This window comes from Nerophis lumbriciformis, linkage group LG09 (genome assembly GCF_033978685.3).
Source record: "Nerophis lumbriciformis linkage group LG09, RoL_Nlum_v2.1, whole genome shotgun sequence".
Lineage (NCBI taxonomy): Eukaryota > Metazoa > Chordata > Actinopteri > Syngnathiformes > Syngnathidae > Nerophis > Nerophis lumbriciformis.
Genome location: NC_084556.2, coordinates 46,428,585 through 46,500,673, shown reverse-complemented (window position 1 = coordinate 46,500,673; position 72,089 = coordinate 46,428,585). Strand labels below are relative to the sequence as shown.

The 72,089-nt window shown below is 41.0% G+C and overlaps 2 protein-coding genes across 2 annotated transcripts in view; both read left to right on the top strand.

Annotated features, from left to right (window-relative positions):
• The first annotated feature begins 17,059 nt into the window (after window positions 1-17,059).
• LOC133607980 (protein EURL homolog) lies at window positions 17,060-57,201 on the top strand. Its single transcript, XM_061963072.2, has 6 exons — window positions 17,060-17,216; window positions 25,754-25,899; window positions 46,691-47,176; window positions 49,739-49,801; window positions 54,791-55,013; window positions 55,125-57,201. Exons 2-5 carry the CDS (start codon window positions 25,773-25,775, stop codon window positions 54,958-54,960), a joined length of 846 nt encoding a protein of 281 aa, XP_061819056.1. The 5' UTR covers window positions 17,060-17,216; window positions 25,754-25,772; the 3' UTR covers window positions 54,961-55,013; window positions 55,125-57,201.
• Window positions 57,202-64,692: 7,491 nt separating this feature from the next.
• cxadr (CXADR Ig-like cell adhesion molecule) overlaps window positions 64,693-72,089 on the top strand; it is a 126,244-nt gene continuing 118,847 nt past the window's right edge. Inside the window, exon 1 of the mRNA XM_061963086.1 lies at window positions 64,693-64,846. Within this exon, the coding sequence (XP_061819070.1) occupies window positions 64,795-64,846 (52 nt within the window). The 5' untranslated portion in view covers window positions 64,693-64,794. The remainder of the gene's footprint in view (window positions 64,847-72,089) is intronic.

The window sequence follows — 72,089 nt, the reverse complement described above, 5'->3', positions numbered from 1 at the left end:
CGGTCCTCTCCAAGGTTTCTCATATTCATTCACGTCGACGTCCCACTGGGGTGAGTTTTTCCTTGCCCTTATGTGGGCTCTGTACTGCGGATGTCGTTGTGGCTTGTGCTGCCCTTTGAGACTCTTGTGGTTTAGGGCTATATATATATAAACATTGATTGATTGATTGATTGATTGATTGATTAGCGATATTACTGAGATGAAAGAAGGCCGTTTTAGTAACACTCTTAATGTGTGACTCAAATGAGAGAGTTGGGTCGAAGATAATACCCAGATTCTTTACCGAGTCGCTTTGTGTAATTGTTTGGTTGTCAAATGTTAAGGCGGTATTATTAAATAGGTGTCGGTATCTTGCAGGACCAATAATCAGCATTTCCATTTTCTTGGCGTTGAGTGGCAAAAAGTTAGCGGACATCCATTGTTTAATTTCATTAAGACACGCCTCCAGCTGACTACAATCTGGTGTGTTGGTCAGCTTTAGGGGCATGTAGAGTTGGGTGTCATCAGCATAACAGTGACAACTAACATCATATTTGCGTATGATGTCATCTAGAGGCAGCATGTAGATGCTGAAGAGTGCAGAACCAAGAACCGAACCCTGTGGAACTCTGCACGTTACCTTAACATAGTCCGAGGTCACGTTGTTATGGGAGACGCACTGCATCCTGTCAGTAAGATAAGAGTTAAACCAAACCAAGACAAGGCTAAGGCAATCATACCAATACGTGTTTTGATACGCTCTAATGGAATGTTATGATGGGACGGTAACGAAAGCAGCACTAAGATCACATAATGCCAATAATGATGACGCTGATCATAAGCGTCATCATTATTCACTGAAACAGACAGATACAAAATAAATAGTTGATTGAAATTAGCAGAAACAAGCGAAAATAACGTTTTAGGATCAATCAATGTTCCGCCGCTGATCGCCAAAACGCTCTCCCGAGCAGATATTGAGGCAAAGGTCCCCAAAACTGTCATGTCTGTGTGACCATGTTTTGTTTTGGTTATGTTCAGGTTTGGTTTTTGGACTCTTTGTGCACTCTTGTTTGTTTTGTCACCATAGCAACCAATTAGTTTTCACCTGTCCTCATGTCACGCACCTGTCTCACGCTTTGCACTCGCGCACCTGTCACTAATCACTGCTATTTAAGTCTGTCTTTTTCTGTTGATCGTCCTGGTGACATTATCCTTACCATCTCTGTTTACCTCTGCTACCTTTCATTCCAAGCCATAGTTCCATGCCATAGTTTTCATGCTGTTTCACGCCACAGTAAGTGTTGTTTTCGTTTTCATGTTTATAGTGTCTGCCTTTGTGCAAGTTTTTGTTTCATTAGCCAAGTTTGTTCTCCGCCATTGTGCACGCCTTTTGTTTGCTTCCTTTTTATGTAGTTTGTTAGTGTTTAAAATAAAACATGTCCTTACCTTCACGCCTTGCCCGCACCAACTTTCCTTTGCATTCCGGGAAAACACAACACCCCAAGGTCCACGTTTTGACAAAAACTGCGGGAGACATCTTCTTTCAGAATCTTCTCTGCAGTTCAGAAAATGTTGACTTTGATTGCACAGAATCCTTGAAACTGCCACAAATGTGCCAGTACTGAGATGACTAGAATTGAAGCATGTTTACTTCCGGGTTTACTTCTGTAAACTCTGCAGGACGAGCTGAGGTCTGGCTCGACCTTGCTCAGGTTTTTTCAGTGTAGTATTGTGGGTGTTACTGATGGAACAACGGAAGACGGTAGATGTAAGAACTACCGCAACGGCTGCGATGGAGGAAGAAGGCACCCCCACATCCATGTGGGCCCGGTTATGGGGAAATAAAGACCCCAAGACCTCAACGGTGGAACAGGCGGAGGATGATTGCTAACCCTATGGAGCGTCACAAAGGCTGGGATGGCGGATGAAGGCTGCAGCAGAAAAGGTTCCCCAGTCGTCTTGGACTCCATGCCACTGGACCCTGACCCGGATCTGTCAAGGATTGTGTGGTGCACCAGTCTCCCCACGTTAAACAAAGTCACGCACAGGCATCCTCCATAAAGGGATACCCCCTGCCAGTGACCGCTGATGATGATGACTGATGGAACGGATTGGATAATAAGCGCTGACAAAGGGTCTTCAAATGATTTATAACCATAGTGAATAATGACAGATTATCCATACTATTATTTATTCAAATGTATATTCCTGCATTTTTATATAAAATTTTGCTGCATTTTTTTCGTGAAAAAAATCACACCAAATTATTTAGCGGGGCTTAAAGGCCTACTGAAATGCGATTTTCTTATTTAAACGGGGATAGCAGGTCCATTCTATGTGTCATACTTGATCATGTCGCGATATTGCCATATTTTTGCTGAAAGGATTTAGTAGAGAACATCGACGATAAAGTTCGCAACTTTTGGTCGCTGATAAAAAAAGCCTTGCCTGTTGTGTTTACTGAGAGGAGGTGACGGCAAACAGACACCAGGGGGAAGTATATACAATTATTTATTTTATATATATATATATATATATATATATATATATATATATATATATATATATATATATATATATATATATATATATATATAAATAATAACAAACAATACTACTAAACTAAGGAAATGGAGTGTGAACTAGAATACCAGAGTGTGTGTGGTGTAAGACTATGTGTGTAGTTAACTGAAGTGAGTGTTACCAACGTGTTGAACGAGATACGAGGAAGTCCATGGGGCAGGCAGGTTATCCGGGGCGAGAGAGAGGCGTCGGAATCCAGGAGCGAGCAAGAGGTCGAGGAACGAAGGAAGCAGTCAGAGTCCAGAGGGAGATCCAGGGGAAAATGAGACGCACAGGCTCACTTTCTAGGCGACGGAGGGTACTGCGGGGACACGGGAGAAGACAAGGGACAAATCAAGGCACGGAGAGGAAACACGAATATAGCATAAAGCTTGTTGCTTACGGTACACCATGAGAAAACTAAGTTCCCGCGCCGATCTTTGGGTCCACTGGTCCTTTATTGAGCCTGCCCTCATCAGACCCAGGAGTGTAGATTGCCGGTGAGTGAATGCAGCTGGTGGCTGCTGCAGGGCGGGGACGTGCGCGGCGCGTCCCTGGATGTGCGCACCCGTGGGCGTGTCCCGAGGTGCGCACAGACGGATGAGCGGCGTTGGCAGGAGCTTGAGCCGTAACAGTATCCCCCCCCTATGGACAGATTCCAGATGTCCAACATACTCACGAAACAAGGGAGGGTGGAGGGGAGAACTGGTGGTGGGTCGCCGGCCCCAGTGTCCCCGAATCCACCGAGGACGAGTCTGATGGCGGCGGCGAGAAGAACGCCGCTGAAGCCGGCGAGGCGGGCGACCAAGGGACGGCCACCATCTTGGCCGTCGGGAAGGCGGACGTGATTGGTGCCACGGTGCGTCTCGCCGGAAACGAGGATATGACGTCTGCGGCGGCGTGGAAGCGGCAGACGTCGGCGTGGAAGCGGCAGACGTCGGCGTGGAAGCGGCAGACGTCGGCGTGGAAGCGGCAGACGTCGGAGGCGGCGTGGAAGCGGCAGTCGTCGGCGGCGAGGAAGGCGTGGAGGAAGACGTCATCGGCGAGGCAGGCGTGGAGGAAGACGTCATCGGCGCCGTTGAAGCGGCAGACGTCATCGGCGCAGTTGAAGCGGCAGACGTCATTGGCGCCGTTGAAACGGCAGACGTCATCGGCGCCGAGGAGGGCAGCTGAGGAGTTGGCCGAGGTGCTGAAGTCGGCGGAGCAGGCCGAGGTGCTGGAGTCGGCGGAGCAGGCCGAGGTGCTGGAGTCGGCGGAGCAGGCCGAGGTGCTGAGGTCGAGGCCAGCCTGGGAGCTGGTGGAGACGTGGGGGCCAACCTGGGAGATGGTGGAGACGTGGGGGCCAGCCTGGGAGCTGGTGGAGACGTGGGGGCCAGCCTGGGGACTGGTGCTAGCTCGGAGACTAGCCGAGGGGTTGGTGCTAGCTCGGAGACTAGCCGAGGGGTTGATGCTAGCTCGGAGGCTAGCCGAGGGGCAGGTGCTAGCTCGGACGCTAGCCGAGGGACAGGTGCTAGCTCGGACGCTAGCCGAGGGACAGGTGCTAGCTCGGACGCTAGCCGAGGGACAGGTGCTAGCTCGGACGCTAGCCAAGGGACAGGTGCTAGCTCGGACGCTAGCCGAGGGACAGGTGCTAGCTCGGACGCTAGCCAAGGGACAGATGCTAGCTCGGACGCTAGCCGAGGGACAGGTGCTAGCTCGGACGCTAGCCGAGGGACAGGTGCTAGCTCGGACGCTAGCTCGGGGACAAGTGCTGGTAGCGTGGTTGGTGGGTGCGGCCAGGCAAACTGAAAGATAGATGGTAGCGGTCTTGCTGGCCGCAGCTGTGCTACCTCACCAGCACGGCTGTCGGTACCATTCCCCCCCTCCAAAGGCGGATTCCAGACGCTTCCAGTACACTGAGGAACAGACACTGAGGGTGGAAAGAGGGTGTCCAGGCGGCGAGAAAATTCCTCCTTGCTCACATCACTGCTAAACATGCCTTTCCATGACAGTTTGGCAGGACAAGAAAACTCCTCCGGTGTGGAGCGAAAAAAAGAAAAAGACATGGTGAATGGGGCAAGAGGCAGAAAAAGAAAAAAAAATCACAGGGGGCGGAACTAAAGTCACTGGGGGCGGGGCTAAGGAACTGTGCCGTCAGGTCCTTTAATAATTTTGGCGGGAACTTACTGTTGTGTTTACTGAGAGGAGGTGACGGCAAACAGACACCAGGGGGCAGCATATACAATTATTTATTTTATATATATATATATATATATATATATATATATATATATATATATATATATATATATATATATAATAACAAACAATACTACTAAACTAAGGAAATGGAGTGTGAACTAGAATACCAGAGTGTGTGTGGTGTAAGACTATGTGTGTAGTTAACTGAAGTGAGTGTTACCAACGTGTTGAACGAGATACGAGGAAGTCCATGGGGCAGGCAGGTTATCCGGGGCGAGAGAGAGGCGTCGGAATCCAGGGGCGAGCAAGAGGTCGAGGAACGAAGGAAGCAGTCAGAGTCCAGAGGGAGATCCAGGGGAAAATGAGACGCACAGGCTCACTTTCCAGGCGACGGAGGGTACTGCGGGGACACGGGAGAAGACAAGGGACAAATCAAGGCACGGAGAGGAAACACGAATATAGCATAAAGCTTGTTGCTTACGGTACACCATGAGAAAACTAAGTTCCCGCGCCGATCCTTGGGTCCACTGGTCCTTTATTGAGCCTGCCCTCATCAGACCCAGGAGTGTAGATTGCCGGTGAGTGAATGCAGCTAGTGGCTGCTGCAGGGCGGGGACGTGCGCGGCGCGTCCCTGGATGTGCGCACCCGTGGGCGTGTCCCGAGGTGCGCACAGACGGATGAGCGGCGTTGGCAGGAGCCTGAGCCGTAACATTGCCTGTACAGAAAGTAGCAGACGATATGCGCGTGACGTCACAGGTTGTGGAGCTCCTCACATCTGCACATTGTTTACAATCATGGCCACCAGCAGCGAGAGCGATTCGACCGAGAAAGCGACGATTTCCCCATTAATTTGAGCGAGGATGAAAGATTCGTGGATGAGGAAAGTGAGAGTGAAGGACTAGAGGACAGTGGGAGCGATTCAGATAGGGAAGATGCTGTGAGAGGCGGGTGGGACCTGATATTCAGCTGGGAATGGCTAAAACAGTAAATAAACACAAGACATATATATACTCTATTAGCCACAACACAACCAGGCTTATATTTAATATGCCACAAATGAATCCCGCATAACAAACACCTCCCCCCTCCCGTCCATATAACCCGCCAATACAACTCAAACACCTGCACAACACACTCAATCCCACAGCCCAAAGTACTGTTCACCTCCCCAAAGTTCATACAGCACATATATTTCCCCAAAGTCCCCAAAGTTACGTACGTGACATGCACATAGCGGCACGCACGTACGGGCAAGCGATCAAATGTTTGGAAGCCGCAGCTGCATGCGTACTCACGGTACCGTGTCTGTGTATCCAACTCAAAGTCCTCCTGGTAAGAGTCTCTGTTGTCCCAGTTCTCCACAGGCCAATGGTAAAGCTTGACTCATCATCTTCCGGGAATGTAAACAATGAAACACCGGCTGTGTTATCCGGCACAACAGTCAAGGGGTGCAGTCTACGGCGGGGGTGCGTTATCCAGCACAACACCTGCCGCAATACACCGCTTCCCACCTACAGCTTTCTTCTTTGCTGTCTCCATTGTTCATTGAACATATTGCAAAAGATTCACCAACACAGATGTCGAGAATACTGTGGAATTTTGCGATGAAAACAGACGACTTAATAGCTGGCCACCATGCTGTCCCAAAATGTCCTCTACAATCCGTGACGTCACGCGCACACGTCATCATACCGAGACGTTTTCAGCAGGATATTTCGCGCAAAATTTAAAATTGCACTTTAGTAAGCTAACCCGGCCGTATTGGCATGTGTTGCAATGTTAAGATTTCATCATTGATATATAAACTATCAGACTGCGTGGTCGGTAGTAGTGGGTTTCAGTAGGCCTTTAAGAACAGGCCTAACGATGCCAATGGTTTGAACAGTTTCTTAAAGTGGATAATTTTTGTTAATTGTTTGATTTATTGCTCAATTTATTTCGTGGCGCAGTGGAAGAATGGCCGTGCGCGACCCGAGGGTCCCTGGTTCAATCCCCACCTAGTACCAACCTCGTCATGTCCGTTGTGTCCTGAGCAAGACACTTCACCCTTGCTCCTGATGGGTGCTGGTTAGCGCCTTGCATGGCAGCTCCCTCCATCAGTGTGTGAATGTGTGTGTGAATGGGTAAATGTGGAAGTAGTGTCAAAGCGCTTTGAGTACCTTGAAGGTAGAAAAGCGCTATACAAGTACAACCCATCCATCCATCCATTTTCTACCGCTTATTCCCTTTGGGGTCGCGGGGGGCGCTGGAGCCTATCTCAGCTACAATCGGGCGGAAGGCGGGGTACACCCTGGACAAGTCGCCACCTCATCGCAGGGCCACAAGTACAACCCATTTATCATTTATAATCTAGCCGTTAGCGAAGAAAAATCCATAGATTAGCCGCACCTTTGTAGAAACCGCAGGATTTAAAGCTTTGGGGGAAAAGTAGCAGCTCATAGTCTAGGAAATATGGTACAAAACGAGATACAGTTAAAAGAAGAGAATTTGTGAAATACAATATTCACCCATATATAATACTAATAATTTATTTTATTTGTAACACACCAAAATGTAATACAGACTAATATTTGACACGTATTGTTAATTGGATTGTTATTCTATCCACATGTAATTCATACACTCTGCTTTTATCAATGTTGCTGTACATGAGTTTAAAATGACTTCCAGAGTATTTTAAGTGCACACATTTGATCTTGATATTGCTTTTTCCTATGATGTCAATGACTGATGAGCAAAAACGTGTTTTAATTTGTTTCTCGGAGTTTGTTCTCACGCTCCTATTTTTAATGTACCTCTGCATTATTAGCATTTGCCTCTACAGTAAAAAATCATCCCGCGGTCTTCATTGGAGGCTTGGCAGGCATCATGGGAAGTGTCCCCTCAGGCAAAGGGAACATGATTTGGAAGCGTGATGACGTTCTACCTGAATCGTCATGATTTTCCACACACACACACACACACACACACACACACACACACACACACACACACACTGGTTATCATTTGGAATGGGGACCAAGTTTTTGATCATCACTTGTGAGGACCTCCCTTTCTACAGGTTGTGGAGGCATATCAAAAATTAGGTAAAATGGGCAGTGGCCATTTCACCTCATTTTAGCTCATACACGTCTTTAAATCTCTGGATTGATGAAGTAATGTGCTGATCATTCTTACTGGGGACCCTGGGGAAAAAGAGTTAATATGGTTCATGGGGACCAAATTCAAATAATTTTGCATAATTCACACAAACTTGTACGTGACTACTGAGGACCATTAAAAAAATAAAAAAAAAGGTTCAAATTAGAAGTTAAACATGTTTACTTTTCAGTAAACATGTTTTATGGGCCAAAGCTTAAAAATCACTGAGGCATCTTCAGAATGGATCTGACTATCATTTAAAAAGGTTTCCCTTTAGGGGACCTGTTTTTTTGTCCCCATGCCGTCAGAGGTCCCCTAAAGGTGACTGTGTAAACAGAGCGATGTCCCCATTAAGTAGTATTGCCAGAACACACACGCACACGCACGCACGCACGCACACACACACACACAAATGTCAACTTGTGTAACTTGAAGCTTCTGTTTTGTGTGCGAAACTACCGGTACTAAACCAAAATAAAGTGATGTTTCCAATCTCAGTTTTTAATAATAAAAAAAAACCTGTTATTCTTTTAAGTGACATGTCTCATTGTACTCATTGTTTGTATGAATTATAGCTGTTCTTTGCCACTATTTGCTTCAAACCAGAAATGTTTTCCAAAATATGTTTACCGTATTTTTCGGAGTATAAGTCGCTCCAGAGTATAAGTCGCACCGGCCGAAAATGCACAATAAAGGAAAAAAAAACATATATAAGTCGCACTGGAGTATTAGTCGCATTATTGGGGGAAATTTGATAAAAGCCAAAACCAAGAATAGACATTTGAAAGGCAATTTAAAATAAATAAAGAATAGTGAACAACAGGCTGAATAAGTGTACGTTATATGAGGCATAAATAACCAACTGAGAACGTGCCTGGTATGTTAACGTAGCATAATGGTAAGAGTCATTCAAATAACTATAACATATAGAACATGCTATACGTTTACCAAACAATCTGTCACTCCTAATCGCTAAATCCGATGAAATCTTATACGTCTAGTCTCTTACGTGAATAAGATAAATAATATAATTTGATATTTTACGGTAATGTGTTAATAATTTCACACATAAGTCGCTCCTGAGTATAAGTCGCACTGCGACTTATAGTCCGAAAAATACGGTATTCAAAACATCATATCGCCGTTCTTGTTTGACCACGTCAATATTCAAAAAATATAAACACATTTTATGTATTTTTGGCCTAAATCAAGCCATTCATGCATGAAAATGGCTAAATTGACTTAACACATACAAAGTACTGTGCTGTATTTTATGAAGTGTGGCTTCATAGTAAAAGAGTGCGGGTACTAGACTGGCCTGCCTGTAGTCCAGACCTGTCTCCCATTGAAAATGTGTGTCGCATTATGAAGCCTAAAATACCACAACGAAGACCCCCGGACTGTTGAACAACTTAAGCTGTACATCAAGCAAGAATGGGAAAGAATTCCACCTGAGAAGCTTCAAAAATGTGTCTCCTCAGTTCCTAAACGTTTACTGAGTGTTGTTAAAAGGAAAGGCCATGTAACACAGTGGTAAAAATGCCCCTGTGCCAACTTCTATGCAATGTGTTGCTGTCATTAAATTCTAAGTTAATGATTACTTGCAACAAAAAAAATACGTTCCTCAGTTTGAGCATTACATATCTTGTCTTTGCAGTTTATTCAATTGAATATAAGTTGAAAAGGATTTGCAAATCATTGTATTCTGTTTTTATTTACAATTTACACAACGTGCCAACTTCACTGGTTTTGGGTTTTGTACTATAATATACTGTTTGTTATTCATCTACCATGACCAAAGTGAAGTGAATTATATTTATATAGCACTTTTCTCTAGTGAAACACAATATCTAAGTTACATTTAAACTAGTGTGGGTGGCACTGGGAGCAGGTGGGTAAAGTATCTTGCCCAAGGACACGACGGCAGTGACGAGGACGACGGAAGCGGGGATCGAATCTGGAATCCTCAAGTTGCTGGCACGGCCGCTCTACCAACCGAGCTATACCGCCCCAAACAAACTGTACATGTCCTTGTTTGATCAATTGTAGTGTAAAACATGTATATCAAAAATGTACACTTACTTAGTCTAAAGATTGTACTCTAGTGAAAGATTCTATGCTTATTTGATTCCTCAGAACAAGCTGAACAAGATCTGAGAGCTCCCAAACAAGACGTGCAGCAACTTGTGTGTGTACCACCTCAACCCTGTGTGTACTCTGTCTTCATGGATGGGCTTACACAACAACTGTAAGCAATATTACAATATGGTCAAGAGTGATATGTGTATGTTCCAGTGAGTTCAAGAGTGTTTTTACGTTTCTCACCAAAAGATGGCGCAATTTCTTTACAAATTGATCTAATTAACATGCCTCTCACTGAAAGAAGCATTTTATTCTCATTAAAAGACACGATAATGACTATCATGTATGTTTAATCTGAATTATGGACAGATTTTTCACCTAAATGTAAAGCAGTGACAGTATGCATGTACAGTACCATACCATACCAACTTTAAAAAACAACCACAGTTGAAGAACAGAGGGCTATATATATGTATATATATGTGTGTGTATATATATATATATATATATATATATATATATATATATATATATATATATATATATATATATATGTCTTAATAAGGTTATCCAAAAAATAGTGCTCAATACCGTGGTAGAGCGCAATATATGTATGTGTGGGAAAAAAATCACAAGACTACTTCATCTCTACAGGCCTGTTTCATGAGGGGTTCCCTCAATCATCAGGATATTTTTTTTTAAATTTCCTGATGAAACAGGCCTGTAGAGATGAAGTAGTCTTGTGATTTTTTTCCCACACATACATATATATATATATATATATATATATATATATATATATATATATATATATATATATATATATATATATATATATATATATATATATTAGGCTCCAGCGCCCCCCGCAACCCCAAAAGGGAATAAGCGGTAGAAAATGGATGGATGGATATATATATATATATATATATATATATATATATATATATATATATATACACATACACACACACACACACACACACACACACACACACACACACACACACACACACACACACACACACACACACACACACACATATATATATATATTGGCACTGGTTTTGAAACGACGTGGTCGCATAGTGATGCGGATGTGGTTCTCCCAAGGATGCAGACGGCTTCGGACACAGCTTGCAGGTAGGAAAATGATTTATTTTAAATATAAATCATATGGTGAATAACAAAAAGACATGCACGTAGCACAAAAGGCAAAACAAAAGGACTAGCGTGGGAGCTAGCAGGAAAAAATAGCATAGCATGAAATCTAAGTCGTCGTTAACAGTTGTATGGGAACAAACTAGGACGCCAGACCGAGTGAGGCCAGAGCAAAGACTAAATAGCCCTCTGATTAGTGCCCGGGCAACAGGTGCGCGTCCCGAACACTAACCAGAGGCAGGTGCGTACAATCTGCCGTCATGGCAACAGAAACAAACTAAACTCAAGGTGCTGAAAACACGTGACACAAACATAAACAAACTATGATCCGGGCAGCGGATCGTAACAGTACCCCCCCCTTAAAGGACAGATTCCAGATGTCCCTTGACACGAAATAAAACTAGAACCCAAAAAACAAGAAATAGTTTGAGAGTCAAGGGAGGGTGGAGGGAGGATTTGGTGGTGGGTCACCAGGCCACGTGTCCCCGAATCCACCGGGGGAGAGTCAGGTGGCTGCGGCGAGTGGAACGCCGCTGCCGCAGGCGAGGCGGGCGACCACGGAAAGGCCACATTCGTGGCTGCCGAGAAGGTGGGCGTGAGTGGCGCCAGAAGTTCAGCAGCCGGAGAGTTCTACGACTACGTCTCGGGTGTCGCTGCTGTTTGCGCCACTGGCGTCCATAAACAAACCTCCGAGAGCGCCGCTTGCGCAGCCAGACCACTCGAGGTCGCTGAGACGAAGACGAGGAGAGAGCAGACGTCGCCGTGGAAACAGGAGGAGCCGACGTCGCCGTGGAGGCAGGAGGAGCCGACGTCGCCGTGGAGGCAGGAGGAGACGTCGTCGCCGTGGAGGCAGGAGGAGACGTCGTCGCCGTGGAGGCAGGTGCAGGTTCTGGTACCAGCCCTGGAGCAGGTGCAGGTTCTGGTACCAGCCGTGGAGCCGGCGCTGGTGTGGGTACCAGCCGTGGAGCAGGCGCTGGTGTGGGTACCAGCCGTGGAGCCGGCGCTGGTGTGGGTACCAGCCGTGGAGCCGGCGCTGGTGTGGGTACCAGCCGTGGAGCCGGCGCTGGTGTGGGTACCAGCCGTGGAGCCGGCGCTGGTGTGGGAACCAGCCGTGGAGCCGGCGCTGGTGTGGGAACCAGCCTTTGAGCCGGCGCTGGTGTGGGAACCAGCCTTGGAGCCGGCGCTGGTGTGGGAACCAGCCTTGGAGCCGGCGCTGGTGTGGGAACCAGCCTTGGAGCCGGCGCTGGTGTGGGAACCAGCCGAGGAACTTGGCATGGTGGAGCTTGGCGTGGTGGAGGTACAGGAGACGAAGCTTGGTGTGTCAGCCGAGGTGCAGGAACAGGTGCTAGCCGAGGTGCAGCTGGAGGTGGCCTAGCTGGCGGTTGTGGCTTAGCAGGCCAAAGGACTGGTGGCGGTGGCCGTGCAGGAGGTTGCGGCTTAGCACGCCGAAAGACTGGTGGCGGGGGCCGTGCAGGAGGTTGCGGTTTAGCACGCCGAAAGACTGGTGGCGGTGGCCGTGCAGGAGGTTGCGGCTTAGCACGCCGAAAGACTGGTGGCGGTGGCCGTGCAGGGGGTTGCGGCTTAGCACGCCGAAAAACTGGTGGCGGTGGCCGTGCAGGAGGTTGCGGCTTAGCACGCCGAAGTTGTGCCACCGCACTAGCACAGTTCCCAGTACTAGCCCCCCCCTCAAGACGCGGATACCAGACGCGCTCTTTGCGGTTTGGAACTGTCTTCAAGGGTGGGTGGGGGGAGGTATGGATGGGGGTATACTCTTCTTCAAATTGTCCAAATTGACTATTATCACTCCTCACTTGAGATTGGGTGGGAGCACAGGGGGGAAAAATATGTGCAGTGGGCGGAGCAATAGTCACTGGGGGCGGAACCAAAGTCACTGGAGGTGGAGTCTGAAAATCAGAATGTGACTGACTAGACTTACACTTAATAAAAATGTCCTGATAATGTCTTATCTTAGAATGAAAGTCATTTGGTATTGGCTGACAGAATGAAGCAGAAGATGGGGAAAAAAATTCTTGCTCAATGACGTCATCGGGAGTGGGCGGAGTTACCTCTTTGGGGGGCGCAAATGAAATGACGTCATTGTTGATGCTGTCCATGTGACTGACAGCCCAATCGGAGAAATGTTTGGCAAAGTGGTCGATTGGGTTGCCAAACATCTGAGGAGGGGAAGTTTGAGCTGCATGTAGCTTGCTTCGGTCCGGGGGAGGAGTTTGCAGGAGCGGCGCGTCTTGGCGGCGAGGGAAAGACCTCCTGGCCGGCTTCCGTCTTTGACGGCGCGCACGGTACTGCGGTGTAGCGGCGATGTCTTCCGACCAGAGGGAGTCGATGGGGATAAGAGAGCCTCCAGCTCCCCACATGAGATTCGACCTCTCCTCCGTCGAATAGCGAAGCGTCTCGGCTTCCATCGCTCGCAACACCATGAGCGTACCTTCGTCCCACTCCTCGTTAGCCGGTGCGGGAGAATTGTCTTCTGCTGGCTTCCTACTGAAACGACGTGGTCGCATAGTGATGCGGATGTGGTTCTCCAAAGGATGCAGACGGCTTCGGACACAGCTTGCAGGTAGGAAAATGATTTATTTTAAATATAAATCATATGGTGAATAACAAAAAGACATGCACGTAGCACAAAAGGCAAAACAAAAGGACTAGCGTGGGAGCTAGCAGGAAAAAATAGCATAGCATGAAATCTAAGTCGTCGTTAACAGTTGTATGGGAACAAACTAGGAAGCCAGACCGAGTGAGGCCAGAGCAAAGACTAAATAGCCCTCTGATTAGTGCCCGGGCAACAGGTGCGCGTCCCGAACACTAACCAGAGGCAGGTGCGTACAATCTGCCGTCATGGCAACAGAAACAAACTAAACTCAAGGTGCTGAAAACACGTGACACAAACATAAACAAACTATGATCCGGGCAGCGGATCGTAACAGGTTTTGTTTTTAGTCGGACTGTGTTTTGCTACGTACACCATGCTTTTATTGTGGAAAATACTTCCTGGCCACGTTATATTGTTATTTTACTTGAGTGAAATTGCCTAAACGAATGAAAAATTAAATTAACATCAACAGAACCCAACATTATAGGTACATTATATCTCTTGTTTGACTTATTTAAAAAACAACTTTTTATACAAGTCATTGTCATTTTCTATGTGCATATGTATATATGTATATATATATATATATATATATATATATACAGGTAAAAGCCAGTAAATTAGAATATTTTGAAAAACTTGATTTATTTCAGTAATTGCATTCAAAAGGTGTAACTTGTACATTATATTTATTCATTGCACACAGACTGATGCATTCAAATGTTTATTTCATTTAATTTTGATGATTTGAAGTGGCAACAAATGAAAATCCAAAATTCCGTGTGTCACAAAATTAGAATATTACTTAAGGCTAATACAAAAAAAGGATTTTTAGAAATGTTGGCCAACTGAAAAGTATGAAAATGAAAAATATGAGCATGTGCAATACTCAATACTTGGTTGGAGCTCCTTTTGCCTCAATTACTGCGTTAATGCGGCGTGGCATGGAGTCGATGAGTTTCTGGCACTGCTCAGGTGTTATGAGAGCCCAGGTTGCTCTGATAGTGGCCTTCAACTCTTCTGCGTTTTTGGGTCTGGCATTCTGCATCTTCCTTTTCACAATACCCCACAGATTTTCTATGGGGCTAAGGTCAGGGGAGTTGGCGGGCCAATTTAGAACAGAAATACCATGGTCCGTAAACCAGGCACGGGTAGATTTTGCGCTGTGTGCAGGCGCCAAGTCCTGTTGGAACTTGAAATCTCCATCTCCATAGAGCAGGTCAGCAGCAGGAAGCATGAAGTGCTCTAAAACTTGCTGGTAGACGGCTGCGTTGACCCTGGATCTCAGGAAACAGAGTGGACCGACACCAGCAGATGACATGGCACCCCAAACCATCACCCAATCATGCAAATTTTGCATTTCCTTTGGAAATCGAGGTCCCAGAGTCTGGAGGAAGACAGGAGAGGCACAGGATCCATGTTGCCTGAAGTCTAGTGTAAAGTTTCCACCATCAGTGATGGTTTGGGGTGCCATGTCATCTGCTGGTGTCGGTCCACTCTGTTTCCTGAGATCCAGGGTCAACGCAGCCGTCTACCAGCAAGTTTTAGAGCACTTCATGCTTCCTGCTGCTGACCTGCTCTATGGAGATGGAGATTTCAAGTTCCAAGAGGACTTGGCACCTGCACACAGCGCAAAATCTACCCGTGCCTGGTTTACGGACCATGGTATTTCTGTTCTAAATTGGCCCGCCAACTCCCCTGACCTTAGCCCCATAGAAAATCTGTGGGGTATTGTGAAAAGGAAGATGCAGAATGCCAGACCCAAAAACGCAGAAGAGTTGAAGGCCACTATCAGAGCAACCTGGGCTCTCATAACACCTGAGCAGTGCCAGAAACTCATCGACTCCATGCCACGCCGCATTAACGCAGTAATTGAGGCAAAAGGAGCTCCAACCAAGTATTGAGTATTGTACATGCTCATATTTTTCATTTTCATACTTTTCAGTTGGCCAACATTTCTAAAAATCCCTTTTTTGTATTAGCCTTAAGTAATATTCTAATTTTGTGACACACGGAATTTTGGATTTTCATTTGTTGCCACTTCAAATCATCAAAATTAAATGAAATAAACATTTGAATGCATCAGTCTGTGTGCAATGAATAAATATAATGTACAAGTTACACCTTTTGAATGCAATTACTGAAATAAATCAAGTTTTTCAAAATATTCTAATTTACTGGCTTTTACCTATATATATATATATATATATATATATATATATATATATATATATATATATATATATATATATATATATATATACATACATACATACATATGCACATATGAAATGACAATGACTTGTATATATATATATATATATATATATATATATATATATATATATATATATATATATATATATACATACATACTAATGCACATAGAAAATGACAATGACTTGTATAAAAAGTTGTTTTTTAAATAAGTCAAACAAAAGGTATAATGTACCTATAATGTTGGGTTCTGTTGATGTTAATGTAATTTTTCATTCGTTTAGGCAATTTCACTCAAGTAAAATAACAATATAACGTGGCCAGGAAGTATTTTCCACAATAAAAGCATGGTGTACGTAGCAAAACACCGACTAAAAACAAAACCAGTGCCAATACGAGCACATAACTCAACACTCCTAATAAATGTATAATAAACATTATAATACCACAACGGGAATATTGCTAATGTGTATATTACTTTTGGCCGTCAAATACCGAGTTTCCTCACGCTCAGGATATGATGACGCATTAATAGGGCATATTTGTGTCAGTTGTAGAAAAATTGCGATACGTGAGGGTAAGTGCACTGACATTCAAGACGCAATATAATTGTCGTTGTTGTTTATAATATTAGTCGTGTTTTTTACGTTCGAGGAAGAAACTATGCGTGGTTCTCGCACCCCTTAAGGAAACAAATGGAACATTCCACAGAAAGAGAAATAGAGAGGGAGCGCGTTGCCAGGCGTTTCCTGATATCGTATTTGATATTGATGTTACTTTTACGCCCTATATAATTGATAATTCCACAAATATTTTAATGTGAGGTCATTTATAACTTTTAATTTTTTTTTTTACAGCAAACATAAGCAGGATACATCTTTACTGCGCCTGATGCTGCGTATTTTTATGTTTCTCTCTATAACAAGGAGGAAGCGCTGTTCTGTCGATAGCAATTTTTCCACCAACAGTTTTAGTTTATTCAAAGGTAAAGCTGCATAATAAGGTGCACTATTTACAGTCTGTTGTATTTTTATTTTGGTCTTGAGGAACTTTACATTTTTGCTCGGAATTTAAGCTTCCGGTACGATAATTTGTCATTTCCCACCTGGCAACCCCCGTGATGTATTAGTGGTTTCTTTTCGGTGTTTTTGTGGATTCGCAGTGACGTGGGTTTGCTTACCTGATTCTCGACCGCCCACTCAAGTGAAAGACAACGGAGGTCGGCTCAAAAAACAACGACGAGCCGTAAGAAAGTATATATATTTTTAAAAGATAAAGGTGAGTTGTCTACTCGCTGTGTAAGACATGTTTTGTTGGCGAATAACGGTCACGAAGCAGCGCTCATGGATGCTAGTTGTTAGCTTAACTTATTGTTAGTCTTCCAATTGTTTCGCCCAAACACACAAGTCGTGTTATTGATAAACAACTAACATTTGTACAGTTAACAAGGGACACGACTCGACGTTAATCGGGTTAACCGACAGTTAATGCTCATCCAAGCGCGTAGCGTTACTTACTTGGAGCTCTATTTTCCTTTCTGTGTTAATGTCATTACTTATCATTTTAATAATTTTTCTGGAGCTAATGTTTGAGAGAACATGGCGTTAAGTCAACTCCATTGTTGCCTTAGAGGAAAACTGCACTTTTTTAATGGTAATTTGGCACTTTTATGTGAGACAAGAACACATGTATTTGTTTGCGTCCTAATTAATAAATAATCCAGGTAGGGGGATTAATGAATTTGGCCTATAAAGCGATTTTAAAGAGGAACTGCACTTTTTTTGCCTATCACCTACAATCTTTATGTGAGACAAGAACACGTATTTCCCTTTTCTGTGTGTTCTAAATCAGTGTTTTTCAACCTTATTTGAGCCGAGTCACATTTTTTTCCATTGAAAAAATCCGTAGGCACACCACCAGCAGAAAACATTAAAAAAATGAAACTCAGCAGCCGATATTGACATTAAAAAGTCGTTCTTGCAATTGTTGTATATGTATTTAAACTAGAGATGCGCGGATAGGCAATTATTTCATCCGCAACCGCGTCAGAAAGTCGTCAACCATCCGCCATCCACCCGATGTAACGTTTGATCAGAACTGCATCCGCCCACCATCCGCCCGTTGTTATATATCTAATATTAATAAAAAAATTCAAAAAAAGGGTGAAAACTACGCGAATTGCACCTTGTGCAGACAAGATTTTTCGATCGGACACGGAGGAATTAGCGATGTAAAAGACCACGTTGGGACAAAAAAACACAAGTCTAATGCCGTTGCTAGCGATACAAGTGGAAAACTTTCAACGTTTTTCGTCGCCCAAACAGATTCTTTGGATGTGATAAATGCCGAAGTTTTATTTACGGAGGCAATAATTGAGCATGGACTTCCAATCGCACTGGCTGATCACATGGGACAGTTAATAATGTAATGCAACCTTTAAAAATCATTACGCGGTGATCGCGATCCCAAAAATAAACTTTTCTTGCATGATAATGTCCAGAAAAATTCGCTTTATATTACTATAGAGTCCTTTTAACGAATGAGTTTGATGGTTTATCACAAACCTTAAATGAAAGAAGTCCTTTGTTCTCCTGCACCATGCATGCGCAATCCTGTCGGCTGTATTTCACAGCACGACATACTGTAAAAAGTGTTTATACTATTTATACTTTCAATTAACAAATTGAAGTCTTGTGAAAGGTTGACAGGATAACTGGCATTAACTGTCAAAATAATTTCAAACTATTGAAGTTAGCTTACAGAATAAACATGTCAATCAACCCATATGATTTTTGCTGTAATATTTTTGTTTTGAAAAGTCACTGTGACTGATAGAAAAGTGATGGTTTTAGCAACATTTTAACCTGTCTGAATGCTAATAGTCATTTTGCGTCGGGGGGCGAAGCCCTGAACCCTCCACCAGGACTTTGTCCTGGACCTACCGGGGACTGCGGCCCTTGGACCCTGGCTACTAGGTTTTTCTGATTTAAAAGTTGGCAGGTATGGTGAGGTTATAAAGCTTTTGCCTGTTAAAGAAAGGAGACTGATCCAATGCACAGACATTCGCGTGCCACGCTGTCACGACCCAGACGCACACCAGTGCGCAATCATATGGGAGCCGCGCTGAGCGCACCTCCAAGCGCGTCTCGCTGCCGGCGACGGCCAGGTATATGGGCCCACGCTCCAGCGCCATCCATTTTCAGGGCTAGTTGATTCGGCAGGTGGGTTGTTACACACTCCTTAGCGGGTTCCAACTTCCATGGCCACCGTCCTGCTCTCTATATCAACCAGGGTGAGCCCCACCCCTTTCATGAGCGCACTACGCGCGGAGTGACCCCTGTTACGCGCCCCCGGCAACAGGGGTGGCAAGCAGGTAAGCTGCGCGGGCGGAGCGCGCGGAGTGACCCATGTTACGAGCCCCCGGCCACGGGGGTGGCGGGCAGGTAAGCTGCTTACCTGCTGCGCGTGACGCCGGCCGCGGCGAAAGCGGACGAGGCGGGGTGTCGGTGCGGTGGGCGCGGTAGTGACCCTGGACGTGCGTCGGGCCCTTCTCGCGGATCGCCTCAGCTACGGCTCCCGGTGGGGCCCTCTCGGGGGAAGGGGCCTCGGGTCCCGGACCCCGGCGAGGCGTCCCTTCTTCGCTCCGTAAAAGTGTCCATCTCTTCTTTTTTTTTCTTCTGTTGTGGCATATGCAGCAGGTGCCTGCTCGTTTTTCGTATGTGGGTAACAACATTTAACTATGTATATATATTTCCCAATTGGTTTAACTGCCACCCGCAAAAAAAAAAAAAAAAAAAAAAAAATTGATCCGCCCGACCCGACCCGCGAGCGGATAAAATCTTAGTTTTTTTAATTTCATCCGCTCGATCCGCGGATAATCCGCGGACTCCGCGGTTGTGTCCGCAAACCGCGCATCTCTAATTTAAACCATAACCAAGCATGTATCACTATAGCTCTTGTCTCAAAGTAGGTGTACTGTCACCACCTGTCACATCACGCCGTGACTTATTTGGAGTTTTTTGTGTGTGTGGTGTTTTAGTTTTTGTCTTGCGCTCCTATTTTGGTGGCTTTTCCTGTAGCAGTTTCATGTCTTCCTTTAAGCGCTATTCCTCGCACCTGCTTTGTTTCAGAAATCAAGACTATTTAAGTTGTTGCTATCCTTTGTTGATTGTCATGTCATGTACGGATGTACTTTGTGGACGCCGTCTCAGCTCCACACGCTGTAAGTTTTTGCTGTCGTCCAGCATTCTGTTTTTATTTACTTTGCAGCCAGTTCAGTTCTAGTTTCGTTTTGCATATCCTTCCCTAAGCTTAAATGCATTTTCTCAGTGGCATTCCCCTTTGTTTACTTTTGGTTTAAGCATTAGATACCTTTTTACCTTCACACTGGCTCCCGCTGTCGTCTGCATATTGTGACCACGACAACAAACCATGTTCCCGACATCTACAAAGCAATTGTAGCCTGCTGCTGCCACCTACTGATATGGAAGAGTATAACATGGTTACTCTGCTGCGCTGTAGACAGCACCGACATTTAACAACGGCACAATATTTGCGGATTATAATTACTGGTTTGCAAAAAATATTTTTAACCCAATTAGGTGAAATTGCATAATCTCAGACGGCACACCAGACTGTATCTCACGGCACACTAGTAAGAGGCGGCTAACAATGCAGCTAATGGGGATTCGATTTACAAAGCACTCCAAAAAACCTTTTATGTACATGCCAGGGTTTCCCCTTCATGTAATTGATCGTGGCCTATTTTTTAAAAACTTGAAAACAGATTTAAGTAATATATTATATGAATGTATATTCTGTATATAGTCTATTATTTACATAGTATTGGCCACAATACGTTTGAAAAACATCTCAATTACCATAACAATTTTCCTCTGTGCTTTATATGGAAAAAAACAAAAAATGTGCATTTAAATTGCCTGTCAGGAGCGCTACAGCTTGTTGCGCACCTAAACATCCATCCATCCATTTTTTACCGCTTGTCCCTTACGGGGTCGCGGGGGGTGCTGGAGCCTATCTCAGCTTCACACGGGCAGAAGGCGGTGTACACTCTGGACAAGTCGCCACCTCATCACAGGGCCAACACAGACAACATTCACACTCACATTCACACACTAGGGCTAATTTTATTGTTGCCAATCAACCTAAACAGAGTTTTTGTAAGTTAAGTATTGCAATTTTTTTTTCATCCTGTGTAAACTACCCTAATTATTTTGACCAACAATGACATCTAACTTTATGCCGTGACCTCCGTTTGGACCTCTCTGTGTGGAGTTTGCATGTTCTCCCCGTGCGTGCGTTGGTTCTCTCCAGGTACTCCAGTTCCCTCCCAAATTCCAAAAATATGATATATTTAATTCAGTATTCTCAAATATTTTATTTTGCGCTCCCCCAGAGGAAAAAGAAAATATTTTGCGCCCCACTCTCCATTGTGACTATAAACAGTATAATTTGTCTGTAAAATTGTTATAATTATACCTCTGCATAACATTGTAAGCTTATTAACATTAAAGAAAACAACACATCGGTCTTCCCTCGTCTCCCACTGTGGTTACAGTGAAACCAAGTGCTACTTACAATGCATCATATTCTGGTATGGCAAAAAAGCATGTTCCCTGAGGTCACATGCTTGAAGGGTGACCCCTTAATGTAACTGTAATGTAACACCTTGAAAATACGGTTGTTGTTTTTTTATGTGAAAACAATATAAAGTATTATAATGTATTGTAGCCCCCAGAAGAAGTCGCAAAAAGTCTGACACTATTTTTAACTTTTATTGCCAATCTTATGGTAACAAATGGCACAATTGCAACAGGTTTTTACCCCTCGTTCAAAGACTTTTGTCTCTGTGACACACAACAACACTTCCTTATTTTCCGCCAATACACTTTAAGGCACGGATGGTGTGTTTGGGATCATGGGAAGAATTAACATCAAATCAAAACCACACAAAAATATAAAACATTACCACAAGCAGGTCGTTACAATATGAATGGATATATGTAGCCTATTATTTGCGAACCATTGACAAGTTATACACCGAAAAACAGCACTGCTAAAACCGGATGTAAGCAAGACACACGCCATTGTCTGGAGCGTTGTCAGCATGTCTGCGATGTTGACTCAACTTTAATATATCCCAGATATACCCGCGGACAGCGAGCTACAAAATGTATTAAGAAATATTAAGAGGACAGTGGCGGCTTTTAAGAAGAGAAAATCCAACTGGAGCAGCAGCGCAAAGTAAGTGTGAGTCATGCTTGCTGTAGCTCGTCTTTTGTCAGGAACATCGAGGGACAGAAGTAGAGTCTCTAAAAGATTTGTTGCTCGTTGATTTTAATAAAAATGTTATCAAAAGTCTCTGGACACTTGAAAAATTATTTAAGTACATTGTACAATAAGCAGCAACAATTGAAAATATGGCTTTACGATATACAAATATATATTAATACTACTTGGTAATAACAGATTTGTTTTTAAATGATCAATAAATTGTTTGAACCTTTTTAAAGAAATACAAGTTATCATAGCAGATTATGCAAATTATGCAATGATGTCATGGTGACAATGCACCTAACTACGCCCCCACCACCACAGGTATCTTGGCAATGTAGGGGAAACCCTGGCTTGTCTGTGAGCTAGTAGTCCAATGTATGTTTGCTTTAAGCTGGCAGCATTAGAGCCAACCTTAATCCTGCATCATTGTATTGCTTTTTTCAGTTTAATTAAGTCTAATTAAAAAACTGTTTACATATTTGGCAAACTAAATTGCAACGTTCAGGAAGGGCAGAATATAGGTGTAACCTGTGTTACCTTTTACGATAAGCAGAAACAACTGAAATTGCATTGAACAAAGAGCACCGTCTACCAAGTCAAATTTTTGTGTGTTAAACATACTTGGCCAATATAGCTGATTGTGATTCTAATAAACTATGAAAACTTTTATAACATATATCTGTTTTTGTTTATACAGTATAAAGACTATAAAAATGGGACCCATTACCTCCCTGCTTGGCACTCAGCATCAAGGGTTGGAATTGGGGGTTAAATCACCAAAAATGATTCCCGGGCGCGGCCACCTCTGCTGCCCACTGCTCCCCTCACCTCCCAGGGGGTGATCAAGGGTGATGGGTCAAATGCAGAGAATAATCTCGCCACACCTAGTGTGTGTGTGTGACAATCATTGGTACTTTAACTTTAACTTTATAAAACATGTGTTTAGCCTTTTTAAAGAAAATCTATGCATCATTGCAAATCAAAAAATATTATGACATCATATATAGGATTATGTCATATTGACCACGCCCCTTGCCATGCCTCCACCGCCACATACTGTATATAGTGGCAATCCAGGGGAAACCCTGCATGCTGTAAGCATGTAATGCAGTAACAGGCACATTACATACTGTGTAATACAGTACAGTATTTTGGTCATTTTAAGTATTACCGTAACTTCTTTCCTGGCCGCTTTGATTTCACAGAGCGCATAGCAACAAACGCTTCTTCCATCAACAACAACAACAACATAGACAGCACTTTCTGTGTTTGCTACTACAAATGTCAGACTTGGTGAGAACCTTGGAGCGTTACCATGTTATCAATGTTTCAAATAACGTATCAATCAATCAAAGTGTATTTATATAGCCCTTAATCACAAGTGTCTCAAAGGGCTGCACAAGCCACAACGACATCCTTGGCTCAGATCCCACATAAGGGCAATAATAAAACTCAACCCAATGAGATACAATGAGAAACATTGGAGGGGACCGCAGATATGATTTATTACTGTGCATTTCATTTGACTAACTCAAACGAATTAAAAGCAGCAGCAGAAGCATCTTAAACTCTTTCTTCTTTATTTTATGGCGGGTTGCAACCAACATTATTAGCAGCTCAAGCTAGCTAATAGCCATTAGCTAGCTACTCGTGACTAGTTGGAGAAGCAGTGTGAGCAAGGTGATGTGCCACTATGCGTGTGTGAGCTCCAACAATAATAATCTCGCCGATGCTTGGTTAAAATGCAGGTCACATCATATAAATAAAGCGTTGCTGGTGGTTGAATGATTTGTAGAACGTTTTATCGGCGGAATAGGTTAATCCCAATTTCCCGCATTGTTAACTGGCTCTTACTAGCAGTTTTTAACTATTTACAACGCACATCAAAGGGAAAGACGTGTGTTCTTGTCATACATAAGTATTGTTGATGATGGGCAAAATTCCCCCCAATAAGTGCAGTTTTCCTTTAAAAAACTGAGAGATAATTTTGTATCTAAACGGGAATCATCATGCTACAGTGTAGTCACTATACGTCCACCCTTCTGACGCCATCTTGATTCTGGTCTCGCTTGTGAGCGTGTGACTTGCAATTCTTTACAAAAACTCTAGGAGCAGTGTTATTCTGGAAGTGAGCAACCTTAACACTCATTGATTAATTATTCGGCTTCTTGTGTAGTAGCAGTAGTAGTAGTGTGTACCTTAAAACACTTGCATCTCATTTTAGCCTTGCCTATTGAAATTAATTAAAATCAATTTAAACAAGCTTTTACATGAAATATATTGTATGAAAAACAATCTAAAATTAAAGCTGCAAGCAGCGATGGACGGGACCGACTTTGAGGGCTCATAAAATCCAAACCGAAGCAGTAATTAAAACTCTTTCATCAACTTTTAATCAGAAGGGTTCAATCTCTCTCCTGTGCTAATTTGAAGCCGACACGACAAACGCGCTCAGAGGAGATAATGTTTGAAAAAAGGTGACTGTTTTTACACAACTTTTGTTTTGGAGTGGGAATTGCAAACTTCCTGTTGATTTTTGCTGAGGGTTGTCAATGTATGAAATATAGGTCTAAGTGAGACCTACATAGAGGTCTTTGTTTCATGTCTCTACGACATTCTTACTGGGAGTTACAGGCAGTTTTGTCTGTGTTTTCTTCCTAGGGGGCGCGAGAGCGCAATTTTGAGTTTTGGGGTTTGTTTTTTTGATTAGATCGCAATTTTCGCCAGTTCTGATGTGTGTGTCCAATTTGGTGAGTTTTGAAGCCTGTTAAGGGGGTCAAATTATAGCTCAAAGAGGCGGCGGTATAATAATAAAACGCTAGAAATACAATAGGGTCCTCTGTCCCAAAGGGACTCGGTCCCTAATAAAGTAGTACAAACAACCACAGTAGTTTTATGAAGTAATGTACAGCATTTACATTGGAGAGTGGACTTCTAAGGTGTCTCTTTCCAGCTACTTCTCCTTCAAACATACTGTCAGCTGCTTTTCCATATTTTCATGGATAAATGTCCGCTATTTAGATATTATTTGAATGATCTCGGCTGGCGTTATCGACTCCTTCTGCTTCAGTATGGTGCAGACGAGCAGTGCTGCGCTCCAACTGCTTATGTCATGTTTTTGATTACTTCTTTCTTTAATTCAATGAATATCATCCATTTCTTCTCAGCACTGTCCTTCACACTCACTTTCTTCCTTCCTATGCTTGGAAAAACGAGGTTAGTCCATCTCTAGCTTCAAGCTAATGCCAGCTAGTAAGACCGGCAGTTTTGGTCAGATCTTAAAGCATGACAAATAGCCAAAAGACAGCTCGTATCTCAAATATTTGTCATTTGCACTGCATCTTATCCACTTAGATATTCACATAACACATTTTTAACTTGGCGATCTTTGTTGAAGCTGTTCTTCTGTTTTGTTCACCGCAAATCAATGTTTTTTCGTCTGATTTTTTTAATGCTTCAATGTAAACAAAAAATGCCCTGCAAGTTTCTGGTATTGAGCCAGTTTCTCCATTTCACAGTTGTGTTCCTGGAAGCACCATGGATGAAGAAGAACAGTTTGTGAACATTGATCTCAACGATGACAATATCTGCAGTGTCTGCAAGCTCGAGACAGATACAGGGACCTTATCTTTCTGCCATGTCTGCTTCGAACTCAGCATTGAAGGTAGGAGCAGAATTTTACATGAACCCTTAGCATTCTAAAAATATATTACCAATGGAAATGTAAAGCTGTCGTTAAAACTATTTGGAGTTAAGGCATGACTTTGGGTTATTTTAAAGCTAAAAGCTAAAACTTTTGCCTCGTAATTTCATATTTTGTTTGGGCTATCCTTGTTGTAACTTTTGCGTTATATAGTTCATGTGTGATGATCATTTGATTTATTGCTGATAAATTGATCTATTATTATTTACAGCTAAAAAGAGTTAAAAGGGAATTGATTTGATTTATACATGTATTTGATATTGATTATTTGAGAAACACTGACACTGAATTGAGTTGTTTCTACTCAATAGCCTAACAAAGGTTTAACTAAAAGACTGCATGTTCCACAATGCATTGCGGCAAAACCGGATGTTAGAAAAGACCGGGAGCAGGTGCATTGTGGTTGTTGAGATTGAGGATTACGAGCTCACGGGTGATGAATGAATGACAGATAACAAGATATAGTGATCGTTTTGTACCGTTTTGTATGCCATTTTTTTCTTATATAAAGTACAACTTTATTACACATTTTCGACGTCCTGTCCAATACTTTGATCGTAGTTAATCTACAATCCTTTCTCCCATTTTCTCCACTTAGTGGACCGCAATATCACAAGTGGAGGATGTGAACATGTTAAACAACCAGGAAGTGTTGCGAAAGCTTGACGGTCTCAATTCACATTGCTCGAACCAGTTGCTGGAGGACTCCAGGACCCACGCTTCCTCAACTGCATGGGCTGGGTCCTTGTGAGGATGTGGCTGACAAATTGAGACACAGCTACAGATATCCTATAACTTGAACTTGATCTAGACACCCTCCATCCTCGTGTCTTCTTCTATGGTGTTTTACCTGCAAGCCCAGGTCTAGTAAAACTGCTTCTAGGTAAAACTTATTGAAGGCTCCGCCCACAGGCACCTACCCCGCCACGTCAAATCGCTGCAATTAATTTGAAACTGTAAAAATGACAAGCAAATGGGAAAAAGGACAAGTTGAAAATGAAAACCTGTGAAACACACAAAAACAATAACAGTGTACAAAAATAGGAATTTAAAACACACACAAAAATATCCACCAACAATTGTATTAGTATTTTTTCAATGTTTGTATATATTTGTTGCCAAAACTTGTTCCGGTACCAATAGAACTTTTCTTCGATACCAAATCTTTTTGGGAGTGACTACGTTTCCACGCACTAAATTAGTCTGATTTCTCATTGTTCATTGTTTGTTTTTTTGTATTTTCATACCTACACGTGAAGTCTCAGTGTTCATGCACACTCTCTAATGCGACTATTGGTTATACACCGTGTGCCTACTGTACACTGTGTGTGCTTATTTCCTTTTAGCTAGGATTAATGTATTACTTTTCAGGTTGACTTATGATGTCACAGCAAAACAAGGCATCTTTGCGGATCCTTACAAGTCAACAGCCTAGTTCTTGTTGTACCTAATGTCCGCTGTAATATTGCCACAGATTACAAATATTACAGCTCTAAAGGTTATCTTGATATTAATCAGCATCTCGCATCAATAAGATGATTGCGCTACTAACATGACACCAACAAGGTCTACCAACATACTACAACATACAACATGCTACTAACAAGGTCTCGGAGTTACTGAATTAAATGCAGGTTTGAAGCAAAGAAAGACTGGTGGGAGAGAGTTGTTTCAAAGGAATTTTCAGACAGAGAATGGAAATAAATTTTTTGAATGTCTGGAAGTTCATTGAATAAGCTCAGTGGATTGATGGGATTTTAAGTCAGAAGGAAAAGACTGTTTGTGCCCTGATACCGCTTCAGATAAGGGTTGCTATTGTTGTGTACAAGCTTGCCAGTTGTGTGGATTACAGTTATTGTTAATTAGTTTGGACTGCACAAATGCAGCGTGAAAAGGTTTGTGTTATTTTGCTTCTTTGCCTTGAATATACCTGCTTCTCTTCCATCTCACTTGTTTTTGTTCGCGTCCGAATGAAGCCGGCGGTCTTTATTTCCTTGGCTATCTTTTTAAAATAAATCTCTCTTCCCCCCCATCGATGCACTTCAAAATGTTCCATTCTTTTAATTTGTGAATCAAATAAACATTCGCCTCTTCATTCTAGTGTTGCTATGGTTTTATTGAACGGGATCCACTTCAGAATTATAACCCGCGTGTTGAGACTGACGCATGGGCGACACGAAAGGTCCCCTGCGATGGCACACATCCACGTGAGAGATGCGGTTTCTAATTGCCTAATCTAGGTGTGTTAGTTTGACTTTTCAAAAGCCGAACATGATCAGACTAAGGTGTTTTCATGGGTTGTAGGATGCTTCTTTTAAACCAAATTATATGAGAAATCAGACTAATTTAGTGCATGAAAACATAGTCAGCGTTTTGGCTCCATAGCTAGCAGCTAACTTTCTATGTTCATACCCAAAATAATAACCCTTATCTTCATTGCGACTACTATTATCACTGAAGTCAAAATGTGTTGCCCAGTGTCAGAAAGCTTGGTCTCAGTCGCAGGTCAACAGGACAATGAGCCGTTCTTATTTAGATCAGGCAAAGCTGACAAATCTATTTCACATAAACAAAACAATTATTTGTCAGCTAAAGAAAAGGGAACTTGTCTGTTATAATTTCACTTACTGGTAGATGAACATATGGGCCTTGTGAAGAGAAGATAAGCACTTGCCATCTGGCAAGATTTTTTGTTAAAATGCTTGAATTAATGCATTGCTGTTGCTCATGAGAGGTCCGTGCTATTATCTGTTCAGGCCACACAGCTGCTGACCACACATTCTTCTATGCAGTTCTGTTTGACACCTTAGCCTTGAACTATGTCTCTAAAAACATCTCTTGGCTGCTGTCAGGTGTGTTGGGTATGTGAGTGTCCTTGCAAGGTACTGACCTTCAGTTCATTGTGCTGTGGAAGGTTATTTAGTACAAAATAAATGTTTGTTGTATTTCTGAATTGTAAAAATAGCAGCCAGTAATGCAAAAGTTCCCAGATGCCACATGTAGGTACATCACATAATACCTTAAAAAGACAATGCCTTTCGAGCAAAGGGAAGTACTGTACAGGGTTTCCCCTGGATTGACAAAATACCTGTGGCGGTGGGGGCGGGTCACCATGACGTCATTGTATAATTTGCTATTATAAGATTTTCTTTAAAAAGACTCAAACAATAAATGTATACATACATTTAAAAACAAATCTGTGATATTATAATTTAGTATTCAATTGTATTTTTTGTATCATTTTGTTCTATTTTTAATTGTTGTTGCTTATTGTAGAATGTACTTTGTTAATAATTTTTAAGTGTCTAGAGTAGGGATGTCCCGATCCAGGTTTTTGCACTTCCGATCCGATACCGATATTGTTTTTGCACTTCCGATCCGATACCGATACTGACCGATACCGATACTGGCCTATCCGAGCATGTATTAAAGTTTAAAGTTATTTAGCCTACTTAGTTGTCAGAATCATGTTGAAAAGGTTTTTAGTACTCTTGATAACAACTAGCCAGCTGAATTAGGGGAGTTTGAATAATACACAATGTTGGTAACAAGAAACTGACATGTTTATTCACAATATTATGTTGTTACATTAATGCCAAAAATCCAAGCGCATAAAAACTGTTAGCACGTGCTGATTCTCCACTTCGTCCGCGCGCGACACCCTTTTGCGCGCGCGTGGTGCCTTTTTGCGCGCGCGCGGTGCCTTTTCTGCGAGCGCGCCGTCTCGGTCTGTGCGCTCTCTGTGTACTCCTGGCATCTCTCCTCGCGCTGTCATGTTTCCTTTTGGCACTTTGGGCGCGGGTATGCTTAGACGGCCCCTCCTTTCGGATTGGCTCTGAGCATTTTTCATATGACCAATAATTCTCCAGCGTAGCAACGTTGTAGCCATCTTACCTCGGACATCTAGCCTCAATCATTACATTGATGTCAATGGTACATGTACTAATTAAATTACCATAACTTGCTCGATTTTCTACCAATTTACAAACGGTTTGCCTTGTTACAAATCTTATTACATGTAGATATGACATAGGATGCTATACCTGTTGAAATGACCTCTTTCGCTTTAAAAAAAAAAAGACTTAATTGTGCAACATAGTTGTGTAGGGTCAGTGTTAGTCAGTTCTCTGATTATTTTAAACTGTTTCAGAATACATTATTAAAAGGCTATTTTTAACATTTTAAAAACAAAATTCAAAGATTATTTCATTACTTTTATGGCTGAATCAAAAGAAATTCCATAAATTAGAAAACAAATGTTCAAGAAGAAGTGAAATTATAAAATAATGTTATGGTTGGATGTTATTGCTGGTGGACCAGTTCTGGCTGAAAGTTGTGATTATGGTGTTTGTTGTCTTATTATTTATTTGGGTCACATTTTGTATTACCCTGTATTGTGTTTATGTGGTATGAAATAACCTTCATCAGCGCGCGACATTTTTTATCCACTTCTTCCTCCGTAAATCTTGATACATATTGACGATGACCCGCCCTGCTATACTTCTGATTGGCTCTGAGCATTTTTCCCTTGACCAATCACAAAGAAAGGGCCGTCGAAGCATACCCGCCCCCAAAGTGCCAAAACGAAACATGACAGCGCACAGACCGAGACGGCGCGCGCGCATAAAGGCACCACGCGCGGAAAAGGGTGTCGCGCACGAAGTGGAGAATCAGCGCACGATAACAGTTTTTATGCGCTCGGATTTTTGGCACTAATGTGACGCCATAGCAATTGCACAGGCGCGCACGGCTGCGCTAGCACCACAGCTAACGTTAGCCATGCTGCTACCTCTCTGCTGGGAGAGGGCGTATACGTATGTGACGTATGACGTGACGTGTGTCGTGACAGTATGTGACGTGTGTAAGAAGGTGCGCTTGCTGCTGTCTGTGAGAAGGAGAGACTGGAAAGAGTGAGAAGAGCCTGTCGTGTAATGCCAGCAGCTAAAAGCAACTGCGTGAGAATTGTGGATGTGTTGAAGGTGTGCTGGAAAATGCGGAACTGAAATTAGGGAGCAGCAGAAAAGTGGAATGTATTATTTAAATCGGTGCGTTGGAAAACACGGACCGGAGTTTTTTTTAAACTGGATCTGGATCGGCATTTTCCCATGCTTTGCCGATACGCATTTTTTTTCAAATATCGGCGGCCGATCCGATCCAAATATCGGATCGGGACATCCCTAGTCTAGAGACTTTTTTTTTTTTTTTTTCTTTTTTTAAACGACTAGCAACAAATCCAGCATTTTTTCTGGTCTTATTTTAAAATGTACTCGTGTTTAGAAACTCTACTTCTGTCCCTCCATGTCCCGGACGAAAAGCGATCTGCAGTGAGCATTACGTCACAACTGCTTCACGCCGCTGTTCCAGTTGGACTTTCACTCCTTAAAACCGCCACTGTCCTCTTAATATTTGCACATTCTGTAAATCGCTGTCCGCGGGTATATCTCTGATAAATTAACGCTATTTCCACATCACAGACATGCTGACTACGCTTTAGACCAGGGGTTGGCAACCCAAAATGTTGAAAGAACCATATTGGACCAAAAATACAAAAAACAAATCTGTCCGGAGGCGCAAAAATTCAAAGCCTTATATACGTCTTATAATGAAGGCAACACATGATGTAAGTGTCTATATTAGGTATATTAACATATACTTGTAAAATGACTATGTGTGTCGCAGGCTGAGGCAACTCTTCTTTGACAGAAATGTTGAAATTAATATTTATTCTACATATTTTTGCAACATTGGAATGCATTAGTAAAACGGACACGATTTCGTATGTCGCTTACCTTATAGCCTTGAGCCTTTATTTGTTTACAACTCGAAGCAGCCGTGCCGCGGAGTTATTTACATGATGTAGAATAGAAAAGCCGTTTATTGTCAATTTAAACATTTATACGTCCAGGATCTAGCATTAGTTAGACTCGGTAGAAGTTTATGATGAAAAGGAAAGCTAACTGTTTGATGAAAATATTAAATACACGATGACAACAATAGAATATGACAGATACAAGACAGTTTTCAGAGTACAACAAAAGATAGCTTCTTCGTTGTCAGTAGTGCGTTTGTGTGACTGAACAATGTATCTTCCAGTGAATAGTGTGCGTGCGTGCGCGTTTGTGCAGCCATAAAAGACAAGTACGTAAGTATTAAGCTGCTTAGTGGACCCAGGTCTTTGGCTGTTGCTGAGCTGCCCTGGTTGTGGGCCAATAGTTTTTTCTCTGTGCAAGCAGTAGTTGGTTTGTGTGATGTCACAAACTGGGATTGTTTGGATTGTACCAGCTGTTGGTAAAGAATCTGCAGATTCATTCGCTATTCAGAAGGCAGAACACACGCATGCGTGACTCATAGATACCTTCCATCTGGGTTCCTCACCAGACTAATCCACTGATTATAAAGGTCCAAACTTCAAGGTACTTAGGTCAGACTGCGTATATTCAAAGCTAATACTAGAGATGTGCACACACTTGTGTACTTATCCAAAGTCTATTTTAAGACATACATAGTTCAAAGAAAGTGTGACACAAAAGCCAATGCCAATTGTCCCCCCTTCCTTTCCCTTCATCTTAACCATTTGTCAACTCGGAGCCCTTACTCTCAAAACACACCCCTAAGAAACACAACACAATGCACTTTTTCAAGTCTGTGTGTGTTTGTGTTGTGTACTTGTGAGATCGTAGTCATGTGACCTTAAGTGATGAACTGTGCTTGTCTTGTACTGAACGTTCAGAGAAACATGTGACGTAATGCTGTTAGCTAATATTTGGTGGCCTTATCAGAAGCAGACTGTAAGAAGGCATGAGGATTTGGCCCTAATTTTGTGTGCGTGTGCTTTAAAATATGTTAAATCAGTGGCGACTAACTTCTTTTTTATTTTTTCTGCACCAATAGCGAAAAAGTTTGATGTTATTTTGACTGGTGTCCATGTTTTGGTCTGGACAAGTGAGCTCTTCTTACAGAGTGTGGATGCAGAATTGTAGCTGCTGTTTTGGCAACACTCAGTACCAATGCTACCCAATGTAACCTGACAACGAAGTCAACAAAGATGAGGAGCACAACAACACAATAAGCAAACTAGAAAAACAATGAAGGGCATCCGGCATTTCATGTTCATTCTTCCTGTGCTTTGGTTGTTAATGACCTATATCTATTCTATTTGTCTTATGTTTTGTTTGCATATAATATAGATTGTTCTCTTTCATTACAGCTGCAATCAGTGTCACAATAATCCACAACACAATAATCAGGTTTGACAGAGAGATCACAATGGGTTAACAACTCCCAGTTTTAGCTTCCGTTCTTGCTAGGCCTGGGCAATATTGCCTGAAACCTCAAATATTATTCACATTAGCATTTAAGATGGCAGGTTGCCTGCTAGCTTGCTTCTCCTGTACATGTGCAATATCACTGGTCTGTGAGTTTAGTGTTACAGTTTTATGATAATTTGAATTTTAATTAATAACATAGTGTGACCCGGAACAGGATAAGCGGTAGAAAATGGATGCATGGATGGATGTTACCCAACAGTAATACTAACCGTCGGGAGTTATCATTATCCATCCCTAAATTCTACATTATATGCAAGGAAATAATAAAGTCCAACATTGAGATGAATAAAGTGCAAACTTTAAGTACAAGTAGAGTGGAAAAACAAGTTGACTTCATGTGCGTATTTGTGTTTCATTGTATTTATTCAACCATATCCACTTGTATGTACAATCTGCAAAGTATGTGAAAGTACTGTCTAAACATCACAAAATGCCACAAATTCAGTCGGCCATTTTGAATATACCACTTCGAATATCTTCGGCAATTTCCGTAGATTCTACGTCATTGTAGCAATGTTTCTGCACACTGACCATATGATCAGATCAGTCATACTTCTTCCCAAAAATTGGAATGGAAAGTTCAGGGGTTTTTTAGTGTTTGTTGTAGGGCTGGGCGATATATCGATATGCGCGATATATCGCGGGTTTGTCTCTGTGCGATATAGAAAATGACTATATCGTGATATTCGAGTATGCGTTCTCACGCAGTTGCTTTTAGCTGCGAGCATTACACTACAGGCTCTCCTCGCTCTTTCCTGTGTCTCCTTTTCACAGACAGCAAGCGCAGCTTCTACATACGTTACATACGTATACGCCCTCCCGCAGCAAAGAGGTAGCATCATGGCTAACGTTAGCTGTGATGCTAGCGGTAATACGAGCGAAAGAAGGTGCGCATCTGGTAACAAATGAAGGAATAATTAATTCCCCCAAAAAACAGCAGGGGGTCCATCGTCTGGCGGTGGTGTGGCTTCAAGTGGGAATATGTCGAACAGACAACCGGAATTTGTCAAGTGTGGGGCGAAAGCGTTGCTATAAAAAGTAGCATTACTGCTAATATGTAGCATCATTTGAAAAGTCACCTGCTAGGGAATGAACAGTGCTTACTCCGCATGTCAACATCTCCGTTCGGTGCCACACGCCCACACCATCAAAATGCTGAGGCAAACATTTCCAGATCAACACCGTATGAAAAAAATAGTGACTTTTTTAGTTGTGATTTCCTTCTCTGCATGAAAGTTTTAAAGTAGCATATATTAATGCAGTATGAAGAAGAATGTTTTAATGTAGACACATATAATCAATCATCATACTGCTGTGATTATATGCATCAAGTGTTCATTCAAGGCCAAGGCAAAATATCGAGATATATATCGTGATATTTTAAGGCCATATCGCGATATTAAAAAAAGGCCATATCGCCCAGCCCTAGTTTGTTGCAATAAATTATAGAAGGAAAATATTCTGAAGAAAAAGTAAATAATGGACAAATGCAAACAAAAAGACTGAGATAATGTGTATTACTGCGAGAAAAAGACCAAATTTATCTCAGCCTTCACATGAGAAAAAAACAGTTTTAAAATCATTGATGCCGGTCGCAAAGCAAAACTGAAGATGAGATCTCAGTTGTCTTATTCATATCTCCTAGACATACATTTATATCTCCTAATCAAGATGAAGGTAGTTTTCTCATTCTTCTCGAATGTGTGTCCTGAGAAATAGATTTCAGAGTGTGAGATCTCAAAAGCTGTGTCTTTTCCTGATCTCAACTCTGACAAAAATGAGGGATGAAAAAGCTGGTTTCCAATATGTCTCAATTAGGGTTGTCCTGATACCAATAATTTGGTACTGGTGCTGGTACCAAAATGTATATCGATACTTTTTGATACTTTTCAAAATAAAGGGAACTACAAAAAATTTCAAAATTGGCTTTATTTTAACAGAAAATCTTACAAGACAATAAACATGTTTCGTACTGAACTCAAAGAACAATTTTAGAAGGTTAAAATAAACATTTTGAATTTTCCATATTACATATAGTCTGTTATAATCAAGGATTAAGTTAGAATATATTAAAGAGCTTTATGGACAATATATTAAATGCTTCATGATTTATGGTTGCCACTCCTGGTCTGTGCTTTAAGAAAAATACATTTATTAGTAAGTACTAAAAACAAAACTAAATAAATAAAATAAATGATAAATGGGTTGTACTTGTATAGCGCTTTTCTACCTTCAAGGTACTCAAAGCGCTTTGACACTACTTCCACATTTACCCATTCACACACACATTCACACACTGATGGAGGGAGCTGCCATGCAAGGCGCTAACCAGCACCCATCAGGAGCAAGGGTGAAGTGTCTTGCTCAGGACACAACGGACATGACGAGGTTGGTACTAGGTGGGGATTGAACCAGGGACCCTCGGGTCGCGCACGGCCATTCTTCCACTGCGCCACGCCGTTATGGATAAATGTACGCAAATAGGCCATGTAGCAGGTAAAACACACATTGTTTAAGATAAAACACAATTTGTAGCAATTTCTTACAAAATTCAGTCCTTTTGATTGAAACTTTTATTAGTAGATTGCACAGTGAAGTACATATTCCGTACAATTGACCACTAAATGGTAACACCCGAATAAGTTTTTCAACTTGTTTAAGTCGGGGTCCACTTAAATTGATTCATGATACATATATACTATTTTCATAATACAGTCATCACACAAGATAATCATCAGAGTATATACAATGAATTATTTACAATCCGAGGTGTGGGATATGGAGGGAGGGAGGGAGGGAGGGGGGGGGGGGGGGGTTAGGATTGGTTGGTATCAACACTTCAGTCATCAACAATTGCATCATCAGAGAAATGGACATTGGAACAGTTTAAGACTGACTTGGTAGAATATGTACAGCAGGTAGTGGACAGAGAGAGAGAGATCAGAAAGTATAAGAAAATTTCACTTGCATTAGTTGACGCTAGATGGGTCTTAGCGTCGTTAATATTTGGCATCAATCCAAGCAGCTGTGTGCGCATCTACATATCTACATATGCACAGGGGAGCTGGTTAACTCATGAGAGTAGCGTGTGTGTGTTTGCAAGAATGGCAACGTGTTGTCTGAGTGACGTCAGTGAGTGAGTGGGCGAGTAAAGAGAGAGAGAGCGATAGTGAGTGCACTGCGTAGTAGAAGGATGAACGATCCTGCAAAACTAATAATAAAGCAACCAGATTGTGACAAATTGGCGGGCTTGTCATTTTGACCTGAAAGCGGAGCTCAGCAGACCCTAAAGTAAAGTGAAAGGTGTTACCCCCGACGAAAACATAGACGCTGAAAGGAACGTCTGCCCTGTGCTTCTCGACTATGGTCTGCACCGGAGCAGAACAGCAAGACAGGTGTAACAACATTATTCCCTGTCACTTTTTATAACTCCTTATGCAGATCTGAATGCTTATTATTTAAATGTTTACCTAAGTTTGAAGCAACATCATGCGCCTCGGCTCTGTAGTCACCGCCACACAGTGGCATTCAGATGAAAGAACAGTACCGGTACTTTTCAAAGGCAGATAGTACCGATTTCAATCAATTAGTATCGCGGTACTTCATTAGTACCGGTATACCATACAACCCTAGTCTCAATTATGTTTCAGTGAGAGATATACTTGGTTTTGTCTGTCACTGCTAAATATTTGAGTTCTCAGATGTGTCTCTTTTCTATTTCAGTAAAAAAAGAGTAATGCATTTTTAATTGCACATTTTAACTATACCTCAATCATATTACATTTTGTCATGCCAAAATTTGAGAAAATTATTTATTTCGACAACATAAATATCTAGTCTAAATGGTTTATTTACATCATCTACTTATTTGTTGATTTCTTACACACACACACACACACACACACACACACACACACACACACACACACACACACACACACACACACACACACACACACACACACACCATGTACTTATTTACTACAATTCTGAGATTCAGACCTTAACCCAAACAGACATCAGTGTTTCCCACACATTCATTTATTTGTGGCGGCCCGCCACGAAAGAATTACGTCTGCCACAAATGGATTTTTCGGCTTTTGACTCGCTCGACCGCTCATAAAAGCAATGGGACTGTCTGTGAATGTTGCTTGTAGTTACAACTCCGGTGCAGTAGGTGGCGGTAGCCTACTATGCATTGTAACTCCGCCAATAGCACTTAATTCACCTGGTGGGCCAGAAGAAGAAGAAGAAGAAGAAGAAGAGAGACGGACGGACGGGATCAAAATACTCGCCGGCTACTTTTCATAATGATGGCGCTTCCTACGTTTCTACCTCAAACGTCCAAAAGCTGCTGAAAGCCTTGATCCAGGATGCCATGGGGAAAAAAACTTAAATGGTGCCTTTTGGCGATAGTTAGCAGCTTGGTGGCTCATAGACGGCTAGCTAACGCTTGCTAGCGTGGTAGCATTGCTTCATTTTTACAGGTGTTATAGGTAGATAGGTTATAGCTGCATCGCTCGCGGCTCGTCATATATGTAACGTTAATCCGCGATTTCACCGAGCGTTTCACTGACGGTGAGCAGCCTGACGCTGCTTCATTAACACCGCCGCTGTTTGACTCGTGGCCCGGGGCAGACGGATGTAATAACAATCACCTGTTTTCATACCGACGAGCTAACGTGTCCAGGTTATAACCCTGTTGTCAATAAACACACATGGAGACGGTGCTTCAGATACTACATTAATACTCAAGCTAAAATGTCCACTGTCCACTGCAGCATGTGAATGCAATGAAAAGAATAAAATCTGAGCCAACCAGCTGTTAAAATGTTGTCCAGGTTAATGTTTTGGCCATTAAAGGCCCTTCATTTCAAGATTTCAACTGTGATCGGGCTTTAAACAGGTGGCTGACCTGTTCAGATGGGTGTAACTGCTACTGGTCAAATAATGTGAAATAGCATTTAATTTTACATGTATGCAATGCCATTTAAATGTAATTATAGATAATAATAATAATAATAATAATAAATACTGTGTAGTGTTGTAAATAGTCAACAGGAAGAATTTTAGTAAGATATAAGCCATGAGCACTACACAGCCAGAAAAAAACCTAGGCAGGACAAGTCAAAATATTGGGGCAAGTAGATTTGAGGAGTCAGGCAAGTAGAAAAAAACCTTAACGTTGAACCCTGCATGTGTTGAGCTGCTGCCGCTTAAGGTTAGACGGCACTGTACATAGAGCGGTTCTGCTCGTTAGTAATAAATTCTAATGTTGGATGTTCACTCCTTCACACAGATGAGTATAGAAAAATATTTTCAACGGCCGAAAAGGGCTCGACTTGGAGAGGAGGTAGGCCTACAGTCCGTACCACAGGTGCGACCTGTTCAGCAGCAGCAGGAGGAGGAGGAGGAGGAGGAGGAGGTTGACTGACTGTGGCAGGACACCTCTGCCTCTGTTTCACTTCATGTTGCTGGTAAATAATATGGTTGTAGTAGTAGGCTAAAGTTAAATTATTTAGTATTCACTAATTAAAGGGGCAGAGCTTTAAGTTGACATTTTAGCTTTTGTATTTTATAAGATATATTTTTTGTAAGAACCACAATTAATAAATATATTTCAGTGAATCACTAATTGTTCAAATCTGTATATAAATATGTACATAAAATGTTGTAATTATATTCCAACTCCGCGTTCTTCATCGCCGCTGCCGCCGCTGCCCCCCGACCACACCACCACAAATAGATGCCTGTCCTGTGGGAAACACTGGACATCATATGCTCAAAAGACACTTTTTGAAACCTTTTAACATGCATTAACTTTCTAAAGTTTAACTGATGGAACAGTGGTTTGTGCTTGTGCCTCACAGTGAGAAGGTTGTGGGTTCGATTCCCGGGCCAATGTAAGTATTAATAGTTGTCTATATATCTGTTTTGGCCCTGCGATGAGGTGGTGGCTTGTCCGGTGTGTACCCTGCTTTTAATTCTCAGATTTGTCTCAGACATCTTTTTTCTTTCTCTTTATTTGAGATCTCCTCTGCGTATCCCACTTCTCAAGTATTGCTCAAATGGTTATCTCAACTCAACCTTCTTTGTCTCTTTTTTAGCTCATCTCTTGCTCCCAAGTGTCTCTTAGGAGCAATACATAAGAAACAAATGATGACATAATGAAACAAATATGAGAAGCTCAAATTGATCTCAAGATACTAGATTGAGCAACACATGAGCGAACACATTTTTGCTGTGGGTGATGCTGAAGATGAGTAAACAATGCAAATAATCTTAAAGGACATTACCATAGAAATGACACTTTGTATACTCAGTGTCATTTCTATGGTAATGTCCTTTAAGATTACACTTTGACACTTTGTATACTCGGTGGGCAGCACGGTGGTAGAGGGGTTAGTGCATCTGCCTCACAATACGAAGGTCCTGAGTAGTCTTGGGTTCAATGCTGGGCTCGGGATCTTTCTGTGTGGAGTTTGCATGTTCTCCCCGTGACTGCGTGGGTTCCCTCCGGGTACTCCGGCTTCCTCCCACCTCCAAAGACATGCACCTGGGGATAGGTTGATTGACAACACTAAATTGGCCCTAGTGTGTGAATGTGAGTGTGAATGTTGTATGTCTATCTGTGTTGGCCCTGCGATGAGGTGGCGACTTGTCCAGGGTGTACCCCGCCTTCCGCCCGATTGTAGCTGAGATAGGCTCCAACGCCCCTCGCGACCCCAAAAGGGAATAAGCGGTAGAAAATGGATGGATGGATATACTCAGTGTGCACTAACTTCTCTTAAGTATAGTCAAGCCTAATTTTGCGTATTAAAACATGTACCGTATACTGGTTGAAAGGCATACTCACTTGTGTGAGATAATGCAGGGTTTCCACTAGATTGTGTAATTTGCATAATTTGCTATGATGATGTGATTTTCTTTAAAAAGTATCAAAAAATGTATGCATACATTAAAAAAATACAAGTTACTGACAATTAGTATTATCTATGGCTGTCAAACGATTAAAATATTTAATCTTGATTAATTGCATTTTGTTCATAGTTAACTCAAAATGATCGCAATTAATCGCAGATAGGTATAATCTTTCATCATTAATAAAGGTACCCTAGACCAGTGGTTCTCAACCTTTTTTCAGTGATGTACCCCCGGTGAACATTTTTTTAATTCAAGTACCCCCTAATCAGAGCAAAGCATTTTTGGTTGAAAAAAAGAGATAAAGAAGTAAAATACAGCACTGTGTCATCAGTTTCTGATTTATTAAATTGTAAAACAGTGCAAAATATTGCTCATTTGTAGTGGTCTTTCTTGAACTATTTGGAAAAAAAGATATAAAAATAACTAAAAACTTGTTGAAAAATAAACGAGTGATTCAATTATAAATAAAGATTTCTACACATAGAAGTAATCATCAACTTAAAGTCCCCTCTTTGGGGATTGCAATAGAGATCCATCTGGATTCATGAACTTAATTCTAAACATTTCTTCACAAAAAAAGAAATCTTTAACATCAATATTTATGGAACATGTCCACAAAAAATCTAGCTGTCAACACTGAATATTGCATTGTTGCATTTCTTTTCACAGTTCTTTTTGACAGACATTTAAAAAAATCTCACATACCCCTTGGCATACCTTCAAGTACCTCCAGGGGTACGCGTACCCCCATTTGAGAACCACTGCCCTAGACAGATCATTTTCGAGGGAGGGGGGCTATCCCAGCTGTAATCTGTGATATTTTTCTACCTGAATACATGCTTCTGATATTCTGTACATTACATGTTGTACAATTTAATGGGCTTTATATTGCTGCATGACAATGTTTTAACCTTTTCTATAAATTAATAAAATGTAATATACAGCCTGCTTATCATTTTGTAATTGAGGACTCGACAAAAACATTTTATAAAATCATTTACACGATGTTTCAGCCTTCCGGATTTCTCTAATGGTTTTAGTCACTCTTTCTTTAATAAAAAGGACTGGCAACAAATCTAGCATATATTTCTGGTGTGATTGGCGACTGTACTCGTGTTGAAAAACTCTGGTTAGATACTTCTGTTGCGCCATGTCCGTGACGAAAAGCGAGCCTGACGTCACACTTGCTTCGCGTTGCTGAGAGTCTTTCTCTCATTAAAAGATTGCTGTGCGTGGGTATATCTCGAATATATTAAAGTACATCCATAGCGCGGACACGCTGCCTCAGCTCAAGACAACCCCTTGCGTAACCCGGTTTCGGGAGCACTGTTCCGGTGATTAAAGTATCCGGCCAAATTTTCGGTGCATCATTAGTCAATAGTGCGCAAATAATAAACTATTTATTGTAGGGCTCGACGATATGGATGAAAAAGTATATCTTGATATATTTTTACTTAAACTCAATATTCGATATATATCTCGTTGTGTTTTACGTTGAAAATATACATATAAAAGATATTAATTTTTGTCAGTGGCACTTTATATAAACCAGTGACGTTCGCACGTTGTGTAAATCGTAAATAAAAACAGAATACAATGATTTGTAAAACCTTTTCAACCCTTTATTCAATTGAAAACACTGCAAAAACAAAATAGTTAACGATCGAACTGTTAAACTTTGTTAGTTTTTGCAAATATTAGCTCATTGGGAATTTGATGCCTGCAACATGTTTCAAAAAAGCTGGCACAAGTAGCAAAAAAGACTGAGAAAGTTGAGGAATGCTTTTTAAACACTTATTTGGAACATCCTACAGGTGAACAGGCTAATTGGGAACAGGTGGGTGCCATGATTGGGTATAAAAGTAGATTCCATTAAATGCTCAGTCATTCACAAACAAGGATGGGGCGAGGGTCACCACTTTGTGAACAAATGCGTGAGCAAATTGTCGAACAGTTTCAGAACAACATTTCTCAATGAGCTATTGCAAGGAATTTAGGGAATTCACCATCTACGGTCCGTAATATCATCAAAAGGTTCAGAGAATCTGGAGAAATCTCTGCAAGTAAGCGGCAAGGCCAAAAAAACAACATTGAATGCCCGTGACCTTCGATCCCTCAGGCGGTACCGCATCAAAAACCGACATCAATGTGTAAAGGATATCACCACATGGGCTCAGGAACACTTAAGAAAACCACTGTCAGTAGCAAGTTAAAACTCTACTATGCAAAGCAAAAGCCATTTATCAACAACACCCACAAACGCCGCCGGCTTCGCTGGGCCTGAGCTCATCTAAAATTGACTGATGCAAAGTGGAAAAGGGTTCTGTGGTCTAACGAGTCCACATTTCATATTGTTTTTGGAAACTGTGGACATTGTGTTCTCCGGACCAAAGAGGAAAACAACCATCCGGATTGTTATAGGCGCAAAGTTCAAAAGCCAGAATCTGTGATGGTATGGGGGTGTATTAGTGCCCAAGGCATGGGTAACTTACACATCTGTGAAGGCACCATTAATGCTGAAAGGTACATACAGGTTTTGGAGCAACATATGTTGTCATCCAAGCAACGTCTTTTTCATGGTTGCCCCTGCTCATTTCAGCAAGACAATGCCATTCCACATTCTGCACGTGTTACAACAACGTGGCTTCGTAGTAAAAGAGTGCGTGTACTAGACTGGCCTGCCTGTAGTCCAGACCTGTCTCCCATTGAAAATGTTTGGCGCATTATGAAGCGTAAAATACGACAACAGAGACCCCGGACTGTTGAACAACTTAAGCTGTACATCAAGCAAGAATGTGAAAGAATTCCACCTGAAAAGCTTCAAAAATGCGTCTCCTCAGTTCGCAAATGTTTACTGAGTGTTGTTAAAAGGAAAGGCCATGTCACTCAGTGGTAAAAATGCCCCTGTGCCAACTTTTTTGCAATGTGTTGCTGCCATTAAATTTTAAATTAATGATTATTTGCCCCAAAAAAAAAAAAGTTTGACTTTGAACATTAAATATCTTGATTTTGCAGTTTATTCAATTGAATATAAGTTGAAAAGGATTTGCAAATCATTGTAATCTGTTTTTATTTACGATTTACACAACGTGCCAACTTCACTGCAACTTCCGCCATCCTAGTCACTGCCTTTGTGTCCTTGGGCAATACACTTTACCCACCTGCTCCCAGTGCCACCCACACTGGTTTAAATTTAACTTAGATATTGGGTTTCACTATGTAAAAGCGCTTTGAGTCACTAGAGAAAAGCGCTATATAAATATAATTCACTTCACAATTCACTTCACTGGTTTTGGGTTTTGTAAAACCCAGTTTGTCAAGATGGGTATAACATCACACAAAATAAACTGTTTAAGTAGCACAGAATTACATTACATAAATAAAATATAAAAACAAAGAATGTATACATAAAATAGAAAAATATTCTTTCTACACAAAATAAATGACATAGCTGTGGAAATAATTCAAAATGTATCAAACTCAGATAAAAAAATTAATTTGCAGGCAGGCCCTTTTTAATTTCCAGCTACTGTCTTGTTGTAAAACACCAATGAAAATGAAATGTAGCATTTAGACCGTAGCAAAAGTCATCACGTCTGCCACAATCATGTGTGTTCTCCCGCCCAAGTTTGCCTTTGATTGGCCTGTCCCTAATGTTTTGCCCTAATCTTAACCAATCGTGACTCATTTTAGTAAACCAACCAACCAATCATGGATGTTCTTATATGTAAACCAACCAATCATCATTGATTTTTCCCATATATGTTGTCCCCTGCTCGTGGAGTTATACAAGTCCACTTCTTTCTTTCTCTTCTCCCTCTCTCTTCTTTTGTAGCATGTAGCTTAGCTAACTGCTACATGGGTCTATAAATAGCGAAGCTAATAATAGCGAATAATTGCTTGTGTGTTGTTGTTGTGGGTCAGTGCAGTGAGTGGGAGAGAGCAAGCACGTCTTGGAAGGAGGAAGGGGAAGGGTTTAATAGCCCATGGGGTGTCGAGAGGGAGTGGGAAGTGGGGGAGAATCAAGGAACACAACAAATAAGCGGCTTTTGGTCATTTTAACGTGAAATAAATTATATCGATATTAAGATATTTTCTTAATTCATATCTTGTTTAAAATATATCGATATATCGCCCAGGCCTAATATATAATAGCCATTCATACTGTAACCACCTGCTAGTGTTAATGTGCATGTTAGTGTGTTATATGATGGTCGTTTTTCCCATGGTCTGTGAACACACTGTGTCAGCGGAAAATGAAAAAGTGTTGTGTGTCTAGGAGTGAAGAAGAGAGGCAGACATGTGTGCTTGGAGGAAATACTTGTTGGAATTGGGCCTTTTGTTATCATAAAATTTGCCATAAAAGCTAAAAAGAAAGTCAGACTTTGTTTGTTTTCTTCTGGACGCTACAACATATTGTATTACTTTATTTTGTTAGGTGTGGCGGCTAATATAAAGCCGTACATTAAGGAGGAAACCTACATGTTTAGCATAACACTTTTATTTTAAAGCCGGAAAAGTGTGTGATTGTTTTAAGAAAGAGTCTTGACATGTTTTAATGTCGGATCGACTGTTTGCGATAAAAAAGTCTCCCTTCAACATCCTACCGACCGTTTCATTTCTGTTGAGCTTTTATGTCATCTTACTTACTAAATCAGTCAAAGTAACAATCTAAATTTTATGTTATCACTGCACTTTAACCGTAATCTGAACACGGAAGTAAAGCACCACCCACCTCTTTCGACACGCGTAGCAGGCGTTTTCTGCAGGGATGTTGTCTCTACTCACGGCGAAAAATAGTCCTTTCTTGTCAGGAGAACAACTTGCTATGGCTTTGGACCTGATATTTCCATAAGGTAGACTTTCTTTTGTCCATTTCTGCTCGCTTGTAGCTTATCAGTAGCAAGTGAACTGCAGCCAAGTTCCCCCCGCTACAGCAAAGCCCAATTGTCAAAAAGGAATTAGAGGAGTTAATCACCCAATAAAAAAATGTGTGCTGTTATTGAAATTCATATTTAACACGTTATTATTACGTTAACTTTGACAGCCCTAGTTTTAACATATATTTTTATATCGTTTTGGCACATTTTCAATTGTTGCTGCTTATTGTACTGTGTACTTTATTGAGAATTTTTCAAGTGTCTACAGACTTTTAATTACTTTTTTATTAGAAACGACAAGCAACAAATCTAGCATCTTTTTCTGGTGTTATTATAGACCAGGGGTCACCAACCTTTTTGAAACCAAGAGCTACTTCTTGGGTACTGATTAATGCTAAGGGCTACCAGTTTGATGCACACTTAAATAAATTGCCAGAAATAGCCAATTTGCTCAATTTACCTTTAACTCTATGTTATTATTAATAATTAATTATATATTTATAAAATATATTTATCTTTGTGGAAACACTGATCATCTTAATGATTTCTCACAATACATATATATAGAAACAGATAAATATCAATATGCAACACTTTATTTTTATATTTTCTCTAAGTGCACATTTTTCAAATTGAACATTTTCAAATGATCACTTACTTCTAAGACAGTCTTGTGAAATCACAATATCCCATTTTAACTAGCTAGCCACTAACATGTTTTAACAAATCATGAGTTACTTTGCACCATGTTTGTACAAATAATAACTCATGTAAAATACAAAAGTCAACTCTCAAATTTTTAAATAAATCATGTCACACTTTGAACTGGACACCAAATCTGTTATCTGTTTCTTTGTCAGTTAGTGAAGACCAAGTCTTTAAAATATTTTCTTGGATTTTCAAATTCTATTTGAGTTTTGTCTCTCTTAGTATTAAAAATGTCAAGCAAAGCAAGACCAGCTTGCTAGTAAATAAATAAAATTTAAAAAATAGAGGCAGCTCACTAGTAAGTGCTGCTATTTGAGCTATTTTTAGAACAGGCCAGCGGGCTCCTCATCTGGTCCTTACGGGCTACCTGGTGCCCGCGGGCACCGCGTTGGTGACCCCTGTTATAGACTGTACTCGTGTTTAGATACTCTACTCCTGACATGCTGACTACACTCTAGACAATCTTGTGCAATCAGTTTCGGCAGCGCTGTTTTCGGTGATCAAAGTCTTTTTTCGAAGGCCGGGTTTGTGAGTGTGTCACTGGACAATAGTGCACACATAACAGGTTATATATATCCATTCATACCGTAACGACCTGAAATGAGTGAATGATGAGTAATAAATGAGTGAATGAAGGAATCTCTGTCAATGTAAATAAGGAAATGACGACGTTGGGCGTTACAGGAAGACATTTGATTGTTTCGACAGTTGTGTTGGGACAAAATGTGCAGGGAAAATGCAGGGTTTTTCGACAAAGTTGTGAGGCCACGCGCAATTCGCGGTGATTAGTGAATTTGTGCGAAATCTGGGATTGACAGACTACTTTACTTTCTGGTGAGGCCCTGAATGTCCACACCGGCTGTCGGTGTTGTCTGATAACTTTTTTGTAAGTGTGTCATTGTGTGATTGCAGGTGTTTCCGCTACTACCCTGGTGCATTCAAAGTCTCTGCGGGGTCACCGAGACTGCTTCGAGAAGAGCCACCTCATCGCCAACCAGAAGTTGTCACATTCCAGGGTCTCCCGAAGTGCCTACGAGGGCATGAAGCTGGCCCTCAGCCAAAAACTCAACCGTATCATCCAGTACGCCCAGAACAAAGACAATGTCACCACAAACGGCTTCAGCAGACGCGGAAGCAGGCTCGTTCGTTACAGCCAGAAGAGCGACTGCCAGCTTCTGCCTCAGACGGAAGCCCTGGTACCCCGCTACACCCCCTGCCGGAAGCCGAGCGAAGCAACGCGACTGCCCGATTACACCATGGGGATGTTGGAGTGCCACACGGCCCAGGAGCTGAGGGTTCTGCAGAACTCGCATGGTGAGCTTTGGAAAACTCTACAGATCCGGAATCAAGCAACAGTAGATGGGCATTGCAGACATCAGAACTACAGCAGAGAAGAATGTGAGCATATTTCTATTGGCCAGGATGTGGCCAGTATGCCAGAATACTCACTGTGTGAAGTTTCACTTTCATTTCAGGCTGTAAATGTACACATCTGTGTGAGAGACTAAATCAAATTTTAGTTTAGGGACCACATGCAGCCTTATTAGATGTCAAGTGAAATCTGGGGATGTTCCCATCAGTTTTATGCTGCCGAAGCTAGCGATCATCAATGAGTAGGATCGGACAAATTTATTACATACAATTAGTAACAGTATCAACTATCAGTTTGGTAACACCGTCTTGCTGTCTTGCTGCTGATTCTCTGCACGGAGTGAGAAGATAAATTAAAAATAAGAGCTGCAGAAGGATAAGAAGTTGTCAATAAAACAGGAAAAGTATGGCAGTTTTTGGGATTTTTTCAAACGGACCGTATAATAATGATAATATTTTGGTCACAATAATATTTAAATAAAAATTACTGCATAACATTAATTCATTTACATACTTAAATAAGACTAACAGACTCAATTAAATGTTACACAGACCACGCAAACCTGCAAAGGATTGTTCTTCTCAGGTTTCTCTGTTTACATTTTAACACTTAGCACTATTATGTAACACTTGATTTAGCATTTCTTACATATTCCTTAGTTTTGCACCTTAATTTTAGAGGTTATTGTTAAGTGTTTATTGTGATTTTTGAATTTTGTTTACACTGTGTGTTTTTCATGGTTGTGTTGGCATTTCCTTTCTTTTTCTTCCTTGATCGCTGAGGGGATTATAATTACAACACCATTTAGTCACCTTTACACTCCTTAACACACCACAATCCTGAACAGTGCGCTCTGATTGGGTTGGTCTCAACTAGTGGCCAAAACTACTGTAGTATTGATATTTTCAGTTCAATTAGCAATTGTTCTGATTGAAATTTAAGGGCAAATTGTAAAATACACTTGAAAAAAATAATAATTTAAAGCCGCAATATTTGAAGCGCAATGTGGCAAGGGACAACTGTATACTGATCCTACCCTTGGTATCAACATCACCAAATTATGGATTGATCCGCCGTTCTCTTATGTGACAATGCCGATACAGTGGTTGCTATATTATCCTCTCTATAACTTATATAATCTGCTTGTTAATTTCCTGTTAATATCTGCTTACTTTCTGCTGTAACATGCTTCCATCTACACTTCTTAAACTTATTTATTCTGTTTTTTCAGGCTACCTTAGCTTAAATTGTAGTATGCCTGCTCCTGGATTGCTCTCGGTGTGTAACATGTTTAGCATCGTCTCCCCTTAAGATACTAATAAATGAAGGCGATTATTGTTAACTTAGAGGAGCGTTTCCACACTGGGTATGGAGACACACAATTAGCTGCTAGCCGCTCGTCAGCCAGGGACTAAAAATAGATAGTGTCAGCCAGAGGAAATCAGGGTTTCTTATCGACCTTAAAAGGCATTAATCATCAATGTTGATCACATACTTTTTCGCGAAAATTGTGATACAGATCAGATCAGTGGCCGATTAATCGACACATCCCGAGTATTAGTTTTGTACATTTGTGTTGCAAATGTATTTCCTGTATGATTACACTCATTTGTTAAGTAAAAATAGATGACCTTACAAATTTCTAGATCAAATACAGGGCAGAAACCTAACTTGATCTGCTTAGTTTCTGCTGTAACGTGATTTTGTCTACATTTCTTAAAATATGCTAAGCACTTATTTATTTTCTTATGTAAAAAAAAAAGTTTTGTGGTTAGCATGCATCATACTTGATAATGATACTAAGAAGTTTATTTGCCTTAACTGATGTGATTATTATTAACTTAAGGGAGAGACTTCACACTGTGTATGGAGACACTTAATTAGCTGTTAACCTCTTTTGTCCATCTCAAACATTCATTTATGTTCCAACACATTCAACACCGTACGTTAGGAGCATTTGGGAACTGTTGAGTCATTTTTGTCGATAAATGAGGGACCATAATAATTATTTTTATCTGTAAGGCGCCTTTATAGGCACTCAAGAACACCGTACAAACATAGGGATCAATAAAAACAGAAACAAGAAAAACAATAGATAGCAAAAATTTAAGTGAATAGGCAGTCTGGAAGTTGTGTGTTGAGTGGAAGGAAAATTATTCCATACGATGAGAGATTACTATCACTCTTCAACATCTTTAACATGTAAATGCTGCCTCTTTGTTAGGTCGCAAATTAAAACTTGTTTTTAATTGTCTTACGGTGGATGAATACATGTTAAATTAATACATAAATACATGTAAACTAAGAAGTGTAGGTGCCTGTGTTGCTAAATGTTAATTCACGTCATTACCCAGAAGGCTTAGCACTGTAGATTGGAAATGGAAGTAAGTAGGACGACAGTTATGCTGTAATCAAATTTATTGGACGCCACACGTCTGCCAGCCCGTGACAAGCCACTTCCACTTGTAGACTTTTTGAACTACTTATAGTCTAGCAGATAGCTACATTTGTATTAACTGTTGAATACTCTGGCATGTTCTGATATGTTGTGAATGTTAAACAAGATTATTCAACCTTGTTTTTTTCAGTGACTAAAATGAGTGTGGATGAGCTTCATCATTTGAACACACAGCTTCTCATGCAGATTCAAAGTAAGTCCATTTTTTTCTTTTCATGTTCTGAAGAAATGTACTCAGTTTAGCATGCTGAAAAAAATCATTAATGCAGCTTCCTTTGTGTTACACGTACCACCGTTTGAGAGTCACTGCACTTCATGGTCATAGTTACACAATACAGTAAACATGTAACTAAGGATGAAGTTCAAATTAGGGGTGTCCCAATCTGATATTACTATAGGACAGTGATTCTCAAACTATGGTATATGTACGTCTAGTGGTACGCGGGCTCCATCTAGTGGTACAGCAAATAATCACTTGTTTAAAGTACAGTGTTTTAATTTCCTATATTCAAACATAGTGTTAATGTTCAAACTGTGTGTAATGTTACAGTGGCCAAAAATATTAAATATACTTGTTAAATAAAACCTCTTCCTTGGTTTTAATGAATACTTAGGCCTACTACGCTACTGCATTTGAATGTTAGTCATCATGGTGATACTTGTATTGTTGCTTTCTGACATGGACTTGTTTCTTAAGCATTGTCCTCATGTTCTCAATGGGGTTTAAGTCAGGACTTTGGGAAGGCCATTCTAAAACCTTAATTCTAGCCTGATTTAGCCATTCCTTTACCACTTTTGACGTGTGTTTGGGGTCATTGTCCTGTTGGAACACCCAACTGCACCCAAGACCCAACCTCCGACTAATGATTTTAGGTTGTCCTGAAGAATTTGGAGGTAATCCTCTTTTTTCGTTGTCCCGTTTACTCTCTGTAAAGCACCTGTTCCATTGGCAGCAAAACAGGCCCAGAGCATAATACTACCACCACCATGCTTGACAGTAGACATGGTGTTCCTGGGATTAAAGGCCTCACCTTTTCTCCTCCAAACATATTGCTGGGGATTGTGGCCATACAGCTCAATATTTGTTTCATCTGACATCACATGGACAAAGATAAGACCTTCTGGAGGGAAGTTCTGTTGTCAGATGAAACAAAAAAGTGGTAAAAAAATGACTAAATCAGGCTAGAATTAAGGTTTTAGAATGGCCTTCCCAAAGTCTTGACTTAAACGTGTGGACAATGCTAAAGAAACAAGCCCATGTCAGAAAACCAACAAATTTAGCTGAACTGCACCAATTTTGTCAAGAGGAGTGGTTCAACCAGAAGCTTGCCAGAAGCTTGTGGATGGCTCCCAGAAGTGCCTTACTGCAGTGAAATTTGCCAAGGGATGTGTAACCAAATATTAACATTGCTGTATGTATACTTTTGACCCAGCAGATTTCACAAAATCTATCACAAAAAAATAAGAATTATAGAAATTATTTGAAACTCAAGACAGCCATGACATTATGTTCTTTACAAGTGTATGTAAACTTTTGACCTCGACTGTATCAAAAATAATAATGTCACACTTATGGTGAAGACATTGCACATGCTATAGCTATAGAAAGCCATAATCTATAATAAATGTTTCTGGGAATATTTTATCGCTGACAAACAGAACTCGGCATACACCATCAAACCTGTTTTATTTTTAGTATTGCTCAATCAATGGGGTCGGTTATGTCATATTCCTGTATTTGATTAAGAAATGTGCAAAGTCAGCCATTTTTACTTAACACTTTTAAATGATTGTAATCATACAGAAAATGCATTTGCAACACAGTTCAATGTACAAATATTTATATTAGGGATGTGCCGATCAATCGGCCACCGATGGGTATCAGACGATTTTCATGAAAAAGTATTTGATTGCCATTGCCGATTAATACCTTTTAAGGTTGATAACAAACCCCGACCTCTTCTGGCTGACACATTGTCTATTTTTAGTCCCCGGCTGACAAGTAGCTAGCAGCTAATTATGTGTCCCCATACCCGGTGCTCCAAATTAATAATAATAATCACCTCCATTTCTTGGTATTTCAATTATCATTATCACTGGGGGACGATGCTAAACATGTTACACACCGAGCGCAATCCAGGATCAGTCATACTAATATCTAGAAAAAGCTAGCTTGAAACAACAGAAGAAATAGGTGCTTAGTAAAGTTTAAGAAGTGTTGATGGAAACACGTTATAGCGGAAAGGAAGCAGATATTAACAGGAAATTAATAAGTAGATTAATACAAGTTAGAGAGAGGATAATACAACAATAAATGTCACGGTCAGTACACGACACGTAAGAGGAGGGCGGATCTATCCATAAATTGGTGGTGTTGATACCAATGGTGGTATCAGTATATGATCAATACTAGAGTGACTAGGTCAGTGGTTCTTAACCTTGTTGGAGGTACCGAACCCCACCAGTTTCATATGCGCATTCACCGAACCCGAACCGTAATCATAAAATGATGTTATTATATTAAAGAAATACTAATAAAGGTATATTTTACAAACAGAAAGTTACAGGAATGTACACATGATCCCATGTTTACATCTCATTGTGCAACATGTGAATGTTTTAGTGGGAACTAAATGCGATATCTGAAAGGGGTACACATTATTTCCAAAATAGGACCCCCCCCACCCAGGCATATAATACTAGTACACAGCTCATGAAAAACAATATGTTATTGTCATTGTAATTGGGCCAAAACACTTATATTAGAAAATAATCTCATGGAAATGACTGCTGTCATTTGATTACAATAATAAAACATTGAACTTGTTATTTAGTCAGGTTTGGGACAGGTGTGCTGCAGGTCTGATGTCGCTCACATGTGCTCCACTGAATGCTCAAGGAGTTTTTGGGTTTGCTCACACATATGGAAAATTAGAGGGAACATTGTTTGGGGGTATCCATAATACGCCGACAGGGAGAAGTTTTTATTTACACGATGAGTCGGGCGTGTCTTGACCTCCGCAGCGGAGGCTCCGCCGAACCCCTGAGGCCGACTCACCGAACCCCTGGGGTTCGATCGAACCCAGGTTAAGAACCACTGCACTAGGTAGATATTTTTATTTTCTCAAAATAACTTTTTTGCCGTTTTCTGTTAATGTTTACAAACTCGTAGTAATTCCTTGGACACAGGAAAATATTGAGGGCAAAAACCAAAGGATTTAAAATAGTACATAATAGTTTTTACTTTTGATTATTTTGTACTATTTATTGACTTGGTTTTGATCAAACAATTGGATGTCATAAAATGGAAAACTACTTTAAATATTGTGTTGATCTGTCAATTACATGGCTCATCATAAATAAATGGAAGAATTTACAGTCAGAACAGGTGATCTGTATTGGTTAGGGATGTCCGATAATGGCTTTTTGCCGATATCCGATATTCCGATATAGTCCAACTCTTTAATTACCGATACCGATATCAACCGATACCGATATCAACCGATATATACAGTCGTGGAATTAACACATTATTATGCCTAATTTGGACAACCAGGTATGGTGAAGATAAGGTACTTTTTAAACAAATTACCGTATTTTCCGCACTATAAGGCGCACCTAAAAACCACAAATTTTCTCAAAAGCTGACAGTGCGCCTTATAACCCGGTGCGCTTTATATATGGATAAATATTAAGATTCATTTTCATAAAGTTTAGGTCTCGCAACTACGGTAAACAGCCGCCATCTTTTTTCCCCGTAGAAGAAGCGCGCGGTGCATGCTGGGATATGTGACGTTTCATTTCCATTTGTGTGTTTATGTAAAGACCCCAAAATGGCTCCTATTAAGTGTGTTGTATGTCTAATTATAAATAATGCAGACGAGGCGTGTTAACTGAGTTCTCAACGTTTACTCACAGCGTGCTCATAACCACATTCTAACTCCCAGCATACAACGCTTCTCAGGGCTACCGCGCATGCTCGTAACTATCGTTGCATGCTGGGTAGTGTAGTTGTTATATTTGCTAGCTCATAACAGCACATTGAGAGACACGCTTACGCGCTTAATTCAATACTCGCCGTCATTCCGGGTGGATTGACAAAAGACCTCCAGCCGCTAGATATTGGTGTCAACAGGGCATTCGAAGCTAGACTGCTAACTGCGTGGGAACAATGGATGACAGAAGGCGAACACACCTTCACTAAGACGAGGAGGCAGCGCCAGACGACGCCAACATCTGCCAGTGGATCGTAAATTTGCCCAACTTTTCACTTCGGACACCGAAGACGAAGGATTTACGAATGAAGAATAACTTCAGAAAGTGAGCGTTATGTTTATTTTGTGTGTTGTGACATTAACGTTCGAGCAACATTATGTTGCTATTGCTCTGCACTATTTTGAATTTTACTATGTTTGTGATTGCACATTTGCGTACATTTTGGGAGTGAACAGAGTTGTTAGAACGCTGGTTTTTAATATATTATTAAAGTTTGACTGACCTATCTGACTGTTTTTTTGACATTCCCTGTAGCGCAGCGTAGGCGCGGCTTATAGTCCGGGGCGGCTTATTGGTGGACAAAGTTATGAAATATGCCATTCATTGAAGGTGCGGCTAATAATCCGGTGCGCCTTATAGTGCGGAAAATACGGTAATAAAATAGAATAAGATAAATACATTAAAAACATTTTCTTTAATAAAAAAGAAAGTAAAACAATATAAAAACAGTTACATAGAAACTAGTAATTAATGAAAATGAGTAAAATTAACTGTTAAAGGTTAGTACTATTAGTGGACCAGCAGCACGCACAATCATGTGTGCTTACGGACTGTATCCCTTGCAGACTGTATTGATATATATTGATATATAATGTAGGAACCAGAATATTAATAACAGAAAGAAACAACCCTTTTGTGTGAATGAGTGTAAATGGGGGAGGGAGGTTTTTTGGGTTGGTGCACTAATTGTAAGTGTATCTTGTATTTTTTATGTTGATTTAATAAAAAAAAAAAAAACAAACGATACCGATAATAAAAAAAACGATACCGATAATTTCCGATATTACATTTTAGCGCATTTATCGGCATTGGTCGATGTCACTCATGGATGATTGGTATCGGCAGCATCAAACAACATGTGAGTTACATGTTTTCTTACTCTTAATGACTCCCCCCCCCTCCGCAGAAGTCTTCGAGGAGCTGACTGCGGCTGTGCAGGAGAAAGACTCGCTGGTGTCCGAGCTGCACGTGCGTAACGTAGCCATTGAGCAGCTGTTCGAGAACTGTGCCAAACTGCCCTGGCTGCACATCAGCAGGGCTGGCAGGGTGAAGGCCAGCAGCGCGAGTGTAGAGTGACACTTTTTTTTTTTTACATTGTCTGCTGCTGTCACACTGGAGTCAAACTGGCTTGTGTGAATGTGTGTGTGAATGGGTAAATGTGGAAGTAGTGTCAAAGCGCTTTGAGTACCTTGAAGGTAGAAAAGCGCTATACAAGTACAACCCATTTATCATTTATCATTAATAAGCTGCTCACGCTAACAACGCCACTCTTGCGTCCAATGAGATCACAGTACTATCGCTGATGAGGATTGATCACCTCTGGACTCTAAAATGTGTTGTTTGATCATATCTTTTTTTATGGTTCACTTTTTTTGTTTCTGATCGTTACACCGAAAGTGTTTTAATGGTTGTTGGTTACACAAACTGCTTGTTTCTCAAAACTCCACACTGGCGGTCAAAGTACTGCTGCTGCTCTCTGATGATGACATCTACAAAATTGCCACACATTCTGCAAATTATGAGCTATTCCACCCAATCATCCATCCATCCATTTTCTCCAGCTTGTCCCTCTGTGTCCCCTAAACCGCAATTTGCCCTTTTTCAACTCTAAATTTTATAATAATACACATGTTAAACTACAGACGTCCCTCGCTTATCACCATTAGTTCCAGACCCTGTTGCAATAATTGAATGTCTATAAAGTAGGAGTTCTCATTTATAAATTTAGTTTTTCCATATTTAGAGTATAAACATCTGTTTATGACCTTTTTAAATATGTTTAACATTATTAGAGTCCTCTATACATGAAATAACAGCCATATAATCACTTTTACACTCGTCTTACCCAATATGGTTAGACAAGTGTAAAAGCGAAACAACAATTTTACTAATATGTTTTGGAAAAATGTGATATAAGTGAAGCTGTGGAATTAGTTGTGGCGAGTGACGACTATTGAAAATGTGTATTGGTTCCATTTAGGCCGCTTTATTTTTGTACAAGGTTTCTAAGCAAAGACGACTCATTTGAGTAACAGGAGTGAGTTGTTTGCATTGGAATGATCAAATACGTGAAATATGGCCACATGGCATTTTTGCTAATAGCATATTAAAACTAAACACATATGATGGAATATCCATACAATTTAATGAGTGAACTTACTTTTGTTCTTCGAAGCCTGTAGAGAGTTTTGAATGACACAACGTGCGACTTGTGGAATATCCCATCATTTTCAGAGGGGGTAACAGGACTGAGTGAAAACTCAGAATCGCCCAAAACGCGTATATTTAAACTTTATCTTTTGTTTTTTCTTTAGAAAATTCAGTTAAAATATAATTGGGTTAAAGTTTAACAGTAACATGTAAAAACATTTATGAAGGATTTAAATTATTATATTTCATAGTAAAATCTAATTTTCGGAAGCAGGGACAAACAATACGTGTTATTTTTCCAGCGTTTAAGGTAGTTTAAATGAATCTTTTAAATTGTATTTATTAAATATGCAATAAACTCAACGTACACGACACTTTGCTTAGTAAAACATTGTATTTTAAGCGTGTTTTATTGTGTATTCATGCATTTTATTTATTCCCTGAGGTCACACACAGATCTGATTGGATGGAATGGTTCATATTCATTTGAAAATTATTTAAAAAAAACAACATAAATATTGCAACAAGAAAAGTACATTTCCATGTTGAAAAGAGCACAAATATAAACACACCATTCATTTATAAATACTCACAAAAACCAACAAACAAGGAATATTATATGTATATCATCAAACAATATTCATAACTAAGAAGTCTTTCACCAAAGCGTTGTTTATTAGTCATTTTTCTTTCATATTCTGGACATGTGAGTGAAATATAAATAGTTGTTAAACAAGAACTATGCAAGCAAAGGTTATCATGTTGGAGCCTCATCAAAAAAAACATGTTTCTCAGAGAACGCCCTTTGGCTGCACAAATACCAGCTTTGGTTAGAAAAGTCATAAACGTGTTTGTTTTTATTCTCTTTGTAAGATGTTGGATTCATTTGACCTTTTCTGGGGTTAGGCTTTATTTAAAATATGTCTTTTCTGTGTTTTTAATGCAACAAGGATATGTAGTTATGTATATTGTGGAAACCTGGCTGCCCATCTCTGCTTTTTGTTCAGCAGACATCAGCTACTGAAGATGCAAGAAATGTTTTGCCTTTTTTTATACTCAATTTTTCATTTGAACGAGGATGTTCTTTTACTTTCTATTTATTTTGTGCAAGCTTGTGTGACTTGTGCTTTTTACTTTTAAAAATATTTTTCAATAAAGTCCACATGTTTTCAACAACAATCGTTTTATTTACTTTCAAGTTGTTGGTCCCCATCAAGCTGGTAAGTTTTTTTTTTATTGTATTACTAAATTACCAAAGGAAAGATTTAATTTTCACTTTTCATTTTGCTTAATTACGAGGGATGTGAATCTTATAGAAATTTGATTTCCGATTCTTTCGGGGGGGATGAGACTATTCTTGATTCAGAATTGATTATGATTACATTTTTTTCGAGTCAGAATGGATTCTTGATTCAGATTTGATTCTCAACTCAGAATCGCTTCATATTTGAGTTTCTCGATTCAGAATAGATGCAGATTCAGTTTTTGAATCAGCTTTGATTTCGATTACAATCTTAAGTCAGAATCTATTCAAACTTGGTTTTCTTGATTGAGAATCGATTCAAAATCATTTATATTGATTCGGAGTCTATTCTCTCTATTCACTTAATTCAGAATCGGGTCTTGATTTGATTCTCTTGATTCAGAAGGGATTCTCTCGATTCAGAATGGTTTCTCAATTCAGGATCAATTCTCGCAATATATTACTTGGTATATGAATTATAATAAAACCTTTTCAAAGCAGGTTACAAAAGCTCCTTTTGGCTGCTGACGTATACGCGTAAGGTTACGTTTGGAGATGGTTTACATCATGGGTGTCAAACGCCCGCCCGCCAGCCAGCCAGCCAGCCAGCCAGCCAGCGCTGGCCCAGTCACATAACATGTGAATGCAACGCATACTTCATCAACAGCGATACAGGTTACACTGAGGGTAGCCGAATAAAAAACTTTAACACTGTTAGAAATATACGCCACACTGTGAATCCACACCAAACCAGAACCCTTTGCAGCACAAACTCTTCCGGGACGCTACAAGGTGTGTGTGTGTGTGGGGGGGCGGGGGTGTTGGTGGTAGCGGGGGTGTATTTTGTAGCGTCCCGTAAGAGTTAGTGCTGCAAAGGATTCTGGGTATTTGTTCTGTTGTGTTTATGTTGTGTTACGGTGCGGATGTTCTCCCGAAATGTGTTTGTCATTCTTGTTTGGTGTGGATTCACAGTGTGGCGTATATTCTAACAGTGTTAAAGTTTTTTATACTCGCACCCTCAGTGTAACCTGTATCGCTGTTGATGAAGTATGCGTTGTATTCGCTCGTGTGTGTACAAAAGCCGCACACACCTTGTGACTGGGTCTGAACGATGTTAGAATGGATGAAAAGCGGACGTGACGATAGCTCGTAGAGTACGTTAAAGGTTAATTTGGTTAACCTTGGCCCGCGGCTTTGTTCAGTTTTAAATTTTGGTCCACTCTGTATTTGAGTTTGACACCCCTGGTTTACATTGTGTATGAGAAAAATAATCTGTTGATTTTACAGTAAAAATGGCAGCTCAGTCGCCAGTGTTTTACCATGAAATATACAGTTTTTGTTTTGTTTTTTTACACTAAATTACTGCAAATTGATAAACGGTACCACATTTAATTTTACAGTATAATTTTGGCATGTGACTTGCTGGTTTTTTTTACATTAAAATCTACAGCTTTTTTTCTTTTTTTTTACACTCCATTACTGTATATGGATATAGCACTTTTATATTTACAGTAAAATTCTGGCAACTGAGCTGCCAGTATTTTACCGTAAACTCTATTGACATTTTTAACAGTTATAAAAACGTCCATCCATCCATCCATCCATCTTCTTCCGCTTATCCGAGGTCGGGTCGCGGGGGCAGCAGCCTAAGCAGGGAAGCCCAGACTTCCCTCTCCCCAGCCACTTCGTCCAGCTCCTCCCGGGGGATCCCGAGGCGTTCCCAGGCCAGCCGGGAGACATAGTCTTCCCAACGTGTCCTGGTCTTCCTCGTGGCCTCCTACCGGTCGGACATGCCCTAAACACCTCCTTAGGGAGGCGCTCGGGTGGCATCCTGACCAGATGCCCGAACCACCTCATCTGGCTCCTCTCGATGCGGAGGGGCAGCGGCTTTACTTTGAGCTCCCCCCGGATGACAGAGCTTCTCACCCTATCTCTAAGGGAGAGCCCCGCCACCCGGCGGAGGAAACTCATTTCGGCCGCTTGTACCCGTGATCTTGCCCTTTCGGTCATAACCCAAAGCTCATGACCATAGGTGAGGATGGGAACGTAGATCGACCGGTAAATTGAGAGCTTTGCCTTCCGGCTCAGCTCCTTCTTCACCACAACGGATCGATACAGCGTCCGCATTACTGAAGACGCCGCACCGATCCGCCTGTCGATCTCACGATCCACTCTTCCCTCACTCGTGAACAAGACTCCGAGGTACTTGAACTCCTCCACTTGGGGCAAGATCTCCTCCCCAACCCGGAGATGGCACTCCACCCTTTTCCGGGCGAGAACCATGGACTCGGACTTGGAGGTGCTGATTCTCATCCCAGTCGCTTCACACTCAGCTGCGAACCGATCCAGTGAGAGCTGAAGATCCTGGCCAGATGAAGCCATCAGGACCAAATCATCTGCAAAAAGCAGAGACCTAATCCTGCAGCCACCAAACCGGATCCCCTCAACGCCTTGACTGCGCCTAGAAATTCTGTCCATAAAAGTTATGAACAGAATCGGTGACAAAGGGCAGCCTTGGCGGAGTCCAACCCTCACCGGAAACGTGTCCGACTTACTGCCGGCAATGCGAACCAAGCTCTGACACTGATCATACAGGGAGCGGACCGCCACAATCAGACAGTCCGAAACCCCATACTCTCTGAGCACTCCCCACAGGACTTCCCGAGGGACACGGTCGAATGCCTTCTCCAAGTCCACAAAGCACATGTAGACTGGTTGGGCAAACTCCCATGCACCCTCAAGGACCCTGCCGAGAGTATAGAGCTGGTCCACAGTTCCACGACCAGGACGAAAACGTATTTTAAAAAAATCGATTCATTGTGTGTGTGCGTGCAATGATGGGGGAGTATTGTTTTTAAGTCTGTAAACCACTTTGTGTTGCATTTATTTTGAGTATGAAACGCGCTTAGATTGTAACCTGATCTCTCGCCAGATCCTTGTAGTTCACTGAGCTACAAGGATCTGGCGAGAGTCAGGTTACTTTGATTGATGATCAATTGAAGAATCACGTTTTGGATGTGAATTGATTTTTTCCAGCACCGCTGATAGTTACAGCAATTATCCTGATATAATGTATTGCCTACAAAAGCACAATTATGTTAAATCTACCGCTTGTCGCCTGGTTTCTGGAGCTTCTCCCAGCTCCATTCGGGCGGAAGGCGGGGTACACCCTGGACAAGTCGCCAGCTCATCGTAGGGCCAACACAGAACAACTTGGAGATAAAAGAGAGGTGAAAGTGAAACTATAAAGAGTCAAATGGAACAAAATACACAATAAAATTTTTTATAAAAAATCTTTGAATAATCACTTAATTGTGGCATTTATTAGTATTGAAATTGAATACATTAAATGTATTATAAAATATAATTTATTTAGGAGGATCAGGATTCAGGATGCTTTATTGTTGTCCATTCTTTAACATGTACAAGACACATTTTTTATTGCTATTTAATGTGAAAAGTAAAAGTAATTATTAAAATCCTGTATTTATTTCAATATTTAATTTGGTATTGATTTTCGATCCATCCATCCATTTTCTACCACTTGTCCCGTTCGGGGTCGCGGGGGTGTTGGAGCCTCGATTTTATTTTTTATTAATTATATGTCGCTGCCACACATGTTCATTGATTAATGACATGCATCATTAAATAATTACATAGAGAAATAAGTAATAAATCATAAAATAATGAAATGTTATAATAGGACCTCAAAACAAACAAAAAAATCTTCGGTCCTCAATTTAACCTGTGAAAGGTCATCGCCGGTTTCGCCTCAATAAATCTGTTTATTTTTATTTTAAAAAATATCTGTTTTTTATTAAATAATATAAATATATACATATAATAATACACACACACACACACACATATATGTGTATATATACAGGTAAAAGCCAGTAAATTAGAATATTTTGAAAAACTTGATTTATTTCAGTAATTGCATTCAAAAGGTGTAACTTGTACATTATATTTATTCATTGCACACAGACTGATGCATTCAAATGTTTATTTCATTTAATTTTGATGATTTGAAGTGGCAACAAATGAAAATCCAAAATTCCGTTTGTCACAAAATTAGAATATTACTTAAGGCTAATACAAAAAAGGGATTTTTAGAAATGTTGGCCAACTGAAAAGTATGAAAATGAAAAATATGAGCATGTACAATACTCAATACTTGGTTGGAGCTCCTTTTGCCTCAATTACTGCGTTAATGCGGCGTGGCATGGAGTCGATGAGTTTCTGGCACTGCTCAGGTGTTATGAGAGCCCAGGTTGCTCTGATAGTGGCCTTCAACTCTTCTGCGTTTTTGGGTCTGGCATTCTGCATCTTCCTTTTCACAATACCCCACAGATTTTCTATGGGGCTAAGGTCAGGGGAGTTGGCGGGCCAATTTAGAACAGAAATACCATGGTCCGTAAACCAGGCACGGGTAGATTTTGCGCTGTGTGCAGGCGCCAAGTCCTGTTGGAACTTGAAATCTCCATCTCCATAGAGCAGGTCAGCAGCAGGAAGCATGAAGTGCTCTAAAACTTGCTGGTAGACGGCTGCGTTGACCCTGGATCTCAGGAAACAGAGTGGACCGACACCAGCAGATGACATGGCACCCCAAACCATCACTGATGGTGGAAACGCAGCCGTCTACCAGCAAGTTTTAGAGCACTGCGTGGGTTCCCTCCCACTTCCAAAGACATGCACCTGGGGATAAGTTGATTGGCAACACTAAATTGGCCCTAGTGTGTGGATGTGAGTGTGAATGTTGTCCGTCTATCTGTGTTGGCCCTGCGATGAGGTGGCGACTTGTCCAGGGTGTACCCCGCCTTCCGCCCGATTGTAGCTGAGATAGGCTCCAGCGCCCCCCGCGACCCCAAAGGGAATAAGCGGTAGAAAATGGATGGATGGATGGATATATATATATATATATATATATATATATATATATATATATATATATATATATATATATATATATATATATATATATATATATATATATGTGTGTGTGTATAGCGACTTGACCAGGGTGTACACCGCCTTCCGCCCGATTGTAGCTGAGATAGGCTCCAGCGTCCCCCCGCGACCCCGAAGGGATACAGCGGTAAAAAATGGATGGATGGATGTATATGTATATATATATATATATATATATTTGTGTATATTTATATGTATATATTAATATGCATGCATATACATACATATATACATACTAGAGATGCGCGGTTTGCGGACACAACCGCGGAGTCCGCGGATTATCCGCGGATCGGGCGGATGAAATTTAAAAAAATAAGATTTTATCCGCTCGCGGGTCGGGTCGGGCGGATTAATTAGATTTTTTTTTTTTTTTTTTTTTTTTTTTTTTTTTTTTTTGCGGGTGGCAGTTAAACCAATTGGGAAATATATATACATAGTTAAATGTTGTTACCCACATACGAAAAACGAGCAGGCACCTGCTGCATATGCCACAACAGAAGAAAAAAAAAAAAAAGAGATGGACACTTTTACGGAGCGGAGGGACGCCTCGCCGGGGTCCGGGACCGAGGCTCCTTCCCCCGAGAGGGCCCCACCGGGAGCCGTAGCTGAGGCGATCCGCGAGAAGGGCCCGACGCACGTCCAGGGTCACTACCGCGCCCACCGCACCGACACCCCGCCTCGTCCGCTTTCGCCGCGGCCGGCGTCACGCGCAGCAGGTAAGCAGCTTACCTGCCCGCCACCCCCGTGGCCGGGGGCTCGTAACATGGGTCACTCCGCGCGCTCCGCCCGCGTAGCTTACCTGCTTGCTCGCAAAATGATTGATTGCATTCAGACAGGTTAAAATGTTGCTAAAACCATCACTTTTCTATCAGTCACAGTGACTTTTCAAAACAAAAATATTACAGCAAAAATCATATGGGTTGATTGACATGTTTATTCTGTAAGCTAACTTCAATAGTTTGACATTATTTTGACAGTTAATGCCAGTTATCCTGTCAACCTTTCACAAGACTTCAATTTGTTAATTGAAAGTATAAATAGTATAAACACTTTTAACAGTATGTCGTGCTGTGAAATACAGCCGACAGGATGGCGCACCAAACACGAAGCAAGGCCATGCTGCAGGAGAACAAAGGACTTCTTTCATTTAAGGTTTGTGATAAACCATCAAACTCATTCGTTAAAAGGACTCTATAGTAATATAAAGCGAATTTTTCTGGACATTATAATGCAAGAAAAGTTTATTTTTGGGATCGCGATCACCGCGTAATGATTTTTAAAGGTTGCATTACATTATTAACTGTCCCATATGATCAGCCAGTGCGATTGGAAGTCCATGCTCAATTATTGCCTCCGTAAATAAAACTTCGGCATTTATCACATCCAAAGAATCTGTTTGGGCGACGAAAAACGTTGAATGTTTTCCACTTGTATCGCTAGCAACGGCATTAGACTTGTGTTTTTTTGTCCCAACGTGGTCTTTTACATCGCTAATTCCTCCGTGTCCGATCGAAAAATCTTGTCTGCACAAGGTGCAATTCGCGTAGTTTTCACCCTTTTTTTTTTTTTTAATTAATATTAGATATATAACAACGGGCGGATGGCGGGCGGATGCAGTTATGATCAAACGTTACATCGGGTGGATGGCGGATGGTTGACGACTTTCTGCCGCGGTTGCGGATGAAATAAATTGCCTATCCGCGCATCTCTAATACATACATACATATATCCATCCATCCATCCATTTTCTACCACTTATTCCCTTTGGGGTCGCGGGGGGCGCTGGAGCCTATCTCAGCTACAATCGGGCGGAAGGCGGGGTACACCCTGGACAAGTCGCCACCTCATCGCAGTACATACATATATATATATATATATATATATATGCGTGTGTATTACTTAATAAATCATAATAAAACAAACTTATTAATAAAAAATAAAAAATAAAGTTATTGTTTTCAGGTAAAAGAAAATGTTGACCCTAAATTAACTCCGTACATGCTGACCAGGAAATCAAAAAAAAGTATAGACAGCGCTTGGGTTTTCGGAACGTACAAATAAAATAATGAGAATATACAGTATAAAGTAGAACACGCTCTTTGTCTTGAGTGCTAGTCAACAACTTGTTTGACGTGACATACAGATAAAATGTGATGTATCATGTAATTGCACGTTCGAAACAAACTCTAACCATGAACCAAAAGTAAATACATAAATATATAGGTTCATGTCCTCGATAGCATATATAAAACGTGTCTACTTGAGAGAGCACTACAGAAGATAACTGCTGTAGGTCACTTATTTATACGCAGGTATCGTAGGCTACCGTTGCAGTTCTTCCCCCTACCGCTAAATGTCGCTGCCGTATAGAGTTGAAGTCGGCCCCAGGTCACGTGACATCCCGCAGCCCTGAGTGCACCTGCAGAGCAGGCAGGAGGAGTCTTCTTGCAGTCTGATGCTCGCGTGTGACTGCTGCTCTCTGCTCTGACGCCACAAGTTTTTACAGCAAGTTTCGCTCATTGGACTTCGATTAAACTGACCCGGGGATGGAGGCGTCGAACGCTTGGCTCGGCTGTGTGCTCTTCACTCTTTTAGGGGGTAAGTTTCCCCGCATTTATGGCTACTTTCTGTCCGTCCTTCCTCTATGGGTTTCTCCTCACCGAGTGGTCATCCTCGCCATTACTGCGCGAACCTGCTTCTTTTTTTTTTGAAGGAGTTTCAAAATACTCGTAACTTCCAAGGTCGACTTAGAAGTTGTTCAGAAGGCTAAGAAACACATATTTGAATGAGACAACCCCTAATAACTAAGGCGCGTAACTCTTTATTAATGTTACAAAGGTAGCGTAAAACAAACACGCATTTAAACTGTACATTCAAGGTCAGTTATTTGTTTTAATTAATCATTTAGCACACCCACAAATACTCTCTGACAAAGAAATACAACATCGACTAATAGTGAAAAAAGTTAGTTTTTCAATTTTACAACAGTGTGTATCTCATTATGTTTATATTTAGTTGTAATTCAACGTACGCTTTGTAAAATAGCAGTATGATTATGATATTCCTATCATAGTGTGCTTTTAAACCTGTGGCTACGGAGTCCAAAATCCCAGCAAACATAATAAAACCATACACTGTTTGTGTTGCTGTGTGTACTTAACATGACATTTACCATCTAAACCTGAAATAAAAAAAAAATGTTTTCCCTTCTTAAACTAATTTTGTTTATTTTGTGTGATGGGTTTACTTTAGATATTTCTAATTCAATTTGTACACGTTCAAGTAATTATCTACTTATACATCTATCAGTGTTCATTGCTGGACATTGCTTAAAAACGCCATTTCTGAAATTTTTTTTTTTTTTCCTTCTTAAACTAATTTTGTTTATTTCGTGTGATGGGTTTACTTTAGATATTTCTAATTCAATATGTACATGTTCAAGTAATTATCTACTTATACATCTATCAGTGTTCATTGCTGGACATTGCTTAAAAACGCCATTTCTGAAATATTTTTTTTTTTTCCTTCTTAAACTAATTTTGTTTATTTCGTGTGATGGGTTTACTTTAGATATTTCTAATTCAATATGTACATGTTCAAGTAATTATCTACTTATAAATCTATCGGTGTTCATTGTTCATTTTAAACATTTGCGGATCATTTTAGTCTGTTCAAATCCTATATTTCTCTCCTGAGTGTATGGGTGTGGCCTCTTTAGTGTTCTGGAATTTACACTGAAACTACCGCTTGACTCCTCCCACCAAAAACCCAAAATTGAAACTACCGTAAACTAAAATTCTTTCTGATTTTTTAATGTTATGCTTTTGTCACCCTTGGTTGAAATACTTAGGGATGGGATACTGTGTTTGATATCCCTCGTATCATAAAGAAATGCCCTTTGGAGGATTTGCCCATGTAAAGATTGTTCACCAAGTGTAAAACACAGCTGAGCTAGGACGTTTGTTTTTTTACCCTTCTTTTGTCTCGTGGCTCACATTGTGTGCGCTAGTTGAGGCTCATTAGCATCCTAATGGCGGCGTGGCCTCGTCATTTGGGCAATGTTCCACTTGGGCGCACAAGAACACTATCTGTCCAACTCCAAGTATTCTTTTGACATTTTTGTCTTCAGGAATAAACAATATCTGTGAACTCTTCTGTAATGGTCATATAAGAGCATTTCCGCTCTAGTTTCTTTGTGCAGTTCAACTCAGGCGACACATAAAGTTGATCAAATGAAACAAATGTCATCCAGGGACGAACAAAAACTATATTTCAAATATTTACTGGTAATGAGGGATGGTTTTGACATACATGTATGTCTGTATTGTCTTTGAGGAAAATTTAATGATGAGTTAGTTACTTAAAAAGTGTTTTGTGAAGTGAATTATATTGATATAGCACTTTTTCTCTAGGCGCTTTACATTGAAGACTCATTATCTACATTTGAGCTACATTTACACCAGTGTGGGTAGCACTGGGAGAAAGGTGGGCAAATTGCCCTAGGACACAACAGCAGTGACTTTGATGGCAGAAGCTGGATTCGAACTCAAGTGTCTAGTTGACCGCTCTGTCATCTGAGCCACACCGCCACGTGATTGAGTTTAGATGTGTTATTGCGAAGAATATCTTTAATTGATTAAGTAATCAACGTTTACTTCAAAGCTCTTAAACCTTCCAATTTTTAAAAATGATTTGGAATGGTGTGGCGAAGTTGGTAGAGTGGCCGTGCCAGCAATCAGACGGTTGCTGGTTACTGAGGTTCAATCCCCACCTTCTACCATCCTAGTCACGTCCGTTGTGTCCTTGGGCAAGACACTTCACCCCTTGCTCCTGATGGCTGCTGGTTAGCGCCTTGCATGGCAGCTCCCGCCATCAGTGTGTGAATGTGTGTGTGAATGGGTGAATGTGGAAATAGTGTCAAAGCGCTTTGAGTACCTTGAAGGTAGAAAAGCGCTATACAAGTATAACCCATTTATCATTTATATTTCTAATTTCAATTTGAGAGTTGTATTAATTGGACAATTACTTACTAAGAGATGCACAATATTTGCTTTTCAAACAGATACAGATAACGTTCTGTTTCTCAAGGTAAATATTAGGGGTGTAACGGTACACAAAAATTTCGGTTCAGTACGTACCTCGGTTCAGAGGTCACGGTTCGGTTCATTTTCGGTACAGTAAGAAAACAACAAAATATAAATTTTTCTGCTATTTATTTACCAAATGTGTAAACAATGGCTTTATCCTTTTAACATTGGGAACACTATAATAATTCTGCCCACGTTAATCAACATTAAACTGCCTCAAGTTGTTGCTCAGATTAAATAAAATGACAAAACTTTTCTTCAACATATAAAAAGTGCAACATTAAACAGTTTCAAGTCAACTCATCATGCTTAATTTATTACAGCATTTGGGAAGCCTGTAGTTGATTTATATTATGTAAATGTTATATTTTTATCGACATGTGATAGCAGGGACCCTGCCATTCAATACTAGGCTGCTACATTACTAATGATTAATGTAACTATAGCTGAAAAAATAGTACAATAGCAATAGGAGAGACTACACAAACACACGCACACACACACATGCACAGACACGCACACACCCTGAAAAATGAGCTAACGTTACGCTAAAAGCTAATTAGCCTTCACCTCAAGCCAGGACTGTGAGCGAGCTGAGCTGCAGTTTAAGTTTCTAGAAGGTCAACGGGCTCATAGTGATGTTGCTAGTAGTTGACTGGGAGGTGTTTATTTTAATTTGGGGAGAGTCCGCTGCCTTATGCTTACCTGCTAAACACCTATCTGCTCGACGCTGAAGCACTGACTACATGCGCTCTGAATACGCACTGCTGATTGTCTGTTACCGCTTTTTGTGTAACCAATCAGATGGTTGTGTGGGTGGGACAATGCTGGGTGCTGAGACAGAGGCAGAAGAAGCAAAGCAGCTTGTTAAGACTTTAGCTTAGAAATTCGTTCGGTACACACCCGTACCGAACCGAAACCCCCGTACTGAAACGGTTCAATACAAAACACGTACCGTTACACCCCTAGTAAATATACATAATCTTAATCTATCCATCCATCCATTTTCTACCGCTTGTCCCTTTTGGGGTCGCCGGGGGTGCTGGAGCCTATCTCTTAATCCATTATTTTAGAATGTAGATTTAAGTGTTTTTGCGGCTGGCTTAGGGGCTGCTTGTTTAGCAGCAGTCGGCTTTCAAAACACTGTCGCGTTGCAGGTGGCTGGCTGATAAGGTTTGATGTGTTGAGTCTCAAAGTTTTTGTTTTTCTTTTCGCCAAATTTTTTCAGAACATTTTGCGCAAATAGCACAATAAAAGTCTTCCTCCGAAACAGTAAAGAAGTCCCACATGATTGACGGCATATTTGTTTACAGAGAACTCAGGGGAGGTTCATGACCTCTTGTGGTAGCGGAAAAGGAGTGCTTGATTTGTTCATCTTAACCCACCTACAGCACACAGTACAGGTGGTCTCCTCTCATTGGAGCGTTAAAAAAAAATCAGGATCCAATCTGTTTTTTTGGCCTAATATTTATCCGTCCGATATTTATCGTGCTCATAGGGTGTAGTTAAAAAAAGTAAAATAACTTTGTTTTCCATTTTAATTACATATTGTGCCAAAAATAAACTTAACTGTAACTTTAATACTGAGATACCACAAATTATTTTTAAATAAATGCGCGGTCCGAATCATTAGTTAAGTTAATTCACATTTTGAGCAATTGCTTGTATGACTTTGATCAATATTAGTCTGCTCTAGAGATGCGCGGTTTGCGGACACAACCGCGGAGTCCGCGGATTATCCGCGGATCGGGCGGATGAAATTAAAAAAAATAAGATTTTATCCGCTCGCGGGTCGGGTCGGGCGGATTAATTAGATTTTTTTTTTTTTTTTTTTTTTTTTTTTTGCGGGTGGCAGTTAAACCAATTGGGAAATATATATACATAGTTAAATGTTGTTACCCACATACGAAAAACGAGCAGGCACCTGCTGCATATGCCACAACAGAAGAAAAAAAAAGAAAAGAGATGGACACTTTTACGGAGCGGAGAAGGGACGCCTCGCCGGGGTCCGGGACCGAGGCCCCTTCCCCCGAGAGGGCCCCACCGGGAGCCGTAGCTGAGGCGATCCGCGAGAAGGGCCCGACGCACGTCCAGGGTCACTACCGCGCCCACCGCACCGACACCCCGCCTCGTCTGCTTTCGCCGCGGCCGGCGTCACGCGCAGCAGGTAAGCAGTTTACCTGCCCGCCACCCCCGTGGCCGGGGGCTCGTAACATGGGTCACTCCGCGCGCTCCGCCCGCGCAGCTTACCTGCTTGCCACCCCTGTTGCCGGGGGCGCGTAACAGGGGTCACTCCACGCGCAGTGCGCTCACGAAAGGGGTGGGGCTCACCCTGGTTGATATAGAGAGCAGGACGGTGGCCATGGAATTTCATTTAAGGTTTGTGATAAACCATCAAACTCATTCGTTAAAAGGACTCTATAGTAATATAAAGCGAAATTTTCTGGACATTATCATGCAAGAAAAGTTTATTTTTGGGATCGCGATCACCGCGTAATGATTTTTAAAGGTTGCATTACATTATTAACTGTCCCATGTGATAAGCCAGTGCGATTGGAAGTCCATGCTCAATTATTGCCTCCGTAAATAAAACTTTGGCATTTATCACATCCAAAGAATCTGTTTGGGCGACGAAAAACGTTGAAAGTTTTCCACTTGTATCGCTAGCAACGGCATTAGACTTGTGTTTTTTTGTCCCAACGTGGTCTTTTACATCGCTAATTCCTCCGTGTCCGATCGAAAAATTTTGTCTGCACAAGGTGCAATTCGCGTAGTTTTCACCCTTTTTTTTTTTTTAATTAATATTAGATATATAACAACGGGCGGATGGCGGGCGGATGCAGTTCTGATCAAACGTTATATCGGGTGGATGGCGGATGGATGATGACTTTCTGACGCGGTTGCGGATGAGATAAATTGCCTATCCGCGCATCTCTAGTCTGCTCAGAATAAATGTATTTTAGCTACTGTTGGTGTTGTCATCTTCATCCAGCATCTTAACGCCAACACTCTTTTTCTCACCTTTTCAAAACTGCTCATTTAGAGTCCTATGAACTCCACTTGTTTTTTTTAATTACATTTTTTGGAACTCCCCTCCCCCTCTTTTACACTTAGTTCACCACTATAGTGTGTTGTTTTTATGTAACAAATATAATGTAATAAAATGTACCTTAATTAAATGTAAAAATCCTTACATTCATCAATGCAACACATCATTGTACAATTTTGACCAGTATTTGAAGTCAAAGCATGGTCTTTTTTAACGTAAATGTATCAATACGTGCTTTAAGTAAAATGTGCTTAATCATATAAGTAAACCTTTATTTTGTTAGCGCAGTCAGACAGCACTGTTATTTTGAAGGCTAGAAGTGTGCTGCTATCCTTAAAGGGCAAATGATGGTTGCTATGTTTTTGAGCAGAGACGACTCCAGGCTGTTTAGGAATAAAGAAAAAAAAAGTGTCTCAAGTTACATTTTGTCCTGTCTGTACTTTGATCTTACATCAGTAGTGTTGTCCACAACAAATGTTTTGTATGTGTATGTGTCCTGGCTAGCATTAGCTTCTTAATTTGTTTGCAGATTTAGCATGTGTTTCAAGTGGCAGTGTCTACATTATTTATTTCGGGAGGGGGTTGTTACAGTGTTTTTTGGGGACACATGAGTGGTCCCTGACACATAATTTCCTCAAACAAATGTTCCCTCTCCACACTATGGCAACATTTTAGTCACATTCATGTCATTGTCCATGATTAATAGTAGATTACGTTTTTACTGGCCACTTTTGTGATTCTGTTTACGCAGAATTCCTAGGTCCCTCCATAATAGCCTGTGTCCTTAGCAGTGGACATCTGTATTTGGTCTATTTTTTATAATAATAATAATGGATTAGATTTTATATTGCGCTTTTCTATTATTAGATACTCAAAGCGCTCACAGAGAAGTAGGAACCCATCATTCATTCACACCTGGTGGTGGTAAGCTACATTTGTAGCCACAGCTGCCCTGGGGTAGACTGACGGAAGCGAGGCTGCCAGTTTGCGCCTACGGCTCCTCCGACCACCACCTATCATTCATTCATCATTCATTCACCAGTGTGAGCGGCACCGGGGGCAAGGGTGAAGTGTCCTGCCCAAGGACACAACGGCAGCGATTTGGATGTCAAGAGGTGGGGAGCAAACCTGCAACTCTCAGGTTTCTGGCACAGCCGCTCTACCCACTACGCCATACCGCCCCTTTTTTTGTCAGAGTTACTCATTGCAGAAAAACAAATAGTCACGGTATGCAAAACACACATGTCCACTGCAGAAGAAGCTAGCTCACAGTAGGATATTAAGCTGTGGGGAAGACTGACTCTTAACATGACGATAAAGACAGCACTAACAGTGGCTAAGATTCATTAAGTCTGACCAGAATCAATTTATGTGAAATGAAAGAAATAGACCAAAAACACATTTGTATTGGGTCTGGACAAATTTGGACGCTGGGTCTCACAGCAGTATTTCCTCAGGATAGTTATCAATTTTTTGGCTACGCCAAATTCCCAAATCGATTTCGATTTTGATTCTTTTGGTTCTAAATCGATGAATCACGATTCGATTCAACCTCCATTGTTACTGTCGTCATCCATGCCTATTTAGTCATTTGTAATAATCTATTTCATGCTGTGTTAATAATAACTGGAGTGCACATAATTAGATCCCATTACGTAGTGCTGTTATTCTACAATGTTATGTTAGTGTTTTACACTTGCCATAT

What these genes read in the sequence shown, in the direction of transcription:
- LOC133607980 (XM_061963072.2), top strand. Translation starts at nt 25,773, where the DNA reads ATGGATGAAGAAGAACAGTTTGTGAACATTGATCTCAACGATGACAAT. An exon ending in CTTCGAACTCAGCATTGAAG is followed by an intron (nt 25,900 to 46,690) that starts GTAGGAGCAGAA and finishes GTGTGATTGCAG; the next exon opens with GTGTTTCCGCTACTACCCTG. An exon ending in GCTTCTCATGCAGATTCAAA is followed by an intron (nt 49,802 to 54,790) that starts GTAAGTCCATTT and finishes CCCCCTCCGCAG; the next exon opens with AAGTCTTCGAGGAGCTGACT.